At 41.6% G+C, this 72,089-nt stretch overlaps 2 protein-coding genes across 2 annotated transcripts; both read right to left on the minus strand.

Moving 5' to 3' along the window:
- Positions 1-33,076: 33,076 nt before the first annotated feature.
- Positions 33,077-38,049, minus strand: LOC130869133 (spindlin-2-like). Its single transcript, XM_057761198.1, has 4 exons — positions 38,033-38,049; positions 33,395-33,833; positions 33,330-33,343; positions 33,077-33,236 (listed from the first exon to the last, which is right to left on the minus strand). Exons 1-4 carry the CDS (start codon positions 38,047-38,049, stop codon positions 33,077-33,079), a joined length of 630 nt encoding a protein of 209 aa, XP_057617181.1.
- A 1,616-nt stretch (positions 38,050-39,665) lies between these two features.
- On the minus strand, positions 39,666-46,982 carry LOC130869135 (spindlin-3-like; the record flags this gene model as incomplete). Its single annotated transcript, XM_057761199.1, has 5 exons — positions 39,666-39,854; positions 40,001-40,420; positions 46,230-46,374; positions 46,468-46,481; positions 46,521-46,982. Coding segments are annotated over 5 exons (1,230 nt in total), but the record flags the coding sequence as incomplete, so codon positions are not given.
- Between the last annotated feature and the right edge of the window lie 25,107 nt (positions 46,983-72,089).

Genomic DNA, 72,089 nt, shown 5'->3' on the forward strand with positions numbered 1-72,089 from the left:
CTAGGCAGTTTGGATACTCCTCCTACTAGATGGGATGGAGATGGATGGTCTTTGGACTTCCAACAAGGCAGGGAACCCTGATTGCTATTAGGGCTGATGAGGGATGGGGACTTGATTGGGGGAGGGAAATGGTAGGTGGTGGTGGGGTGGTGGCAGAAATCTTTAACAAACATATAAATAAATAAATAAATTAATAAATAAATAAGAGATATTTTCTTCATTTTTCTCCATCTCTGTCCTTCTTGAATCTCAACCATCCCATTCTTTCATTTCTCCTTGCCTTCCCCTTCTTCCATCTCCATCCTCTTCCTCCCACCTTTCTTCCTCCACTGTTCCCAATTTTTTCGGGTGCTCTTTTCTGTTTCTACTTCCCAGGGCTATCCATGCATGCATCACTTAAGATCCTCCATATTACCTTCTTGTTGACAGATGAGTTTATCCTGCCTATTCCCAGAGTGACTTACTTCTAAAGAGCACACAGAGGCTTATATTAATTATGCACTATTTGGCCGATTAGCTCACACTTATTATTGGCTAGCTGTTACATTTTATATTAACCCTTAATTCTTATCTATGTTTAGAAACATGGCTTATTACCTTTTCTCAATAAGTCATTCTCATTATTTTTTTTTCTGCCTCTAGCTGATAAGTCACTCTGCCATCCCCTTCCCATATTTCACTTAGTGTAGTAGCCTCAACTGTATTACCTGCCTAGTTACAGGAAAGTCTGTACCTTTCCAGTGACTAATCTTTATAGTCTACAAGAATGTTATCCCACAGTAGTTCCCCTTTTTTTTCTTTGAAAGAAAGAGCTCTGTTTTATTTCATTTGTTAGCTTTAGTATATATATTGAAGGTAGAAGTTGCAGTCTATAGGTGTGAATGGCCTTAGCCAATGAGAAGGCATATCATGTTAGTCACAAGGAAGTTGAATATTCATATTTAATGTGTTCCTTTATCTGGAGTTTGGCAGAGATTGTAGAGTTTGAGAGCTTGTCCAAACTTTCTGAAATTAAAAGAAAAGCATCCTTTTTGTCTCCAAGTATAGAAGACCAAATTATGAATAGATGGGTTTTGAAATTTCAGTCCTATATATACACTCTATGCATCAGACTTGAGCCCTCGTCTTGCTAACAGCTGATAGTCCTGCACATATTGGTCATCTAAAAATTTTCTAGCAGAATATTTAGAGTCATTTGCTTAGACCTAGAATGACTCTGTATCAAGTAATTTGTTTCTATGGCTTCTGCTGACTCATGTATATAGTGAGGGAACTCCCAAGTTAGTTTACCTCTGTGCCTCTTATAGTTTGAAGGATTGCCCTGACCTTGTGGAAAAGCGTCTTGATACAGTGTAACTTAGTAGACCAGAATTCCAGGGTAAGGCTCCATATTGTAAAAGTGGCCAGGTTTGAACTCAGTTATCTTGAAGTGTTGGGACATTTTGTTTACTACTGTGGAATAATGCTCTTATATCCTGTATATATTTGTTATTTGTGTTGGTTCAATAAAATGTTCATTGGCCAGAATCCAGGCAGGTAGTATAGGCAGGGTAAACAGACTAGTAGAATCCTGGGAAGAGGAAAATATTCATTCTACAATCGCCATCCAGATGTATTGGAAACAAGATGTGAATGCTGCACTGAGTAAGCTACCAAACCACAAGGCTAATCTTAGATAAGACCTATGGGTTAATTTAAGTTATAAGAGCTAGCTAGGCATATGTGTGAGCTACTGGACAAACAAGGTTGTAATTAATGTAGTTTCTGTGTGAAATCTTGGGTCTCCGTGACCAAGCAATGAAAGGGCTATCTGTATCTACAATTTGCTCTTCTTTCTGTATGTATTTCATGATTTTTTTCCATATACCTTTCACCATCTCTCTATCATCTCTATACTCCATCATTTATTTTTCTACACTATCATCTTTTCCTGTATTATCTCTAGTTCATCTCATTGTCTATCATCTCTCTATAATCTCTTTGTCATCTCTTTATCATCTCTATCATCACTCTGTCATCTCATTATCATCTTATTTTCTATCATGTCTCTATTGTCTCTATGTCTATCCTACAGCATTTATTTTTCTTGTCTCTCTTCCATCCCTTTCTCTATCCCATGTATCATCTCTTCTATTTCTCTATCATGGCTCAATCATCACTTCCTCTATCATCACTTTTTCCTCCATGTCTTTGTCTATCATCACTTCCTCTTTCATCTCTTTCTCATCATCTCTTCCGCTATCATTGCATTTACTATCGTATCTTACTATGACAACATTTTCTTTATCATCTCTTTCTGTATTGTCTATTATCTATCATCAGTTTCTCTAATACCTCTGTCATCACTTACTCTATCATCTTGTTCTCGATCATCTATTATTCATTTCTCAATTACCTCTTTCTGCCATCACTTCATTCTCCAGTCTATCTTCTCCTATTCTACCATCTCTCTATCTTCTCTTACTCTATCATTTCTCTGCCATCTCTTTCTCTGTCTTCTATTTCTCTAATATGTCTTTCTCTATCATCTCTTCCTCTATCATATTTCCTCCATCATGATTTCCTCTAACACTTCTCTATCATCTGATTCTCTCTCATCTTTTCTTCTATCATCTCTTCCACTATCATCCCGTACTCTACCATCGCATTTTTTAGCATCTCTTCTCTAGCATCTCTTTCTCTATCATATCTTCTTCTATCATCTTTTGCTCTATCATATCTTGCTCTTTAATCTCTATGTCATCTCTTTCTCTATGACCTCTTCATTATCATCTGTCTTTATCACTTATGTATCATCTCATTCTCTAATATCTCTATCACATATTTCTTTAGCATCTTTTCCTATTTCTCTTGATCTCATTAATGGTAGGCAGAAAATTCCACTGATAAAAATGTATCTCTTGGTATGGTATTATTTTATTTAATTAATTTATTGAAAATTTCCACTTCCTTTCTTCAAATTTCAATCACACTCTGCCATCCCCCTCTCTGTCCTTCTCGAGTCCTCAGAGATAACAGAGTGCCCTACCCAGTGGGAAGTCCGAGGCCCTCCCCACTCCATCCATGTCTAGGAAGGTCTGAATCCAAACAGACTAGGCACGCAAAAATCAGTACATGCAGAAGAATCAAAACCCAGTACCATTATCATTGGCTTCTCAGTCAGTTTTCAGTGTCAGGCACATTCAGAGAATCTTGTTTGATCACATACTCATTCAGTATCAGTCCAGCTGGACTTGCTGAGCTTCTATTATATATGTCCCGTAGTCTCTGTTTGTGGAAGCAATTCTTGAGGTCCTAACTCGCTTACTCATGTTCTCTCTCCTTATGATCTTCATCTGAACATTGGGAACTAAGTCCAGTGCTCCAATGTGTGTCAGTGTCTCTATCTCCATACATTGCTAGATGAAGGTTCTAAGGTGATATGCAAGATATTTATCAGTAGGGCTATGGAATAAGGCAAGTTCAGGGACACCCTCATCTGCTGCAAGATGAAAGAGCTAGGGACATCTTCCAGGGCACCTGGGACCCCCTCTAGAGCCAAGTCTTTTGCCAACCCTAAAATGATTCCCTTCCTTGTTACATCTTCTTTTCTGCTCTGATATCCATCCTTCCTCAATCTCATTCATCCCTATTCCCAATCCTTCCATTCTCCCTTCTCTCTCCCCACTGCCACCCCCATGATCCCAACTTTCACCTGGCAATCTTGTCTACATCCAGTATCTAGGAGGATAAATATATGTTTTTCTTTGGGTTCTCCTTCTTGTTTTCTTCTGTAGGATGATGAATTATAGGCCCAATGTCCGTCAAATAGACAGAAACCTAACAGAGAAATAAGAGAATTAATGGAGGTAATGAATCAAATGGACTTAACAGATATCTATAGAATATTCCACCCAGATAGGAAAGAATATACCTTCTTCTCTGCAGCTCAAAAATCGACCACATACTCAGGAACAAAGCAACATCCACAGTTACAAAAAAATATTAATAACCACCTGTATCCTATCAGATCACCATGGATTAAAACTATAATTCAGCAACAATGCTACCCCCAGAAAGCCTACAAACTCATGGAAACTGAATAGTCAACTACTGAAGCATACCTGGATTAAGGAAGAAATAAAGAAAGAAATTAAAGTCTTCCTTGAAGACAATGAAAATAAAGAAACAACATACTCGAACCTATGGGACACTATGAAAGCAGTCCTTAGAGGAAAGTTCATAGCACTAACTGCCCACTTAGAGAAAACAGAGAAAGCACACATTGGAGAATTAACAGCCCACCTGAAAGCTCTAGAAAAAAAGAAGCAGATTCACCTAGAAGGGGTAGAAGACTGGAAATAATCAAACTGAGGGCTGAAATAAACAAAATAGAAACACAGAAAACAATTGAAAGAATCAATGAATCAAAAAGCTGGTTCCTAGAGAAAATCAACAAGATTGATGAACCCCTATCCAAACTAATCAAACGGCAGATAGAGAATTTGCAAATCAATAAGTTCAGAAATGAAAAGTGGGACATAACCACAGACACAGAGGAAATTCAGAGAATCATTAGATCTTACTACAAAAGCCTGTATGCCACAAAACTGGAAAATGTAAAAGAAATGGACACTTTTTTAGATAAATACCACATACCAAAGTTAAAGCAGGACCAGGTGAACAACCTAAATAGACCTGTTAGCTGTGAAGAATTAGAAGCTGTTATCAAAAACCTACCTTCCAAAACAAGTCCAGGCCCAGATGGTTTCAATGCGGAATTCTACAAGAACTTCCAAGCAGAGCTAATACCTATACTCCTTAATGTATTTCACAATAAAGAAACAGAAGAGTCATTGTCAAATTCCTTTTATCAAGCTACAGTAACTCTGATACCAAAACCACACAAGGACCCAACAAAGAAAGAGAATTACAGGCCAATCTCACTCATGAACATCGACGCAAAAATCCTCAACAAAATACTGGCAAACCGAATCCAAGAACACATTAGAAAAATGATCCATTATGATCAAGTAGGCTTCACACCAGAGATGCAGGGCTGGTTTAACATATGCAAATCTATCATTGTAATCCATCATATAAATAAACTGAAAGAAAAAACCATATGATCATTTCATTCGATGCTGAAAAAGCATTTGACAAAATTCAACATCCCTTTATGATAAAAGTCTTGGAGAGATTAGGGATACAAGGGTCATACCTAAATTTAATTAAAGCTATATACAGCAAGCCGACAGCTAATATCAAATTAAATGGAGAGAAACTTAAAGCCATCCCACTAAAATCAGGAACACGCCAAGGCTGTCCACTCTCTCCATACCTCTTCAATATAGTTCTCAAAGTTTTAGCAATAGCAATAAGACAACATAAGGGAATAAAGCGGATTCAAATTGGAAAGGAAGAAGTTAAACTTGCATTATTTGCAGATGATATGATAGTGTACATGAGCAACCCCAAAAACTCCACCAAAAACTCCTACAGCTGATAAACGCCTTTAGTAATGTGGCAGGATACAAGATCAATTCCAAAATTCAGGCACCCTCTTATACACAAAGGATATGGAAGCAGAGAGGGAAATAAGAGAATCATCACCTTTCACGATAGCCACAAAAAGCATAAAATATCTTGGGGTAACTCTAACCAAGGAAGTGAAAGATCTGTTTGACAAGAAATTTAAGGCATTGAAGAAAGAAATTGAAGAGGATAACAGAAAATGGAAGGATCTCCCTTGCTCTGGATTGGGAGGATCAACATAGTAAAAATGGCAATTCTACCAAAGGCAATTTATATATTCAATGCAATCCACATTAAAATCCCATCAAAATTCTGCACAGATCTTGAGAGGAAAATAATCAACTTTATATGGAGAAACAAAAAACACAGGATAGCCAAAACAATCTTATACAATAGAGGATCTTCTGGAGGCATTACCATCCCTGACTTCTAATCCTATTACAGAGCTACAGTAATGAAAACAGCGTGGTACTGGCATAAAAACAGAGAAGTCGACCAATGGAATCTTATAGAAGACCCGGATTTTAACCCAGAAACCTATGAACAACTGATTTTTGATAAAGGAGCTAAAAGTATACAATGGAAGAAAGAAAGCATCTTCAACAAATGGTGCTGGCACAATTGGATGTCAACCTGTAGAAGAATAAAAATAGACCCATATCTATCACCATGCACAAAACTCAAGTCCAAATGGATCAAAGACCTCAATATCAATCTGAACAAGCTGAACCTGACAGAAGAGAAAATGGGAAGTACCCTACAACATGTGGGCACAGGAGATCGCTTAATATGTATAACCCCAGCATCACAGACATTAAGGGCAACATTGAATAAATGGGACCTCCTGAAACTGAGAAGCTTCTGTAAAGCAAAGGACACTGTCATTAAGACAAAAAGGCAGCCTACTGACTGTTAGAAGATCTTCACCAACCCTGCAACAGACAAAGGTCTGATCTCCAAAATATATAAAGAACTCAAGAAACTAGACTTTAAAAGGATAATTAAGCCAATTAAAAAATGGGGCACCGAACTGAACAGAGAATTCTCAACAGATGAAGTTCAAATGGCCAAAAGATACTTAAGGTCATGCTCAAACTCCTTAGCGATCAGAGAAATGCAAATCAAAACAACTTTGAGATATCATCTTATACCTATCAGAATGGCTAAAATCAAAAACACCAAGGATAACCTTTGCTAGAGAGGTTGTGGAGAAAGGGGTACCCTCATCCATTGCTGGTGGGACTGCAAACTTTTGTAACCACTTTGGAAATCAGTGTGGCGGTTTCTCAGAAAAATTGGGATCAACCTACCCCTGGACCCAGCAATAGCACTCTTGGGAATATACCCAAGAGATGCCCTATCATATGACAAAAGCATTTGTCCAACTATGTTCATAGCAGCATTATTTGTAATAGCCAGAACCTGGAAGCAACCTAGATGCCCTTCAATGGAAGAATGGATGAAGAAAATGTGGAATATATACACATTAGTGTACTACTCTGCGGTAAAAAACAATGACTTCTCGAATTTTGCATGCAAATGGATGGAAATAGAAAATAAGATCCTGAGTGAGGTAACCCCGACCCGAAACAAAGATCATGGGATGTACTCACTCATAATTGATTTCTAGCCACGGATAGTGGCCACTGAGTCTATAATTTCTGACCCTAAAGAAGCTAAACAAGAGGGTAAACCCAAGGAAAAACATATAGATATCCTCCCAGCTATGGGAAATAGACAAGATTGATGGGCAAAAAATTGGAATCTTGGGGGTGGGGTGGGATGGGGATGAGGGGTGATGGGGAGAGGAACGTGTGAAGGAGAGGATGAGGGGAACTTTGGAAATCGGGGAGATTGGGGATATCGGAAGTTTGGATAGGGGAGCAGAGAAACTCATACCTTAGTTAAGGGAGCCACCTAAGGGTTGGCAAGAGACTTGAACTTGGAATGGCTACCAGATGCACCGGGCAATGTCCCCAGGTAGTTCATTGGGGCACCTGGGGATAGGGAACCTGAAATGAACCTATCCTATAATCATACTGATGAATATCTTGCATACCGCCATAGAACCTTCATCTAGCAATGGATGGAGATAACCCCGACCCGAAACGAAGATCATGGGATGTACTCACTCATAATTGATTTCTAGACATGGATAGTGGCCACTGAGTCTATAATTTCTGACCCTAAAGAAGCTAAACAAGAGGGTAAACCCAAGGAAAAACATATAGATATCCTCCCAGCTATGGGAAATAGACAAGATTGATGGGCAAAAAATTGGAATCTTGGGGGTGGGGTGGGATGGGGATGAGGGGTGATGGGGAGAGGAACGTGGGAAGGAGAGGATGAGGGGAATTGTGGAAATCGGGGTTATTGGGGATATCGGAAGTTTGGATAGGGGAGCAGAGAAACTCATACCTTAGTTAAGGGAGCCACCTAAGGGTTGGCAAGAGACTTGAACTTGGAATGGCTACCAGATGCGGCAATGTCCCCAGGTAGTTCATTGGGGCACCTGGGGATAGGGAACCTGAAATGAACCTATCCTATAATCATACTGATGAATATCTTGCATATCGCCATAGAACCTTCATCTAGCGATGGATGGAGATAGAGACAGAGACCCACACTGCAGCACCGGACGGAGCTCCCAAGGTTATAATGAGGAGCAGAAGGAGAGAGAACATGAACAAGGAAGTCAGGACCATGAGGGGTGCACCCAACCACTGAGACAGTGGGGCCGAACTATTGGGAGCTCACCAAGGTCAGCTGAACTGAACAAGGAAGTCAGGACCATGAGGGGTGCACCCAACCACTGAGTCAGTGGGGCCGAACTATTGGGAGCTCACCAAGGTCAGCTGAACTGCTACTGAAAAAACATGGGAAGAAACTGGACTCTTTGAATGTGGCAGACAATGAGAGCTGACGAGAGGCCAAGGAGAATGGCACGGGAAACTTCATCTGGCGATGGATCGAGAGAGAGACAGAGACCGAATTTGGAGCAACCGTCTGAGCTCTTAAGGTCTAAATGAGGAGCAGAAGGAGGGAGAACATGAGCAAGGAAATCAGGACCACGAGGCATGTACCCACCCACTGTGACAGTGGAACTGATCTATTGGGAGCTCTCCAAGGCCAGCTGGACTGGGAATGAATAAGCATGGGTTGAAACTGGACTCTCTGAACATGGCGGACAATGAAGGCTGATGAGAAGCCAAGGACAATGGCACTAGGTTTCCATCCTAATACATTAACTGGCTTTGTGGGAGCTTAGTCTGTTTGGATGCTCACCTTCCTGGACCTATATAGAAGTGGGAGGACTTGGTCTTCCTGTAGGGCAGGGTATTTGGACTCTCTTCAGTATCGAGAGGGAGGGTGAATTGAGTGGGGGGAGGACAAGAGGTGTGGGGATAGGGGGAGGATAGCGGGGGGAGGGGGAAATATGTGGGAGGAGGGGGAGGGAAATGGGAAACAGGGGGCAGTTGGGAATTTTAATTAAAAAAGAATAAAAAAAATGAGAAAAAATATTGCCTATACTGGCTATAAATCTAAGTTTTATACTTGATATCTGTTCTTATTATATGTAGTCCTGTATTGGTTTTGAACATTCTTATTAGGTAAAAGGGGAGGTGATGTGGAAACTCCTTTGGCCAATGGCCTTTGAGAGGCTGGACCATGTGTGGTGTGACTTTGTGGTACCAGAAACACTTAGGAGAGCCCATTCTGCCTCTTGTGCAAAGCAACAGACTCTCGTCAACCAGGGGAGCTACTGGGAGAAAAAGATTCCAAGAGTGTGGTAAACTTCCATGGTTTTTTTCTTACTGAAGAGTTGCTGACAGGAGGAGTTACTGTGGGTAACTCTCCAGGTTTTCTCCCTTACTTATGAGCTAATGGTAGTAAGACTGGCAATTCTGTCTTAGGTAAGTATCTTTCAGGTCATATGCTTACTTGGGACAGCTGGCAAATGAAGCTATCATGAGTTTGATGCTCTTCCAGCCCTCCTGTTTCTTTTGAAGTTGTTGGCAACATATGTGGCCTTATGCCCAAGCGAAGAACTTTTTCCCGTTGAAGTGGGCATCGAGGACAGGTGCTCTAGGCCTTAGATCTTATTTGGGACCTATTAGCAATTGAAACTGCCATCAGATATGTTTTCCTGGCCTCATCAAACACTGAGTTCTTATTGGAGTAGTGGATGGAGGATGGGGAAGGGAGAAGTTGGCAGGAGAGGAAGGACAGAGGATTGATTTAACTCAGGTATGTAAAATGAGATTGTCCTAAAAAGAAAAAAAAAGAAAGAAAAAAACCACTGCCAGAAGAGGCCCAGACATTTATTGGGGAGGTACTGGCAGCTGAATCTGAAATCAAGGAAGTGCATTATTCCCTATCACTTTACTTATAGACTACTGACAGTTGAAACTACCATGGAGGATGTGCTTTCCAGTCAATATCTTATACTGCCTAGGCCCACTTGCTTCTGGATGCACTAAGGTAACACCCACAGTGGTATAACTGTCATGTATCAATTAGCAGTAATAGCCCCATAGACATTCACTTATTCCATTCAGATAGCCACGGTTCCATCTTTCCATATGACTCAAGGTTAATAGCTAGTTTAAAGGTAAAGCAAACTGTGATGAGCAGCAAGTGACAGAAACCCACTGGAAACACTAGGAGCCAAAAGTGGTGATTCTTTGCTGGGGCATGGTGCATCCTGGCATATGAGGAGGAGGAAGGTGTCATATGCAAGCAAGGACTCAGAAGCCCCCAATTCTCATCTCTGCCCTTCCTTCTTTATTGCCTGCATGATGGCTTACATGCCTCATCACTTCCTCTTAGATCAGATTTCAATAAATGACAGATGTCACTTGTCATATTAACTGCTGCTCATCTAATATTTAAGAAAGCATTATCTGTGTTTACTTATATTCATCAGGCACTTCAACCTAAAGTCCTGATTGATTATTTCTCCTTGCTGTACTCTGTTGGTCTTTTGATTGCTTTCATGATTCTGAAAAAATTCCTTTCTCAAATTTCTCCTCCAGAATTCCCACAATGGTTAGTGTTCTTTCTCAAGACAAACAAATGACATTATTATTATTATTACTATTATTACTATTGTTATTGATGTTACTTTTATTATTGTTGTTGTTTTTCTGTCCTGAAAACTTATCCACAGGGATTCACTGGGGTTCTCAATTGTACAAAGAGAGATTTCTTCAAATGATTACTTCAACTCCATGCTTTCTAATCATTTTATTATTTGTCTGATTGTGTTCATTGCAGCCAAATTACTGTTTTCCAACTGAGGCCTTAGTCTAAGACACTGTATGTGACCTGTCCCTATTCCATAGCACATTCTCACACTTTGTGTTCAGACTGTGACACACTTATACAATTCATTCTCTCTTGGTTGAACAACCTCTGGCTGGTATTATTTCATGTCCTTGTTCCAAGTTCTGTTTGTACTTCCAATGGGTCCTTTTAAATATCCAGGCTGTTTCTTCACAAGTGATGGTATCTTTGATCATCAGGATGAGCTGCAGTTGCTTCATTTCAAAGCTGTTTCTTCTGCATCAAGATGCTGACACTTTGCAAATAGCCATTTTCTTAGACTTCCAGTCAGTGGCAGAATCCATTAACGATTCTTACCTGAGCCAATTAAGGCATATATGGTGGCTGCCAGGTGGTGGGGTTCTAATTTCATGATTCCTTTGTGTTTATGAGTTGGAATGCCACCCCAAGGACCCAGCTTTCTCCTCCACTGTTTTTTTAATAAAAGCAGTTGGGATTCAGAAACATTTTCTTCCAAAGATTTAAAATGGCAGCTATTATTGTTTTCTGCGATGTTAAATTATCTCTGGTCGGCAAAGAACAAGCCTTCATGCCATCTCATGTTTTCCTTTTGACATTTGTGTTGTTTGAGAACTTAGTTACTCCCTGGATGCATGAGATATTTTAGGCTTCTGCCTTCTGCTTCCCTCTGCCTATCAATCCACCATTTCTCCATGGAGTGCTGTTATCTTCTTCTTCGGGGAATGATATCAGAAGTTAAACCCCAGCACTTGGAATGATGAATACTGAATGAGTCTGATGTTTGCATCTGTGGCCTTTCAGAGAACTAACATCAGGAAAAGCCTTTTATATAAACACACGTACACTCACTACTGTATACACGTGAACACCTATAGGTCAGCACATGAGTTTTCTCACTTGTTTTCCCTGATCTACTTCGTGCTTAGAGTTCCCATTGCATCTCCTTTCCATTCTAAGACTCACTTTTCTAGTGGAAAAACTGTTGCTCTCATTCCTCACTATCCCGATATGGTTTTATTGCTAAATCACCTGCTAGACTGTGAAAGACACAATCTAAACAGGGCTGAGTGTGTGTGTATAGAGTAAATTTGAATCTTTATTCTGAGAAGTTATAATCAATGTGTCAGGAAGTTACTTACAGCTACTCTTAGTAGTATTGTGCATTGGAGGCACATTACTCATTCCGCATATCAAGAACTAGGCAGCTAAAGGAATCTTCTCTGTCTTTTCTTGGGTCCTAGAAGCCATGAGACTTTCAATAATGTATTAATTATATTTCTTTTAATCTATTAATATCATCTCTCTCTTATTATTCATCTATCCATCCATCCTTCCATCTATCCATTTATTCCTCATTTGTTTACCAAATATCTAACACCAGTCTCTCTGTCTATCTATCTTTCTATTTATCTTGTCTTAGTTATGGTTTCTACTGCTGTGAAGAGATAACATGACCACCATCAGTCTTATAAAGGAAAGCATTTAATTGGGTTCTGACCGTTAACATCATGGCAGAATTATACCAGACTTCAGGGAGACATGGCGCAGGAGAAGGGAATAGATCTACATCCAGACCCTTGGGGAGCAGGAATGAAGAATAAGACACTGGACCTATGTTGAGCTTCAGACATCAAAGAGTATCTCTGGTGACACTCTTTCTCCAACAAGGCCACACCTCCCAATAATGTCACTCCCCATAGGCTGATAGAGTATCATTTTCATTCAAACGACCACATATCTATTAATCATTTATATTTGGATGATCAATTATTATTTACCATCGCGCTATAATTTATCTGTCACATATGTGTATATTTGTTACTCTATCAGTCATATAACTATCCATCTATCTACTTATCTACCTATGTTAACTCCTATTTATCACACTTTCAATCTATTAGGTGTATCTATGTATCTATTAGTCTTTCTATGTATTTATCTCTGTATCTCTAAGATATGTATAATTATTCCTCTGTACATGTTTCCTCTATGTTTCTATATTATTCTATTGATGTATCAATCTATCTATCTGTATATATCTGTATGTTGATTATTATATTAATCAATGTCCATTTATATAATTCTTTCTGTCCATTAATCTATCTATTCTCTATCTATTTTCCATCTATATAACTTTTTATCTATCTACAATCTCTCTATGTGCTTGTCAATTTTCATATCTGTTATTTCCCAGTATTAAGTCATAACTTTTTAAAGTTCCCACCATCCACTCTCTCCCTGTGTTTTGCCCATAAGATTTTGATCAAGATCTGTCTGTTAACCAAAGCCTCTGACAACACTGGTATTAAATTATTGACCTTAATTCTGCTTGACAAACTACTCTTAGTAGAAGGATACAAGTGCTTATTTATAATCAGTACTCTGTTTAACTTTGTGATATTGTTTTCTTAATTTGAACACCATTGGAATTCTGTAGTCACTGTGCTGTGAATTCAAAAATGAGCAATCACTTTCTATATGATTCTAAAATTAAGACTAACATACTGAAAAGAGATTTTCTTTGTCAGTGATAAATCAGCTGTGTGTATACAGGCCTGAGTTCAGACTCCAGAGACCTTATTCAAAGCTTTCCAGCGTGGTAGTGTGTGCTTGTAATGTCACTGCTTGGGAGGCAGACACCGTGGATTCTGGTACATACTGGCCGAACTGCATCTTCTATTCAGAATATCCTATGTCCCTGTAAGTGATACTGTCTAAATAAGCATGGTAGATGATTTCTGAGGAATGACCACTGAAGTTGTCCTTTGGTCAAATCAGACACACACACACACACACACACACAAATAACCTTCCAAACCACATAACTGCAGATGTACAAATGCTAATTGGTTAATACAATTGGTATTATTTTTGTGTCAATGTCAGTCATTTGTGCAAGATTAGATGATTGAACAGTGCCCCTTCAATGGGAATAATGAGATTTTTGCTATTGGGTGGCTTAATTATCTTCACCCCACTCAACTTTCTGGAATCTTCCAGCTACCAGGGTCCCATCCCATTTTAAGAACTCCATCTATGGCCGGGCGTGGTGGCGCACGCCTTTAATCCCAGCACTTGGGAGGCAGAGGCAGGCGGATCTCTGTGAGTTCGAGACCAGCCTGGTCTACAAGAGCTAGTTCCAGGACAGGCTCCAAAACCACAGAGAAACCCTGTCTCGAAAAACCAAAAAAAAAAAAAAAAAAAAAAAAAAAAGAACTCCATCTATTAACATCTCCATAAGGTCTCAAAGAGTGTCACTGCTACTGGCTGTTAAATATATTGGAGCTGCTTTGGAGTGGTTGGGAAAAGAAGCCAGCTCATCAGGGGTGTGGTACATTAGTTGAAAAATTCACATTATCGTTATCAGACCTGGAAGTAAGAGGGAGAGCAGAATGAACTATATGAGAAATACAGCAGGTGAACATGACAGGAGCTGTAATGGGAAGAATTTGTTTCCTTTAAAGCATGGAGAAAGACTTGTGAAGACAGACAGCATAAATGGGTGTCAACCTGTAGAAGAAGAAAAATAGATCCATATTGTTCAGCATGCACAAAATGCAAATACAAATGGATTAAAGACCTCAATATTAATCTGACCACACTGAACTTGATAGACGAGAAGTTGAAATGAATCTGCAATACATGGACCCAGGAGACTACTTCCAGTGTAGAACCTGAGTAGCATAGACAATGAGACCAAAAAGGAATAAATGTGACACCTCCTGAAAGTGAGAAGCTTCTGTAATGCAAAAGACATTGTCACTAAGACAAAAAGGCATCCCTTTGAATGTGAAAAATCTTCACCAGTCCGTAATCAAAATTCTGATCTCCAAATATGTAAAGAAATCCAGAAACTAGACATTAACACTTAAATTACTGCAATTAAAAAGCGGTACTTAACTGAACACAGAATTCTCAACAGAAGACTTTCAAATGGGCAAAAGACAATGTCATGCTTAGCCTTTTTAGCAATCAGGGAAATGCAAATCAGAACATCTCTGCTATACCATGTTACAACTGTCAGAATGGCTAAAATCAAAAACACCAATGATAGACTATTCTGAAAAGGATGTAGAGGAGAGGAACACCCATCCCTTGTTGTCGGGAATGCAGACTAGTGCAACTACTTGGGAAATCAATGTGGCAGTTTTTCATGAAACTGGGAGTCATGCTACCTCAGAACTGAATAATTCCATTCTGTAAGAGCATTGTGCTCTTGAATATAGTTCCCTGCTTGTTTGAAGTAAAAGAGTGACTACTATTTTTAATAGAAATGATTAAATTTCTTTTTATGAGTGTGAGTTTATCTGCACATTAGTGTGTTCACCATGTGCATTCAGTGCTTGTGTAGGCCAGGGTCAGATGTTTTATAACTGGAGTTACAGATGTTTGTATGAGTGGGAGGAATTGAAACCCGGTCCTCTGGAAGACAAGCAAGTGACCTTAAATGCTGAGCCATCTCTCTCATGCAAGAATGATAGTTCCCTTTCAGGGGAAGGCCTAATTACTAACAGGCCTAACAGGCCTAACCACTAAAACCTGTCGAGGATATTTTGTAGTCCTAACAGGAGTCCAGGTGGTGGGTGACTCACTCAGTCGCCCTCCCTCCCCTTCTCACTCTTGTCACCTGCTTGCTATCTTGTGCCCTTTTCTCTCTTGCTTAGGAAACAGAACTCTTGAACAACACCATCCTCCCTGGAAACGTCATAGGGTTCAAGAAGAAAATTTTTTGTTGGATGTCTTGGAGTATCTGGAATGCTAGTGCCCTGATAAGGATTTTGTGAAGGTACCAGAGAAACACTCATGCTCTGGTGTTTCATTCTCTCTGTCTTTAAATCTCCAGAATGTTTTCTTTCTTTTTCTCTCCCTTCACCTTCACCATGGTCACACTTCTCTCTCATGCATATTCTGTCTGAATGTCTGTCATTTGAAGCAATGGAGATGACCTTACAGAAGAGGAGATTATTGTCAACAAAGAAGCTTTTGTTTCCTTTGCTGGTTTTTGGTCTCAACAAATGATCTCTTCCCTTTATCCTCTTCTTCCTTCCTCTCTGTCTTTCTCATAAGAGGGCAGCTTCCTTTACTTTGCAATCGATACATCATTGCAGGTTTTACCAACTGGCAATGCCTAGTTGAATTATTTACTGAGTAGTCTTTCTTTATGTACGCTACTTTCTTGCAGCAGCTGTCTGCATTATCTGGATGAAGTCTCATATCATTAAAGCCTCCTTTACTTTGGCTTAAAAACTAATTTGGGGTCAATGTAAGATAATAAAACACACAAGCTTGATGTGTTAAAATTTTATTAATATACATTAAAGTAAAAGCTATTGAAATAACAATAAAAAGCCACATCATGCACATCCTGGCTTAATTTGAATACCAGCAAAGGAACACCCAGCATGTAGTTGAGATATCTGGACATGGGATACTTCTCCCGAATTATCTTTATTAGTGATCGATGAATATTTTGGCTCCAAATTTTTTTGGAACCTTCTGGATGTTTCATTGTCCTTACTTTTTGTCAGAAAGATTTAAGATTAGTATTTATGTTGTCCCCACTATTTTTTGCATATTGGTTGCTCATTGCTCTTCTAACAGAATCCACAGAGAAAAAGGATTCTAAATTTGAATCAATCAGAGAGCTCCCAGTTCCAATTGGCTCAGATAGTGTAGGAAAATGAAATTCACCCAAAGATCCTGCTCTTCACATCTCATCTGCTTCTTTTGAGAGGTGAAAGGAGACCTGGTCTTAGGCTTTTCCAACTTACATTATGCATCTGTTTATGTGGAGGTCAGAAGACAGATTTTTCTCTCCCTTCACCACCACCATGTTCACACTTTTCTCTCTTGCATGTTCTGTCTGAATGTCTGTCATTTGAAGGAAGGGAAATGCCCTTACAGAAGAGGAGATTATGGTCAACAAAGAAGCTTCTGTTTCCTTTGCTGGTTTTTTGTCTCAACGGATGATCTGTTCCCTTTTCCCTCTTCTTCCTTCCTCTCTGTCTTACTCTTAAGTGGGCTGCTTCCTTTATTTTGGCAACCAATACATCATTGCAGGTTTTACCCACTGGCGATGCCTAGTTGAATTATTTACTGAGTCGGCTTTCTTTATGTACCCTACTTTCCTGCAGCAGCTGTATCCATTATCTGGATGAAGTCTCATACCATTAAACCCTCTTTACTTCGGCTTAAAACTATTTTGGGGTCAGTGTAAGATAATAAAACACACGAGCTTGATAAGTTAAAATTTTATTAATATACATTAAAATAAAAGACTATTAAAATAAAAAGTCTCATCATGCGCATCCTGGCTTAATTTGAATACCAGCAAAGTAACACCCATATTGCATTTGAGATATCTGGACATGGGATACTTCTACCCAATTCTCTTCATTTGTGATCAATATTTTGACTCCAATTTCTTTCAGAAACTTCTGGAAATTTCATTGTCCTTACTTTCTGTCAAGAATCTTAAAAATTAGTATTTATATTTCCCCCCCTTTTCTTTGCATATTGGTTGCTCATTGCTCTTCTTACAGAAACTGCAGAGAAAAAAGGTTCTAAATTTGAATCAATCAGAGAGCTCCCAGTTCCAATTGGCTCAGATAGTGTAGGATAATTAAATTCACCCAAAGATCCTCCTCTTCACATCTCATCTGCTTCTTTTGAGAGGTGAAATGAGACCTGGTCTTAGGCTTTTCCAACTTACATTATTCATCTGTTAATGTGGAGGATACAAGACAGCTGTCTAGACTCATGTTCTTCCTTCCACTCTCTGGGTCTTTGTTTTCTGGGTCTGGGCTGGTTTAATACTTATAATATGGCCTTGCCTTAGAACTCCTGGCAATCCTTGTGCTCATTAGGTATAACAAATTAAACAAAGTAAGGGCTTCCATATTAGGAGTCAAGAAAAACCTGAGTTTAGGAGATAGGTACATACACACACAGCCATATATTTGAGACAGGTTATCTCATTGAACCAGATGGTTACTGATTTTTCCAGAACAGGTGGTCTAATTGGTGTATAAGTATGGATATGGTTACTCTAGATCAAAGAGAGGTAGCTTACTGCCAGACTTGGCCCAGAGGTGCCTAAGGATGTGTATGTGTGCCTTCATACATATGGAAGCTGTTTCATTCTTTGTGTGTGTGTATATATGTGTGTGTGTGTATTCATGAATGTGAGTGCAAGTGGGCTTTGCCACAGTAAGCATGTGGGCTTGAGGAGAGGGGAGGACAGCCCAGCATATCAGTGGTTGCCTTCCATTTTGTTTGATATGGTGTCTTTGTTGTTTTTGTTGCTTATTCAAGGCTAGTTCACTAGCTAGCTTCTGAAGAGTCTCCTGTCTCCACCTCCCAATTTGTCTTAAGAGAACTGGACTTGCAGATACTTGTACACATCCTGATTTTAAGTAGATTCTGAGAATTCAGTCACAGTGCCTTTCACTTTCATGGCAAGTGTTTTGCCTACTGTGCCAACTTCCTGGCCCATGAGTTACTTATTGTTACTATTATTTAATTCAGTAACATTTCTATTAGCCATAGTTTTCTAGAGTAACAGAACTCATAGAAAAAGTTTTAACACAATGGTTTATAGGTTGTGGCCTTGTTAATCCCACTATGAAAGGAATGTCCAAAAGCAAAGTAGGTATTCAGTCCAAGACTCTGAATGTGTCAGCTAGTCTTTGGTACACACCAGAATTATAAAGAATTCTGTGTTAATGCTGGTGAGGGAATAGCCTTGACTTTGAGAGCAAGCAGGCAGAGAAAGAGATTCCTCCTTCCATCTCCTTTATATAAGCTGCCAGAAGATGGTGTGGCCCAGACAAAAATGCCTCTTCCCACCTCAAAAGAGTCCTATCTCAAAGATCCAGATTAGGAGTGTGTCTTACCACTTCAAAATTGAAATTAAGAAGAAATACCCCTCCATAAATATGCCCAGTCATTAAAATACTTATTAACTCTAGATGTAGTCAAGTTGACAACTAAGAATAGCCATCCCATCATTATGAATATATTGTCTATTCATATAGAAATCTGTATTTCTACCTCATAAAATCCTCCAAGGTTGTATGGCCACAGATCTACTTCACTTCCTATGAGACTTTTCTTAAGTCGGGCAGAGATGCCCCTTCATTGGAATGTCAATCCTGTTCACTGCAATCTACACCACCAGTTTAACTCCTTGTGGGGGTGCAGGGATATCACATTTACATGCTGATTTTCTGGTTTAGATTTTGCAGGAATATAGAAAGGTTATTATTCAGGGCCCCTCTTTTATAAAATAATGGGACACATACTACAGTTCATCCCATCACTCTGGTGGCAAAGTCTGTCTATATAAAATCTGAAAGCGGCATTGGGAAGTGTGTGACTTAGCAATGATGTGAAGGGATGGAGGATTCTGGAAATCCAATCACAGAAGGAAATATTGAGTAAGGTAGGTGGCCAACTGGCCAGTCAACTCCAGAGGAATAAAATGTCATTGTATCAGGGGCCATCATAAAGTTCTTCACATCTGTCAAGGACCAATGTGGGGTAGATGCAGTATGAATTTGCCTTTCAGCTCCTCAGAGTGTGGGTTCATTCTCAGTGGAAAGAAAAGTATGGTCATACACTGAGTTCCTTGGTTAAGATTTTAGACTTTGGCAATAAATTCAGATCTTGATTCCATCCTTCCTTTCTGTTGGAACTTTGTTAGACTGTGTAACATGCCTGAGCCTAGCTTCCTTATGTCTTAGGAAGAGAGGAGACAGGATTCACAAGGCCAAATGAGATAGGGAACAGGGTTCTTATAGAAAGATTTCTTCTAATGTCATTGTGTGAGGCAGGCCAAAGAGATGGAGGAGGGCTGTATGTCTATAGGTTTATAAAGAAACTGCCTTGGCCCTTTTGATAGGAAAGCAGGTTAGATAGGCAGAGTAAACAGAACAGAATGCTCGGTGAAAGAAGCCGAGTAAGACAGACGCCATGCCACCCCTCTCTGAGACAGAAGCAGCTTAAGAATCTCCCTGGTAAGCCAGCAGCTCATGGTGCTACACAGATTATTTGAAATGGCTTAATCAAGATGTGAGAATTAGCTAATAAGAAGCTAGAAATAATGGGTCAAGCAGTATTTAAAAGAATACAGTTTCTGTAAAATTATTTCTGGAAAAGCTAGCCAGAGCTGGAGACAGGTGGCAGGATGCAGCCTGCCATTCCTATAACACCAAAGAGCAGTCAAAGTTAAGCTCAAAGCTCTGCCACTGAAATGTGTATAATATAAATTGGAAACACAGTTGTTTAAAAAGATGAGTGTAACATTTTATGGAAATGTGTATGCATGCATGCAGAGGCCAGAATTAACCATGGGTGTCTTTCTTAGTTACTCTCTGTCATGTTTAAGATACATCATTTCTTTGAACCTGGAGCTGACCAATTCCCCTTGACCAAAGACTGAGACTCAGAGACCCGCCACCACCTCCTATTCCCTCCCCCTCCCCCAATCAAGTCTTCCTTCCTCCTCAGCCCAAAGAGCAAGCAGGTTTCTCTGCCCTGTGGGAGGTCTAAGGGCCACCCACCTCCATCCAGGTCTATTAAGGAGAGCATCCAAACATCCTGGGCTCCCACAAATTCATTACGTGCAATAGGATCAAGAACCCATTGCCATTGTTCTTCAGTTCTCAGTAGTCCTCATTGTCCATTATGTTCAGCGAGACCAGTTTTGTCCCATGATTTTTCAGTCCCCGGCCAGCTGGCCTTGGTGAGTTCCCGATAGAACATCCCCATTGCCTCAGTGTGTGGGTGCACCCTTCGCCATCCTGAGTTCCTTGCTCGTGCTCACTCTCCTTCTGCTCCTCCTTTGGATCGTGAGACTTCAGTCCAGTGCTCCATTGTTGGTCTCTGTCTCTGTCTTCTTTCATCACCTGATGAAGGTTAATATTCAGGGGGAAGCTTATATGTTTTTCTTTGGGTTCACCTTCTTATTTAGCTTCTCTAGAATCACGAATTATAGTCTCAATGTCCTTATTTATGGCTAGAAACCAAATATGAGTGAGTACATCCCATGTTCCTTTTTCTGGGTCTGGCTTACCTCACTCAGGATTAGTGTTTTCTATTTCCGTCCATTTGTATGCAAAATTCAAGAAGTCATTGTTTTTTACTGCTGAGTAGTACTCTAATATGTATATATTCCATACTTTCTTCATCCATTCTTCCATTGAAGGACATCTAGGTTGTTTCCATGTTCTGGCTATTACAAACAATGCTGCTATGAACATAGTTGAGCATATACTTTTGTTGTACGTTTGGGCATCTTTTGGGTATATTCCCAATAGTGGTATTGCTGGGTCGAGAGGTAGGTTGAACCCGACTTTCCTGAGAAACCGCCACACTGCTTTCCAAAGTGGTTGCACAAGTTTGCATTCCCACCAGCAGTGGATGAGAGTGCCCCTTTCTCCACATCCTCTCCAGGAGAGGCTATCAATGGTGTTTTTGATTTTAGCCATTCTGACAGGTGTAAGATGCTATCTTAAGGTTGTCTTGATTTGCATTTCTCTGATTGCTAAGGAAGTTGAGCACGATTTTAAGTGTCTTTTGGCCATTTGAACTTCTTTTGTTGAAAAGTCTCTGTTCAGCAGAGTGCCCCATTTTATAATTGGATTGATTAACCTTTTATGGTCTAATTTCTTGAGTTCTTTGTATATTTTGGATATCAGACCTTTGTCAGTTGTGGGGTTGGTGAAGATCTTCTCCCAGTGAGTTGGTTGCCTTTCTGTCTTAGTGACAGTGTCCTTTGCTTTACAGAAGCTTCTCAGTGTCAGGAGGTCCCATTTATTCAATGATGTCCTTAGTGTTTGTGCTGCTGGGGTTATACATAGGAAGTGTTCTCCTGTGCGCATGTGTTGTAGAGTACTTCCCACTTTCTCTTCTATCAGGTTCAGTGTGTTTGGACTGATATTGAGGTCTTTAATCCATTTGGACTTGAGTTTTGTGCATGGTGATGAATATGGATCTATTTTCATTCTTCTACAGATTGACTTCCAGTTTTGCCAGCACAATTTGTTGAAGATGCTTATGTTCTTCATTTGTATGGAAAGCACCTTACTGACTGAGCCATGGCTGAAGAACAAGACAGTTGGTTAAAAAGTATTGAGGTCTGAGATAATATTCTGAATCAGAAAAGGGAATGGTATGACTTTAAAAGAAATGTTGGGGAGATTGAGATGAGAGACATTCAATCATGAATGCCTTTGCTTCCTCCCCTCAAGACTCCTGGTGGATGTGTCCAGAGGGCTACTGAATTATCACAGCATGGGGAAACGGCGAACTGTGAAGTCTGTTTGGGCTCAGGTCTTGATATCAAATTTAGGGTGTAAATATATAAAAGTGTACATCCAGAGTAGCATGCTATGGTTGGTCTATCCCAGTAGTATATTGCATTTCAAAGCAGATGTTAATTTCTGCTCATTTTAGAGGGGCATGACAGCAGATGCTCAAGGCAGAGATGCATTGTTATAGATGCTTAAGGCAAAGAAATATTGCTCCAGATGCTCAAGGCAGAGATACATCATTTTAGATGCTTAAGGCAGAGATTCATTACATGGGATTGAAATGGCATTCCATCTCCTGAGCTTTGACTGCCAGGATTTGTGGCTCATTAACCTTTAAAAATGCTTTCATTATCTTCCTGGAATTGGGACATGGGGTTCTTCATTTTCAGTTACCACCTTTGTCTCATCACTGCCTATATGTCGCATAGTCTCAGTTTTTCTACTTTCTGATTAGGAAAGCCATCTTTTGCAGTCTTAGCTTCTTCCAGAATGTAACTGAATATATTCTCTGGAACTCTGCAACTCCCCATGGTGTTACATGTCTTAGCTTTGGTGTTACGTCCTCAGCTTCCATTGATGCTCAGAATTCTTCATCTGTTTCTTGTTGCTGCCAATGTGATTGTGGCCATGTATGTCATATCTCAAGCTGGATGCTCTATCTGTTTTTATTATTCCTGCAAGTGGTTCAATGCACTGTACCTGAGATAGAGACTCCTCTGGGGGAGAAGACGAGCAAAGAGGACATTTTGATGCCCTGGTATTACAATGCCAGATGAGATGCTTCCCCAAGCAGCAAGCATCCTGTTCATATGATCAGAAGAAAGGCAGATGTGACAGTGTAGACTGACATCATAACATCCTGGAAGATGCATTTTTTCCCAATTATGTTAGTTTTGAATCTTCCCCAAGGGTCCTTCATAAGCCGTTTGTTACATCAGTGAGACTTTTTGTTGAGACTCTAGAGAGATATGCCTCCTTCTGCCAATGGTGAGGATAACTCCAGGGAAAAAGGTCATTTGTGCCACACTCTAGCTGGCCCTCTCAGAGTAGAAACTTCCAATGCTTGGGCTAGCTGCTTGGAGATTTTGTGGCCTAAACAGGAGTAGTGACTATGGAAAATGCTCTGGCTGTTTCCTACTTAGCTCAGGTCTCCTCTTCCATTTTGAAATCCTACAGGGTAGTGCACTCATGCTCCCTCTCCTTTTCTTTTATCTCTCCTGTGTGAACCCATAATTTTACTTTCTTATCTGACTCTGACCCTTCCATCTCCACATATAAAGTTCTTTAATGCCAATATGTAGTTTTGGTTTATAGACTCTATCCTGCAGGAAAGCTACTTAGATAGGAAGCAAACAACTCAAATTAACTATAGAGAGTTTGATACCTGAGCATATTCACAAGGCAACATCCTCCAAACAGTATATTGGCAGTAAATATATAACCGAGCAATCATCACAGACAAATAGAGATGCTTAGATGAGGCTCAGATCAACTGAGCCAAAGATTTAAAAAAAAAAAAAACACTCTACAGATCACTGATCTACCTCAAGGCTGCACAGTGAATTTCAGGTTCTCAGCCTTACTGAACTATTAACCATGCTGGGGTGGGCTTTGTTGAACCAACTGCTATTGAGTCATTTCTACTGTAAGTGCTCGCTCACCAATTTTCCTGTAAGTAACCCGAAAATTATTCACTGGTTCACCTAGTTAGACTTTGTCTATTGTTAGTTCCATATCTCTGGTGTGTAGCCAATTTATTCATACAACATAGGTTTTACCCAGACAAGCCATCTCAGGATAGTCAATGAATCTGCAATACCCTTTGTTGGTGGAGGCCACTCATTAGTTAGTTTCCTGACCACCTTGACTTGAAATAATCACATAAAACCTATATTATTCACAACACTGTTTGGCCAATAGCTTAATAGTATTTCTAGATTCCTCCCTTATTCTAAACAAACCTATTTGCATTTATCTGTATCACCAGTAGTTCATGTCTTACCAACAAATTTTTGGCAACTCCAGAGAAGGTGTTCTTCCATGGTGGTGTCTATGTGGCTTCTCACTGACCCTACACTGTTTCTCCTATCATTGTTTACTTTTACCACCTAGGTCTATTCTGCTAAGCTACTGTCTGAAACAATATTATTCATTAACCAATAAAAGCAAACATAGACAGAAGGACTTCCCAAACCAACCCTTTGTCCAATGTATTAATTCCAAGACCTGGTATAAAATTTTCTAATAAAACAAATACTTGAAAGGGGTTGATGTTTATTCTCAGGATCTGAAATAAATGTGTTGGTGGGGACCCTACTTCCTCAAGATGTGCTAGGAAAGTTGGCTTTTGATATTCCTCAGTATGTATCAGTTCTCTTACTGTCTCCATTGTTTTGTGAGCACACCACTGTTTCCCTGTGTCTCTTTTGATACAGAGGTTTGCCATTGAATTTAAAGACCATCTTATCCTGAGATGACACATTTTTGTGAATCTTAAGCTTCTATTTGCCAAGTAATATTTTTAAATTATGATCCCTCTCAGTGGAAGCTAAAACTTGGATATATCACTTTTATGTCCTGGTTTCCTGCTGTACTGTGTATTTACAAATTCTCAGGATAAAGACTGTGTTACTTGGCAGGAGTCACTACATTTTAGGTGACCCTGTGTGATTGGTTTTTCCTTTGTTAAATAGAATCTTTAATGATCTTGAGAGAAAGGAAATGAAATGCTATTACAATATGTTAAATATTCTTTATCCTTGGGCATCTGTCCTTCTGAGGGTTGTTTTTGTTTTAATCTCATGTATGTACTTACAAAATGTAATGGTTTCATTCCATCTGCTATGCAAAACATTGTGGCAAATAAACAAGCCAGCAAAAAACATCAACACAAAAACAACTTAAGGGAGAGAAGGTTTTATTTTGCCCAGCATTTCAGAGGGATTGTTTCAATAGCTATTGAAATGGCAGAGCAACAGGAGTCTGAGGCTCACTGGCCATATTGCATTAACAATTAAGAAGCAGAGAGAGATCAGGAAGTCGGGTGAGTCTATAGATTCTTAGAGCCTATCTTCAGTGTCCACTTCCTCCAGCAATTCTCTGCCTCCTAAAGGTCCGGCAACCACTTCAAAGAGCACCACCTGTTTGGGAAAAAATGTTCAAATATGGGAGCTTATGGGGGACATTTCTCACTCAAACCACAACATGTTCTATGCCAATAGATTCCAGAACTAACCAGTAAAATCTATTATCACCCATGATGGGCAACTTGTTATACTCAGGGGGAGATAAATATAAATGCATGCACAACTTGAAAATGGCTCCTGTAACTTTAGGCTGTCATAATTACATGCATAACATATAGGTATCAGGTCGGTTCATAATAATGCAACCCTGAAAGTCTAATCAATCTTAATATTTTAAAGTCTATTTAATATTTTATTAAAATATAATATTTTAAAGTCTAACCACAATCAAGGATCCTGCTTCAGAAGAAGCTGGTTTGTGGGAGAGAAGAGGCAACGACGTGAATAACACAGAAAAGGATAAAGTGTTCTCTAGCTTGATGAGCTGTTTGAGGAGCTGGTCATTGATGCTCCATGGGAAATGAGAGCAAGACCCACAGTAACAGCTTTATTGTGTCAGTGTGTGCAACCACAGTAGGCTGTGTGATCAAAGTCACCCTAAGTTTTGGGCTTCCAGAGTAGATTAAATGGAAGGCTAGTGTGTTCTGAGAGGGCTCCTCAGGGAGACACATGAGTTGACATCAGCCCTCAAGCAATGGGAACAGGCCAGGTGTAAGAGACAGGGAGAGGGCTATTTGAAAGAAAAAGGATGAATTCTGGAATGAGCAACTATTATTCTCATTATTGTTTCACAACACAGAAACCCAAATCCACCACCTGCCTCTTTCAATTTGACTTGAAAGAACATGGAGAGAGTGCTAAAAAAATCAGAGATTTAAAGCCATTTATTTTCCTCTTGCAATGTACAATGCTTTACACAAAAAATATTCTATATAAAAAAGCCCCACTCTTTGTCTATCTTTGGGCACAAATTTCCTTCCTGCCCCACATTGCCAGGAGCCATACAGGTAAGAACAATTTGTCAGGCAGTTTGGCTGTTGCTGTTCCTGAATTCTGTCCTTCTTTTTGCTGGTAATTTGGATGTTTATTGTTTCATTTTGTGTTGGAGATCTGTGATATATTGGTCAGGCATACACACTGCTGTATTCTCAATCTTTTGTTCTGTAAACTTCATTACAATTCCAACATCAATCCGAGCATTTGTTCCTTTTCATCTTTGACATTTCTAATTAAGAAATAAGAATCCTGGCACTACTTCTGCATATATCTGGGCAATCTTGGAGTGAGCCAGCTCAAACCTACATTCCTCTGGATTCTCCCATGAGCTGTGCACCTGCACTTCCTTCCCAACCATTTTATGATTTGAACACCTGTTGCTCTCGTTCTTTTTACAAAGACCTGGGCAGATCTGGTTGCTGGTACCAATGACTTCCACAGATACATTACTGTCTCCTAGACATGTGCTCCCTGGGCATTCCGTGATATCAAATGTATTTTTTATTTGACCTAAGTGTAATTTGATTGTAGGTGGAGATATCAGCTATATTGGCATGAATTGAAACAAGCTGCCAAGTTCAACTAAGTCACACACATGTAAGATTCAGTCCCAAGTAGGAGTGTATCTAGGGAGAGGTTATATGTGACAAGGATATATATGACACAAGAGGGTCAACCTCTGCCAGACGTGTCTTAACAAATTTTCAGAGCAGTAATGGATGTCCATGAAAGGTAAATATTTTAATGAAAATCAGATAGGCTTTTTTATATTATAGGTGTTTTACCAATATATTAATTTATTAAAATTATGCATCATTCCTAACACATTAGGCTTTAACTGCCAACCTGACCCAACTTAGAAGCAGATAAGAGTCTCAGTTGAGGAATTGCCTCATCAGGTGGGTCTGTAAGCATGACTATTAGTCAAGTGTTAATCAAGCCCAGTCCACTGTGGGTAGCATCATTCCCTTGGAAGTGGTCATGTGCTGTGTATGAAACCTAGCTGAGTTTGAGGCTGCAAGCAAGTTAGCAAGTGGCATCCACTACACTTGTGCTACAGGGACTGCCGAAATTTTAAAGTTATAAATTAAACAACACACACAGCTTGGGTCTATATTGGAGTCAACAGTCGAGGGAGAGTCAAGTGTAAATGTAGGCTCTTTGGTATAGAAGAGACAGGTATTTAACTCTTCACTTTAGACCTATCTTGCTGAAACTTTAGAATGTACCAGGGACATTAAAATGGAAATAACTGAAGTGCTTTTCCTTGGTAGTGTCTCTCTGCTGAGCTTAACTGACTATTCTTAAATACAGAGAGTTTTGTCTGGTCTTGGAGTAAGCATATCTCTTCCTTCACCTGTCCTACATAAGAGGGAAGGGTCAGAAGTTTGTGCCAGACCCAAAAAGCACCTAGTTGACAACTGGTATCAGAGGCCCCTGGAGGAGGGTATAATTCACTCAGTGATGAATTTTCTCCCCCTGTGGCTGACTTGGTGGACAGTATGTTCTTTAAGATTTTGTTGAAGGCAAAAACTTCAATATCATCTAAGAGTAAAACCCAAAGAAATATAGGAATGTTGCTGCTCTCCCTCAATTCACTTGCTTCTCTTGCAGATAAAGAACACTCCAGAATGTAGGTGGTATCTATAATGGTGTGTCTGTGTTAGCTAAGCATACCTCATTGGAGTTTTACAACTCTTGAGGCACCAGCTTACAAAAAATGCCTGCAGGATACTGTGGGGTTAGCACAGGACTCAAGAAAATTCTTAGGGAACTGGGTTTCCGGCCATCTCCAATGTCTACTTTCTTCCAGCACCCTCAATTAGGCAGGGGCTTTCGTATCAGCTACAGCTGAAATTTCTTCTGACTCTAAAAATTTCACAGTATCTAGGACAAACTTTTCCATCTGACATCTCTTTGGAATATAAGATGAGTTCCCTGAAGGCCATAGATATGTCTCAATTTTCACCTCCCAGTCCCAGAAGTATCAATGGTACCTTACAAATTCAGGGCTCTCAGTAAGTGTTAAAGGGATGAATAAGGTTTTGGCATATCCAAAGGGATCAGAAAGGTCCTGAGGGAATGAAGCATGGCCAAGTGTTTCCTTAGATCTGCTGTTTTTCTCCATGCTTTTCTCCTGAAAGTTCATGGAAGGAAATATGACCGTAAGTCTGTGTTTGATGTCAGGAAGGTGTGAAAGAATGCTGGCTTATTGAGCTTATGAGAACTTTTCCCTTAGATGAAGGCTGTGTGATGAGGTGGGGATCATGCTAACTATCTTCTCAGTTTATCTGGGTAACCTTTCAACATGAGTGTCCTGTGCAAGTGTTCTATGGACAGATCCCAGTGTGGTCAGATGAGGAATGCTAAAGGTACTGAAACATAATGTTATGGCCTGGGAAGACAGACATTCTTTGAAGTCCTTTGTAAGAGGTTTATAAAAGACCCAATTACCATTTCCTGGGGTACTGTGGGATCAAACAGAAACTTAGGCATCCTTTGCCTTTTATTCATTTTGTGTGTGGTTTAGTTACAGCGTATATGTGTGTATGCATGTTTCTTCATGTGTGGGTTCACATGCATGTATGTGTGAACATGAATTAAGCAGCACAGAGATCAATGTTGGGAGTAAAGCTCAGTAATTCTCTAACCTCAGTCATTCATGCAGAACTTCTTAAACAAATATATCCATTGACAGTGAGGCCAGACTCTTTAGCCAGAACACCAAGTGGGTTTCTGGGGGATCAGACCTTTGATGCTTACACTATACCAAGCAGCCATCACCACAACATTCTAGGCACCAACTTTACATGAGATAAAGAGTAGCATTTATTGTGCACCCAGATGCTTCATGCATATCAATTCCTGCAGTATTTCAAACCTCTTGGGACTTGCCTCATAAACTCCACATCCTTCTGATGTGAAAACCATGTAGACCAACAAAGAGGTAGGACTCAGGCTGGGACTTGAGCCTTAGAGCTCTGATCACTATATTCAAAAGAGTGCCCTAATTTCTCAGTTAATACAGCCCCTGCAAAGGCTTGTGACAGTGACTCCACTCTCTCCTTACCTTTTCAATATAGTGCTTGAAGTTCTAGCAATAGCAATAAGACAACATAAGGAGATCAAGTGGATTCAAATTGGAAAGGAAGAAGTTAAACTTTCATTATTTGCTGATGATATGATAGATAAGTGACTCCACTCTCTCCTTACCTCTTCAATATAGTGCTTGAAGTTCTAGCAATAGCAATAAGACAACATAAGGAGATCAAGTGGATTCAAATTGGAAAGGAAAAAGTTAAACTTTCATTATTTGCTGATGATATGATACATAAGTGACCCCAAAACTGTACCAAAGAACTTCAAAAACTGATAAAGACTTTTAGTGATGTGGCAGGATACAAGATTAAATCTAAAAAAATCACTTGCCCTCCTATACACTAAGATAAGTATGCAGAGAGGGAATTCACAGAAGCATCACCCTTCATGATAGCCACAAATAGCATAAACTATCTCGGGGTAACGCTGAACAAGGAAGACAAAGATGTATTTGAAAACATCTCTAAGACTTTTAAGAAGGAAATGCAAGAGGATACCAGAAAATGGAAGGATCTCCCTTGCTCTTGGTTTGGGAGGATCTAGTAAAAATGGCAATTCTCCCAAAAGAAATCTATAGATTCAGTGCAATCCCCATTAAAATCACATCAAAATTCTTCATATAACTTGAGAGGAAAGTAATCAACTCTATATGGAAAAACAAAAAAACCCAGGATAGCCAAAGCAATTTTTAAAATTTATTTATTTATAAAAGATTTCTGCCTCCTCCCCTCACCGCCTCCCATTTCCCTCGCCTACCCCCCAAAAAGTCCACATCTCTCCTCAGCACTAAGATCAATCAGGGTTCCCTGCCCTTTGGGAAGTCCAAGGTTCACCAACCTCCATCCAGGTCTAGTAAGGTGAGCATCCAAATGGCCTAGACTCCCACAAAGCCAGTACATGAAGTACGATCAAAAACCCATTGCTATTGTTCTTGAGTTCTCAGTAGTCCTCATTGTCCACTATTTTCAGTGAGTCCTGTTTTATCCCATGCTTTTACAGAACCATGCCAGCTGGACTTGCTGAGATTCTGATAGACCATCCCCATTGCATCAGTGTGTGGGTACACCCCTCGCGGTCCTGAGTTCCTTGCTCGTGCTCTTTTCTCTTTTGCTCCTGATTTGGACCTTGAAATTTCAGTTCAGTGCTCCAATGTGGGTTCTGTCTCTGTCTTATTTCATCGCCTAATGAAGGCTAATATTCAGGAGGATGCCTATATGTTTTTCTTTAGGTTCACCTGCTTATATAGCTTCTCTAGGATCATGAATTATAATATCAATGTCCTTTAATTATGACTAGAAAACAAATATGAGTGAGTACATCCCATGTTCCTCTTTTTGGGTCTGGCTTAACTCACTCAGGATAGTTTTTTATATTTCCATCCATTTGCATGCAAAATTCAAAAAGTCATTGTTTTATTTTTACTCCTAAGTAGTGCTCTAACATGTATATATTCCATACTTTCTTCATTCATTCTTCCATTGGTAGGCATCTAGGTTGTTTCCAGGTGCTGGCTAATACAAAAAATGCTGCGATGAACAGAGTTGAGCATATACTTTTGTTTTATGATACGGCATCTCTTGGGTATATTCTCAAGAGTGGTATTGCTGGAGCAAAGGATATGATGATCCAAAATTTCCTCAGAACCAGAAGCACTACTTTTCAAAATGGTTGCACATATTGAATTCCCAACAGCAATGGATGAGTATACCCCTTTCTCCACAATTTTCCAGCAAAGGCTATCATTGGTGTCTTTTATTTTTGCCATTCTGACAGGTGTAAGATGATATCTCAAAGTTGTCTTGATTTGCATTTCCCTTTATTGTTAAGGAAGTTGAGCCTGACTTTAAGTGTCTTTTGTCCATTGAACTTCTTCTGTTGAAATTCTCTGTTCAGTTCAGTACTCCAATTTTAATTGGGTTAATTAGTATTTTAACATTGAGTTTCTTGAGTTCTTTATATATTTTGGAGATCAGACCTTTGTCTGTTGAGGGGTTGGTAAAAATCTTCTTCCAGTCAGTTGTTTGCCTTTTAGTCTTAGTGACAGTGTACTCTGCTTTACAGAAGCTTCTCAGTTCCAGGAGGTCCCATTTATTCAAAGTTGCCATTAATGTCTGTGCTGCTGGGTTTTTATTTAGGAAGTGTTCTCCTGTGCCCATATGTTGTAGAGTACTTCCTTCTATCCCTTCTATCAGGTTCACTAGTGGTCCGCTGTCTTTTGGCTATCTTCTGTGCTTGAGCTTCTTACCTGCCCACTCTCTAGGTTGAAAAAACTCTTCTGTTTAAGTCAGAAACAAATTCGTTGTCTCCATTATGAGTTCAAGCAAGCATAAGAAGGGAAGGATGTATGTATTTTGTTCTCTGCTGAGAAACCTACTTCCTGACTGACTGAGTCAATGAAAAGAGAAGGTATGCCTATCTCCAAAATGAGTAAGAAAAATCTGAACAGATAGAAAAGCATTTGCAGGACAGCTATGCCTGTCCTTCAACATTGAGCTAATAGTTAGGTGGTTGAATCCAAGAAAACCTGCCCAAGGTCATGGCACTCCAGTCCACTGACTGTCAGTATGTTGTCCTCTCATTGAGACTCAGGATATTACATAAAGTCATTCTGTGTGTTTTTTAAAGAAGTGAGTTCTGTGAGACCCACTGCAAAATAAAAGATTCGTTAGTCAGGACAACCGTAGTCCTCCTCAATGCAGATTGATGAAGGTAGGCATTCACACATAATAGGATCACATAAAGCCTGTATGTGAAGTAGAGACAAATCCCAGTGCCATTATCATTGGGTTTTCAATCTGCCCCAATTGTTAGCCACATTTAGCACTTCCACTTTGATCCCATGCTCTGTCAGTCCCAGCACAGCTGGTTCTGTTGAGCTCCAAATAGCTCAGGCAGAGTGTCTCAGTGGAATGACTTAGCCTTATATTCCTGACTTCTTTGCTCATATTCTCCCCCCTTCTTCTCTTCAACAGGAGCTTGAAAGCTCAGTCTAGTTTTCTGATATGGATCACTGTCTTTATATCCAATATTTGCCAAACAAAAATTTGTGATGATATTGAATATAGTCATCAGTCGGATTATGGGACAAGGCAGTCTTAGTGCCTAGGGACATGGTACACTGCAGGCACCCTCTCCTCACCAACCCAAGGTCCTAGTTGGAGTAACCCCATGGCCTTATGGGAACACCGCTAAATATAAGACTCTTACCAACCACAGAATGGCCCCCTAAGTTGAGCTCTCATCAGTTGGTGAGCATTAAATTGTGTGTGTGTATATGTGTTTAAATAACAATAAAAATAGAGGGATTGTAATATTGAAATTTCTTATCTTTAGAAGAATATTTGCTACAGAAACAGAGTCATAATAGTACTGAGAGTATATCCTATCATATGACATGCTTTTCCCTCATGCATTATCCCTCTCTGAGATCCTACATCTTTTTGGCCACTCTCCTCTGTTTCCTAAACAGCCATCTTGTCCTCTTGCACACACTGCATCTCCTTTCGTCATTCCCTCTCCAAGGAGAAAAGACCATAAGTCCTGTTTTGTTCTGAGGCCAGTCTTTCTATGATGTCCCATCCTCCAGACACTCCATCATTGACCAAACAGCATAACACCTTCACAAATTTTTATTTTTAGAGCAAAAAAAAAGTTCCATTGAGAAAGATACCAGGATTAATAAAAGACCTGAGGTATTTCTGAAAAAAAGTGTTCTCCAAACACAGTTTTAAGTCTGACCCCAAATTTGTGAAATTCACTTTAACACATCTTCATCAAATCATAGACATAGATATGTAAGTCATTATCAAACTTGATGAAATGCACGGAAGGTTTGGTGGAAACTTGGTAAATAATTTTACCTATCTTTTGGGTTCCATCTTTTTCGTTGTGCTGCATGCTTTTGCCTGCCAAGGAATCCCTGCCTAATTCCAAATTCACCCCTATTGGAGGACATCCTGGCATAATGTGGAGGTTGCTTTCAATGTAGTCATCTAGATGGTGGTAAAGGTACACAACTGGATCTTTCTTGTAGGTAATGTAGAAACAGGTCTTCATGGTCTGCACCTCATCTTGGACCACCCCAGTCCACTCCTCCATAGAGCCTGGCATGATGTGGAGGTTGCCTTTAAGGTAGTCAACCAGGAGGTGGTAAATGTACAAGACCGGATCTTTCTTGTAGGTAATATAGAACCAGGTCTTCATGAATGGCACCTCCTCTAGGACCATCCCCTTCAAGTCATCCTTAGAGCCATTTGTGCCCTCAAATGTATGTTTCACTGCTCTGCCAACTATGGTGTTTGAGAGATGAGTATCTGTCTCCTGAGGAAATGGTACGTTGTTAGGCAGGAACTTAAGGTTTAAAATCCTTTCATCACTGTGAAGCTCCAATCCATAGACACAATCTATCCCATCATACTTCAACAAATAGAGAGAGGGATTTGTTGGCAGTTGATCTAGAATGATGGCTTTCCACTGGGTGACTGGTTCATTTGCTTCCTTCCAGCCGTGAGAAATACTGTGTCCGACATTATTCTCCAGGGCCTCAAAAGGCCTACTCAGTTTTTGCTTCTGGAGAGATGACCCATTCCTCTTCTGGACAGGTGGCATGCATCTCATACTAAGAGGCATCTTCATCATGGCTGTAGACTTACTGAGATAGGCCACTGACCTCCTGGTCCGCTGTTTCTTGGCTATCTTTCTATGCTTGGGCTTCATAGCTGCCCACTCTCTAGGTTGAAAGAACTTTCCTTCTGTTTAATTCAGAAACAAAGTCGTGGCCTCAACCAAGAGTGCCTGCAAGGATAACAAGGGGAGGCTATGAGGTCAAGGCTCTTTTCTGGAAGAACTGTGGTGCAGGAGACAAAGATATTGATCAACAGGTTTGCATACATAACTCTAATTTTCTCTTAAGAAATAAATAGGACAATCTGCACATTTTTCTCTACAGCTCAGTATAGCAATCTCAGAGACACATTCCTGCTGCCCAAAGGCAAATGACCTCTAGTGAGAAACCTACTTTCTGACTGACTAAGTCAATGAGAGGAGAAGGTATGCCTATCCCCGAAACGAGTAAGAAAAATCTGAACAGATAACAAAGAATTTGAAGGACAACCACACGTCTGATTTACATCAAGCTAATAGGTAGGGGGCTCAATCCAAGACAGCCTGCCCAAGGTCATGGCACTCCAGTCCACTGGCTCTCTGTATTGGGTCTCCTGATCCAGACCCAGGTATATTACATAAAGCCATTCTGTGTCTTCATTGTGGAAGTGAGTACTGTGAGACCCACTTCAACCTGAAAGACTCATTATTCTGGGCAACAGCAGCCATTGAGAAATAATTAGTATCTTTTAAAACACATATGGACAAAGAGGAGCTTTGCCATTTTAGTGGATTGATGAATTTGATATTGTTAGCAAAGATAAAGTGGGAAGAATAGCAGGCATTCACCATCCCCACAGCTATCAAATATAGGAGCTGGAAACAACAGAAATGGTGGACCCGCAGGAAATTTGAAGGAAAACTTTTTTATACTACAGAGGTCTTAGTTGCTTTGGAAACATATTTACCAAAAGAAAATGTCCTACCTCTACAGATTCCATCCTCCGGAAATGTACAGGTGCAAAAAGCCTGTTGAACAGTTGTGGAGACCACGAGCTGAACTGTCCTCTTCAGGCACTGTGAGGATAATAAACCCACCTTCGTGGAAGACTAGTGCTTTGAGTGGAACAGAGTTGCTACCCAACGAACCAAGGCTTTGTGACATCACCAAGGCTCTACTTATGTCAGAAATCCCCTCACAAGCTTGTTACTTCCCTATTTACCCACAGAAACATCTAGCATTCAGCTCCTCAAAAGCTGTATACAGCCACCAGGGGACCCAAAATAAGCCCCCACTCATCTTCCCAATTACTCAAGTCACACTCTTGCCCAAGCAACTCAATCCCTGTATCTTATTTTTCTGAAAAAGTCTTTGGTGTCTGAGTCAACAAATCACATGAAAGTTTTTTTTCTTAGATCACATCTCTCCATTGGTTATCTTCTATTGATTTTTTCTTCCTTCATAAATAATAAATTTCAAATTTCCTCTTCCTTTACTCCTCCCCCTAATTACTCACGCAACCACCAATCCTATCCACTCCCAATCCAGTTCTAATAGAGGGCAGGGTACCTTGACCTGTGGGAAGCCCTTGCCCCCCCTCCATCCAGATTGAGGAAGGTATGCATCTACATATAATATGATCGATTAAAGCCGGTATGTGCAGTACAGACAAATCCCAGTGCCATTATCATTGGGTTCTCCTTCTGCCCCAATTGTCAGCCACATTCAATGCTTCCACTTTGATCCCATGCTCTGTCAGTCCCAGCAGAGCTGGTTTTGTTGATCTCCCATTAGCTCAGACACAGTGTCTCAGTGGGTGGACCAAGCCCTTGTATTCCTTAGTTCTTTGCTCTTATTCTCTCCCCTTCAGCTCTTCAACTGGAGCTTGGTAGCTCAGTCTAGTTTTCTGATGTGGGTCCCTGTCTTTATCTCCATCCTTTTCCGTACAACAGTTCTATGGTGATATTCAAGATAGTCATCAGTCTGATTATGGGACAAAGCACCCGTAGTGCCTAGGGACATGGCACAGTGCAGGCACACACACCTCACCTGTCCAAGGTCCTCGTTGGTGTCACCCCATGGCTTTCTGGAACCCCTCTAGATAGAAGCCTCTTACTAACCCCAGAATGGCACCCTAAGTTGAGATATCAACAGTGTGTGTGCATTAACTTATGGGGGTGTGTTTGTGTGTTTAAGACACAATAACAGCAGATGGATTATAATATTGAAATTTCTTCTTATCTTGAGAAGAATACTTGCTACAGAAACACTATCACAGTAGTACTGAGAGTGTAGGCTGTCTCAGCATGGAGAAGTAACTGGAGCAAACCCCTAGTAGTTCAGCTCAGTGGCCCAAGAAAGATGGTCAAGGAAAGTCAATGAACTCAGGGATGGAAGTTAAAACTCAGGGTAAATAACATTCCAAATCATTCAGGCGGAACGTGAGACACTCGTGCAACAGTCACAAGTGTCTAAAATGCCTGGAGCTAGAATCTTAGGGCAGGAGAAGTTGTGGAGCTGAGAGTGCATTGCAATAACTGACAGAATCTGGCAAAAGACATGTAAGCGTATCTAGCAAACATCCATGGAAACCATGAAAGGGAGAAAACCCTGAGAAGTCTGCACAAAAACATAACATCTTGACAATTCTGAGATTAAAAGACAAAGGAGAGATCTTAAATATGTCACTGTCACATGGTGATGATTAACCCACTCCGTTGCAGAGTGAACCCCTGACATGTTTAAGATACCTGTCAATTCTGTCTATATATTTACAGAGAAATTCACGTTGCTTGCACAGAATAACTAGCAGCATGATTTACCGCTCAATCAAAGGCAAAGCAAAGAAATCAAGGACATGTTGTTGAATGCTGATGATGTTGTTGGGAGTGTTTGTGGGTTTTTTCTTAAAGGGAAGTCATTGGTCACACAAATGCATGAAGCAGATTCTGTCTCTGCCATGTACCTGAAAGCATGAAAAAAATAAACTAAAATAGGTTTTTGTCACATACTGGTAAATTTGGCTGCTATGACAAAATATTGTGTTGCAGGAGCTCTTTTTGCTCCTTCAGGCTATAGCAACTGAGATAAAGGCCATTGGCGTGTGGTGTCTCTCTCTTTCAAAATGGAGCAACTGCCTTCAGCTTGCTCTCTTGCATCCATCTCCACATCCAGCTACTAGGCTCCTCTCCTCATCCTGCAGAGGGCTGTTGTCTGGCATGGCAATCTGTAAGGTGTGCCCCTTAAAAGAAATAACCATTTTATGAATCATAATTCTAAACTGGTGTGGGAGATTGTTTGTGACTTACACCTTCCTATGTGATGAGAGCAACCAGGGTGTGAAGGGGGTTCTCACTGTTCATGTTGCAGAAGCCATGGAGCAGGAGTAGGAGGCCTCTCATTCTCTGTAAGGAAATCAGTAAACATTGGGGACCAGTGAAAGGATGCCCTGAAACATCAAGGCTTGAGCTTTCAGACCGCAATTCCTCCAGCTAGGTTCTGGGTCTCCACAACCTACAAAACCTCCTGAGGACCAAGTATTCAGAACCAGAAGCCTGTGTGGGCCATATCACATAAAATCATAATGAGTACACCAATCGTTTTTTTTTTTAATGTACATCCTTTTGTCCCTCCATAAACATTTGTATTTCCAATAAAGATAACTTGCTGCCTATTTGGTGTCCTGAAATTGCTATAAGGTGATGGTGGGGCATTCTTACATACCTTGCTGTGTATTATGAGACCTTAAGGGGACAGCAATTGTTTCAGAAATCAAAGGCTATAAGGTTCAAACATGTGGTTAGCAATGTGCTGGACACTTGGGTTGCCTATAGCTAATCTATGGAAAGATGGATTTCCTAAGAGGGGTAGCAGCACACATGGAGGCATGTAGTCTTACCTTTTCAAATGACCCATTTTGTGGCCTTACATCAGGCTCCTCTATTCTCCTCATCTTGGTTTCTTTACCAGATTAGGACAAAAATTAAAACTCAATGTCCTGGACGTGAACACTGAATGAGTTATCTATGTGAGATCACAGTGACAGAGCACATGGGAATCTGACTCATTGTACAGGCTTGCCAGGCAACAATCTGTAATCTGCCTAACTGTACTGCGCATGTGTTGTCATGGTTGCTCCTCTGTTCCTCCTCATATTGTCTCCATCTACAGAGAACTCAGAAAAATGCACCCCTGAGAGGGCAAGTTCTTTACAAATTAAAGTTTCTAGAACAGAAGAGACATAGTAGATTTATCTTGGCAACCTGTAGGCACAAGACATGGGGAAATGGAAGAAGGGATTGAAGAAGATAGAGACATGGAGGAATGGATAAATTCAATCATTCATTGGATAAGTGAGTGATCCAATGAAAGAGATGGCTAATAGGATAAAATGTGCTGCATGCCCTCTGAAAGTCAGTCCAAATTGAGGGTAGATAAGGTTATCCACTAAGGAGGAAGCTTAGTCCATTTTGCCTTCTTTGTGCTCTAGACCCACCCAGGAGAGTGATGATGATGTTGAGGAGAAGAAGGGGCGAGGGTACCAGCATGCCCTGGTACAAGTTTTCACCCACATTGTAGCCAAATCACCTGACCTGGCACAGGTGACCTACATGACGGACCCTGAATTGCAGTTTGACACCAACAACCTTACTAACCAAGTTTTTGAAGATGAAGGAACCAAAACTGCCCTGTTAAAGATGTCAGGATCCTTGCATGATGGGAGTCAGGCATCAATATCATACTTGTATCCTCGGGTCTGATGGGTTTGTGGGGTCTTTGCCACACTTCACCTAACATCACTGATTCCCTAGGTAACTGATTTTATGGAGATCAGTGCATATATCATATCTGTGCATGTCAAACACCAATGTGATTCAATGTACTACTAGTTTAGCCTAGGTGCGGGTGAGTCTGTTTATGAGTTTTATAGGCCAAATCCCACAGAACATGATCAATGACAAGGGAACAGTGTTTTAGAGTTAAGGCAGGCCAATTGTTTAAATGAACTCACAGGGGTTGAATGGCATGCATAAGACCTGTGAAAGTGCAAGACAGAAAGAATCCAGGCATGACAAAATAGGTAGTAGATAGAAGCCTGGTAAAAGTAAGTAGGTAGCCTGAGGTCCACCCCATGCAGAAGAGCCACTGAGAGGAGACACTTTTCTTTAGGCAGGAGGATCCGGGTCACTCAACATGGTCCAGTGGAGTTCATATACCCAGTGACTTCCAGATGGTATGAATTAAACCATTAATCAAATGAAACCCAATTTTCTTTGCTACTGAGTACACATTTGTGACCCTTCATGATCACTCTCTATCCTCTTAAGTCCCGACACCTCGATGTCACATCTTTCTATATGACATGTTTTTCCCTCACGCATTATCCCTCTCTGAGATCCTACATCTTTTTGGCCACTCTCCTCTGTTTCCTAAACAGCAATCTTGTCCTCTTCCACACACTGCATCTCCTTTCGTCATTCCCTCTCCAAGGGGAAAAGACCATAAGTCCTGTTTTGTTTTGAGGCCTGTCTTTCTGTGATGTCCCATCCACCAGAAACTCCATCATTGACCAAACAACATAACACCTTCACAAATTGTATTTTTAGAGCAAAAAAAAATTCCATTGGGAAAGATACCAGGATTAATAGAAGACCTGAGGTATTTATGAAAAAAAGATTTCCCCAAACACAGTTTTAAGTCTGACCCCCAAAATTTGTGAATTTCACTTTAACAGATCTTCATCAAATCATAGACATAGATATGTAAGTCATTATCAAAATTGATGAAATGCACGGAAGGTTTGGTTGGAACTTGGTAAATAATTTTACCTATCTTTTGGGTTCCATCTTTTTCGTTGTGCTGCACGCTTTTGCCTGCCAAGGAATCCCTGCCTAATTCCAAATTCACCCCTATTGGAGGACATCCTGGCATAAGGTGGAGGTTGCTTTCAATGTAGTCATCTAGATGGTGGTAAAGGTACACAACTGGATCTTTCTTGTAGGTAATGTAGAAACAGGTCTCCATGGTATGCACCTCATCTTGGACTACCCCAGTCCACTCTTCCATAGAGCTGGCATGATGTGGAGGTTGCCTTCAAGGTAGTCAACCAGGAGGTGGTAAACGTACAAGACCGGATCTTTCTTGTAGGTAATATAGAACCAGGTCTTCATGATTGGCACCTCCTCTAGGACCATCCCCTTCCAGTCATCCTTAGAGCCATTTGTGCCCTCAAATGTATGTTTCACTGCTCTGCCAACTATGGTGTTTGAGAGATGAGTGTCTGTCTCCTGAGGAAATGGTACGTTGTTAGGCAGGAACTTAAGCATTAAAATCCTTAAATCAATTTGAAGCTCCAATCCATAGACACAATCTATCCCATCATACTTCAACAAATAAAGAGAGAGATTTGTTGGCAGTTGATCTAGAATGATGGCTTTCCACTGGGTGACTGGTTCATTGGCTTCCTTCCAGCCGTGAGAAATTCTGCGGCTGACAATATTCTTCAGGGCCTCAAAAGGCCTACTCAGTTTTTGCTTCTGGAGAGATGACCCATTCCTCTTCTGGACAGGTGGCATGCATCTCATACTAAGAGGCATCTTCATCATGGCTGTAGACTTACTGAGATAGGCCACTGACCTCCTGGTCCGCTGTTTCTTGGTTATCTTTCTGTGCTTGGGCTTCATAGCTGCCCACTCTCTAGGTTGAAAGAACTTTCCTTCTGTTTAATTCAGAAACAAAGTCGTGGCCTCAACCATGAGTGCCTGCAAGGATAACAAGGGGAGGCTATGAGGTCAAGGCTCTTTTCTGGAAGAACTGTGGTGCAGGAGACAAAGATATTGTTCAACAGGTTTGCATACCTAACTGTAATTTTCTCTTAAGAAATAAATAGGACAATTTGCAAATTTTTCTCTACAGCTCAGTATATAAATCTCAGAGACACATTCCTGCTGCCCAAAGGCAAATGACTTCTCATGAGATACCCACTTTCTGACTGACTAAGTCAATGTGAGGAGAAGGTATGCCTATCCCTGAAACGAGTAAGAAAAATCTGAACAGATACAAAGAATTCAAAGGACATCCACACGTCTCCTTCGAGATCAAGCTAATAGGTAGGGGGCTCAATCCAAGACAGCCTGCCCAAGGTCATGGCACTCCAGTCCACTGGCTCTCTGTATTGGGTCTCCTGATCCAGACCCAGGTATATTACATAAAGCCATTCTGTGTCTTCATTGTGGAAGTGCGTACTGTGAGACCCACTTCAACTTCAAAGACTCATTATTCTGGGCAACAGCAGCCATTGAGAAATAATTAGTATCTTTTAAAACACCTATGGAAAAGAGGAGCTTTGCCATTTTAGTGGATTGATGAATTTGATATTGTTAGCAAAGATAAAGTGGGAAGAATAGCTGGCATTCACCATCCCCACAGCTATCAAATATAGGAGCTGGTAACAACAGAAAATGTGGACCGCAGGACATTTGAAGGAAAACATTTTTGTGCTACATAGGTCTTAGTTAGTTTGGAAACATATTTACCAAAAAAAAATGTCCTACCTCTCCAGATTCCATCTTCCAGAAATGTTCAGGTGCAAAAAGCGTGTTGAACAGTTGTGGAGACCAGGAGCTGAACTGTCCTCCTCAGGCACTGTGAGGATAATAAACCCACCTTCATGGAAGACTAGTGCTTTGAGTGGAACAGAGTTGCTACCCAATGAATCAAGGCTTTGTGACATCACCAAGGCTCTACTTATGTCAGAAATCCCCTCACAAGCTTTTTACTTCCCTATTTACCCACAGAAACATCCAGCATTCAGCCCCTCAAAAGCTGTATACAGCCCCAGGGGACCCAAAATAAGCCCCAACTCATCTTCCCAATTACTCCAGTCACACGCTTGCCCAAGCAACTCAATCCCTGTATATTATTTTTCTGAAAAAGTCTTTGGTGTCTGAGTCAACAAATCACATGAAAGTTTTTTTTCTTAGATCCCATCTCTCCATTGGTTATCTTGTATTGAATTTTTCTTCCTTCATAAATAAAAAATTTCAAATTTCCTCTTCCTTTCCTCCTCCCCCTAACAACTCACACAACCACCAATCCTCTCCACTCCCAATCCAGTCCTAATAGAAGGCAGGGTACCTTGACCTGTGGGAAGCACTTGCCCCCCCTCCATCCAGATTGAGGAAGGTATGCATGTACATATATATGATCGATTAAAGCCTGTATGTGCTGTGCAGACAAATCACAGGGCCATTATCATTGGTTTCTCCTTCTGTCCCAATTGTCAGCCACACTCAATGCTTCCACTTTGATCCCATGCTCTGTCAGTCCCAGCATAGCTGGTTTTGTTGATCTCCCATTAGCTCAGACACAGTGTCTCAGTGGGTGGACCAAGCCCTTGTATTCCTTAGTTCTTTGCTCTTATTCTCTCCCCTTCAGCTCTTCAACTGGAGCTTGGTAGCTCAGTCTAATTTATGATGTGGGTCCCTGTCTTTATCTCCATCCTTTTCCGTACAACAGTTCTATGGTGATATTCAAGATAGTCATCAGTCTGATTATGGGACAAAGCACCCGTAGTGCCTAGGGACATGGTACAGTGCAGGCACCCACAGCTCACCTGCCCAAGGTACTCGTTGGTGTCACCCCATGGCTTTCTGGGAACCCCTCTAGAGAGAAGCCTCTTACTAACCCCAGAACGGCACCCTAAGTTGAGATATCAACAGTGTGTGTGCATTAACTTATGGGGGTGTGTTTGTGTGTTTAAGACACAATAACAGCAGATGGATTATAATATTGAAATTTCTTCTTATCTTGAGAAGAATACTTGCTAGAGAAACACTATCACAGTAGTACTGAGAGTGTAGGCTGTCTCAGCATGGAGAAGTAACTGGAGCAAACCCCTAGTAGTTCAGCTCAGTGGCCCAAGAAAGATGGTCAAGGAAAGTCAATGAACTCAGGGATGGAAGTTAAAACTCAGGCTAAATAACATTCCAAATCATTTAGGCGGAACATGAGACACTCGTGCAACAGTCACAAGTGTCTAAAATGCCTGGAGCTAGAATCTTAGGGCAGGAGAAGTTGTGGAGCTGAGAGTGCATTGCAATAACTGACAGAATCTGGCAAAAGACATGTAAGCGTATCTAGCAAACATCCATGGAAACCATGAATGGGAGAAAACCCTGAGAAGTCTGCACAAAAACATAACATCTTGACAATTCTGAGATTTAATGACAAAGGAGAGATCTTAAATATGTCACTGTCACATGGTGATGATTAACCCACTCCATTGCAGTGTGACCCCCTGACATGTTTAAGATACCTGTCAATTCTGTCTATATATTTACAGAGAAATTCACATTGCTTGCACAGATTAACTAGCAGCATTTTTTACCGCTCAATCAAAGGCAAAGCAAAGAAATCATGGACATGTTGTTGAATGCTGATGATGTTGTTGGGAGCATTTGTGGGTTTTTTCTTAAAGGGAAATCATGGGTCACACAAATGCATGAAGCAGATCCTGTCTCTTCCATGTACCTGAAAGCATGAAGAAATAAACTAAAATAGGTTTTTGTCACATACTGGTAAATTTTGCTGCTATGTTTATATATGTGTGTTGCAGGAGCTCTTTCTGCACCTTCACGCTATAGCAACTGAGATAAAGGCCATTGGCGTGTGGTGTCTCTCTCTTTCAAAATGGAGCAACTGCCTTCAGCTTGCTCTCTTGCATCCATCTCCACATCCAGCTACTAGGCTCCTCTCCTCATCCTGCAGAGGGCTGTTGTCTGGCATGGCAATCTGTAAGGTGTGCCCCTTAAAAGAAATAACCATTTTATGAATCATAATTCTAAACTGGTGTGGGTGATTGTTTGTGACTTACACCTTCCTATGTGATGAGAACAACCAGGGTGTGAAGGGGGTTCTCACTGTTCATGTTGCAGAAGCCATGGCAGCAGGAGTAGGAGGCCTCTCATTCTCTGTAAGGAAATCAGTAAACATTGGGGACCAGTGAAAGGATGCCCTGAAACATCAAGGCTTGAGCTTTCAGACCGCAATTCCTCCAGCTAGGTTCTGGGTCTCCACAACCTACAAAACCTCCTGAGGACCAAGTATTCAGAACCAGAAGCCTGTGTGGGCCATATCACATAAAATCGTAGTGTGTACACCAATCGTTTTTTTTTTTTTAATGTACATCCTTTTGTCCCTCCAGAAACATTTGTATTTCCAATAAAGATAACTTGCTGCCTCTTTGGTGTCCTGAAATTGTTCTAAGGTGATGGTGGGGCATTCTTACATACCTTGCTGTGTTGTTATGAGACCTTAACGGGACAGCAAATGTTTCAGAAAACAAAGGCAGTTAGGTTCAAACCTGTGGTTAGCAGTGTGCTGGACACGGGTTGCCTATAGCTAATCTATGGAAAGATGGATTTCCTAAGAAGGGTAGCAGCACACATGGAGGCATGTAGTCTTACCTTTACAAATGACCCATTTTGTGGCCTTACATCAGGCTCCTCTATTCTCCTCATCTTGGTTTCTTTACCAGATTAGGACAAAAATTAAAACTCAATGTCCTGGACGTGAACACTGTGTGAGTTATCTATGTGAGATCACCGTGACAGAGCTCATGGCAATCTGACTCATTGTACAGGCTTGCCAGGCATCAATCTGTAATCTGCCTAAATCTACTGCGCAAGTGTTGTCATGGTTGCTCCTCTGTTCCTCCTCATATGGTCTCCATCTAGAGAGAACTCAGAAAAATCCACCCCTGAGAGGGCAAGTTCTTTACAAATGAAAGTTTCTAGAACAGAAGAGACATAGTAGATTTCTCTGGGCAACCTGTAGACACAAGACATGGGGAAATGGAAGAAGGGATTGAAGAAGATAGAGACATGGAGGAATGGATAAATTCAATCATTCATTGGATAAGTGAGTGATCCAATGAAAGAGATGGCTAATAGGATAAAATGTGCTGCATGCCCTCTGAAAGTCAGTCCAAATTGAGTGTAGATAAGGTTATCCACTAAGGAGGAAGCTTAGTCCATTTTGCCTTCTTTGTGCTCTAGACCCACCCAGGAGAGTGATGATGATGTTGAGGAGAAGAAGGGGCGAGGGTACCAGCATGCCCTGGTACAAGTTTTCACCCACATTGTAGCAAAATCACCTGACCTGGCACAGGTGACCTACATGACGGACCCTGAATGACAATTTGACACCTACAACCTTACTAACCAAGTTTTTGAAGATGAAGGAACCAAAACTGCCCTGTTAAAGATGTCAGGATCCTTGCATGATGGGAGTCAGGCATCAATATCATACTGGTATCCTCGGGTCTGATGGGTTTGTGGGGTCTTTGCCACACTTCACCTAACATCACTGATTCCCTAGGTTACTGATTTTATGGAGCTCGGTGCATGCATCATATCTGTGCATGTCACACACCAATGTGATTCAATGTACTACTAGTTTAGCCTAGGTGCGGGTGAGTCTGTTTATGAGTTTTATAGGCCAAATCCCACAGAACATGATCAATGACAAGGGAACAGTGTTTTAGAGTTAAGGCAGGCCAATTGTTTAAATGAACTCACAGGGGTTGAATGGCATGCATAAGACCTGTGAGAGTGCAAGGCAGAGAGAATCCAGGCATGACAAAATAGGTAGTAGATAGAAGCCTGGCAAAAGTAAGTAGGTAGCCTGAGGTCCACCCCATTGCAGAAGAGCCACTGAGAGGAGACACTTTTCTTTAGGCAGGAGGATCCGGGTCACTCAACATGCTCCAGTGGAGATAATATACTCAGTGACTTCCCGATGGTATGAATTAGACCATTAATCAAATGAAACCCAATTTTCTTTGCTTCTGAGTACACATTTGTGACCCTTCATATTCACTCTCTATCCTCTTAAGTCCCAACACCTCGATGTCACATCTTTCCATATGACATGTTTTTCCCTCATGCATTATCCCTCTCTGAGATCCTACATCTTTTCGGCCACTCTCCTCTGTTTCCTAAACAGCCATCTTGTCCTCTTCCACACACTGCATCTCCTTTCGTCATTCCCTCTCCAAGGGGAAAAGACCATAAGTCCTTTTTGTTTTGTGGCCTGTCTTTCTGTGATGTCCCATCCACCAGAAACTCCATCATTGACCAAACAACATAACAACTTCACAAATTTTATTTTTAGAGCAAAAAAAAATTTCATTGGGAAATATACCAGGATTAATAGAAGACCTGAGGTATTTCTGAAAAAAAGAATTCCCCAAACACAGTTTAAGTCTGACCCCCAAAATTTGTGAATTTCTCTTTAACACATCTTCATCAAATCATAGACATAGATATGGAAGTCATTATCAAACTTGATGAAATGCACGGAAGGTTTGGTGGGAACTTGGTAAATAATTTTACCTATCTTTTGGGTTCCATCTTTTTCGTTGTGCTGCACGCTTTTGCCTGCCAAGGAATCCCTGCCTAATTCCAAATTCACCCCTATTGTAGGACATCCTGGCATAATGTGGAGGTTGCTTTCAATGTAGTCATCTAGATGGTGGTAAAGGTACACAACTGGATCTTTCTCGTAGGTAATGTAGAAACAGGTCTTCATGGTCTGCACCTCATCTGGGACCACCCCAGTCCACTCCTCCATAGAGCCTGGCATGATGTGGAGGTTGCCTTCAAGGTAGTCAACCAGGAGGTGGTAAATGTACAAGACCGGATCTTTCTTGTAGGTAATATAGAACCAGGTCTTCATGAATGGCACCTCCTCTAGGACCATCCCCTTCCAGTCATTCTTAGAGCCATTTGTGCCCTCAAATGTATGTTTCACTGCTCTGCCAACTATGGTGTTTGAGAGATGAGTGTCTGTCTCCTGAGGAAATGGTACGTTGTTAGGCAGAAACTTAAGGTTTAAAATCCTTTCATCACTGTGAAGCTCCAATCCATAGACACAATCTATCCCATCATACTTCAACAAATAGAGAGAGGAATTTGTTGGCAGTTGATCTAGAATGATGGCTTTCCACTGGGTGACTGGTTCATTGGCTTCCTTCCAGCCGTGAGAAATTCTGCGGCCGACAATATTCTCCAGGGCCTCAAAAGGCCTACTCAGTTTTTGCTTCTGGAGAGATGACCCATTCCTCTTCTGGACAGGTGGCATGCATCTCATACTAAGAGGCATCTTCATCATGGCTGTAGACTTACTGAGATAGGCCACTGACCTCTTGGTCCGCTGTTTCTCGGCTATCTTTCTGTGCTTGGGCTTCATAGCTGCCCACTCTCTAGGTTGAAAGAACTTTCCTTCTGTTTAATTCAGAAACAAAGTCGTGGCCTCAACCATGAGTGCCTGCAAGGATAACAAGGGGAGGCTATGAGGTCAAGGCTCTTTTCTGGAAGAACTGTGGTGCAGGAGACAAAGATATTGATCAACAGGTTTGCATACCTAACTGTAATTTTCTCTTAAGAAATAAATAGGACAATTTGCAAATTTTTCTCTACAGCTCAGTATAGCAATCTCAGAGACACATTCCTGCTGCCCAAAGGCAAATGACCTCTGCTGAGAAACCTACTTTCTGACTGACTAAGTCAATGAGAGGAGACGGTATGCCTATCCCCGAAACGAGTAAGAAAAATCTGAATAGATAACAAAGAATTCGAAGGACATCCACACATCTCCTTTGACATCAAGCAAATAGGTATGGGGCTCAATCCAAGACAGCCTGCCCAAGGTCATGGCACTCCAGTCCACTGGCTCTCTGTATTGGGTCTCCTGATCCAGACCCAGGTATATTACATAAAGCCATTCTGTGTCTTCATTGTGGAAGTGAGTACTGTGAGACCCACTTCAACCTGAAAGACTCATTATTCTGGGCAACAGCAGCCATTGAGAAATAATTAATATCTTTTAAAACACGTATGGACAAAGATGAGCTTTGCCATTTTAGTGGATTGATGAATTTGATATTGTTAGCAAAGATAAAGTGGGAAGAATAGTTGGCATTCAACATTCCCACAGCTATCAAATATAGGAGCTGGTAACAACAGAAATGGTGGACCCGCAGGACAGTTGAAGGAAAACTTTTTTGTACTACAGAGGTCTTAGTTGCTTTGGAAACATATTTACCAAAAGAAAATGTCCTACCTCTACAGATTCCATCATCCGGAAATGTTCAGGTGCAAAAAGCCTGTTGAACAGTTGTGGAGACCAGGAGCTGAACTGTCCTCCTCAGGCACTGTGAGGATAATAAACCCACCTTCATGGAAGACTAGTGCTTTGAGTGGAACAGAGTTGCTACCCAACGAATCAAGGCTTTGTGACATCACCAAGGCTCTACTTATGTCAGAAATCCCCTCACAAGCTTGTTACTTCCCTATTTACCCACAGAAACATCCAGCATTCAGCTCCTCAAAAGCTGTATACAGCCACGAGGGAACCAAAAATAAGCCCCCACTCAACTTCCCAATTACTCAAGTCACAGTCTTGCCCAAGCAACTCAATCCCAGTATCTTATTTTTCTGAAAAAGTCTTTGGTGTCTGAGTCTACAAATCACAAGAAAGTTTTTTTTCTTAGATCCCATTTCTCCATTGGTTATCTTGTATTGAATTTTTCTTCCTTCATAAATAAAAAATTTCAAATTTCCTCTTCCTTTCCTCCTCCCCCTAACAACTCACACAACCAACAATCCTCTCCACTCCCAATCCAGTCCTAATAGAGGGCAGGGTACCTTGACCTGTGGGAAGCACTTGCCCCCCCTCCATCCAGATTGAGGAAGGTATGCATGTACATATATATGATCGATTAAAGCCTGTATGTGCAGTACAGACAAATCCCAGGGCCATTATCATTGGCTTCTCCTTCTGTCCCAATTTTCAGCCACACTCAATGCTTCCACTTTGATCCCATGCTCTGTCAGTCCCAGCAGAGCTGGTTTTGTTGATCTCCCATTAGCTCAGACACAGTGTCTCAGTGGGTGGACCAAGCCCTTGTATTCCTTAGTTCTTTGCTCTTATTCTCTCCCCTTCAGCTCTTCAACTGGAGCTTGGTAGCTCAGTCTAGTTTTCTGATGTGGGTCCCTGTCTTTATCTCCATCCTTTTCCGTACAACAGTTCTATGGTGATATTCAAGATAGTCATCAGTCTGATTATGGGACAAAGCACCCGTAGTGCCTAGGGACATGGCACAGTGCAGGCACCCACAGCTCACCTGCCCAAGGTCCTCGTTGGTGTCACCCCATGGCTTTCTGGGAACCCCCTAGAGAGAAGCCTCTTACTAACCCCAGAACGGCACCCTAAGTTGAGATATCAACAGTGTGTGTGCATTAAGTGTTTAAGACACAATAACAGCAGATAGATTATAAAATTGAAATTTCTTCTTATCTTGAGAAGAATACTTGCTAGAGAAACACTATCACAGTAGTACTGAGAGTGTAGGCTGTCTCAGCATGGAGAAGTAACTGGAGCAAACCCCTAGTAGTTCAGCTCAGTGGCCCAAGAAAGATGGTCAAGGAAAGTCAATGAACTCAGGGATGGAAGTTAAAACTCAGGCTAAATAACATTCCAAATCATATAGGCGAAACATGAGACATTCGTGCAACAGTCACAAGTGTCTAAAATGCCTGGAACTAGAATCTTAGGGCAGGAGAAGTTGTGGAGCTGAGAGTGCATGGCAAAAACTGACAGAATCTGGCAAAAGACATGTAAGCGTAACTATCAAACATCCATGGAAACCATGAATGGGAGAACACCCTGAGAAGTCTGCACATAAACATAACATCTTGACAATTCTGAGATTTAATGAGAAAGGAGAGATCTTAAATATGTCACTGTCACATGGTGATGATTAACCCACTCCATTGCAGTGTGACCCCCTGACATGTTTAAGATACCTGTCAATTCTGTCTATATATTTACAGAGAAATTCACATTGCTTGCACAGATTAACTAGCAGCATTTTTTACCGCTCAATCAAAGGCAAAGCAAAGAAATCATGGACATGTTGTTGAATGCTGATGATGTTGTTGGGAGCGTTTGTGGGTTTTTTCTTAAAGGGAAATCATTGGTCACACAAATGCATGAAGCAGATCCTGTCTCTGCCATGTACCTGAAAGCATGAAAAAAATAAACTAAAATAGGTTTTTGTCACATACTGGTAAATTTTGCTGCTATGTCCAAATATGTGTGTTGCAGGAGCTCTTTCTGCTCCTTCAGGCTATAGTAACTGAGATAAAGGCCATTGGGGTGTGGTTTCTCTCTCTTTCAAAATGGAGCAACTGCCTTCAGCTTGCTCTCTTGCATCCATTACCACATCCAGCTACTAGGCTCCTCTCCTCATCCTGCAGAGGGCTGTTGACTGGCATGGCAATCTGTAAGGTTTGCCCCTTAAAAGAAATAACCATTATATGAATCATAATTATAAACTGGTGTGGGAGATTGTTTGTGACTTACACCTTCCTATGTGATGAGAGCAACCAGGGTGTGAAGGGGGTTCTCACTGTTCATGTTGCAGAAGCCATAGCAGCAGGAGTAGGCGGCCTCTCGTTCTCTGTAAAAAAATCAGTAAACATTGTGGACCAGTGAAAAAATGCCCTGAAACATCAAGGCTTGATCTTTCAGACCGCAATTCCTCCAGCTAGGTTCTGGGTCTCCACAACCTACAAAACCTCCTGAGGACCAAGTATTCAGAACCAGAAGCCTGTGTGGGCCATATCACATAAAATTGTAGTGAGTACAGCAATCGTTTTTTTTTTTTTAATGTACACATTTTTGTCCCTCCAGAAACATTTGTATTTCCAATAAAGATAACTTGCTGCCTCTTTGGTGCCCTGAAATTGCTCTAAGGTGATGGTGGGGCATTCTTACATACCTGTCTGTGTTGGTATGAGACCTTAACGGGACAGCAATTGTTTCAGAAATCAAAGGCAGTTAGGTTCAAACCTGTGGTTAGCATTGTGCTGGACACTTGGGTTGCCTATAGCTAATCTACGGAAAGATGGATTTCCTAAGAAGGGTAGTACCACACATGGAGGCATGTAGTCTTACCTTTACAAATGACCCATTTTGTGGCCTTACATCAGGCTCCTCTATTCTCCTCATCTTGGTTTCTTTACCAGATTAGGACAAAAATTAAAACTCAATGTCCTGGACGTGAACACTGAATGAGTTATCTATGTGAGATCACAGTGACAGAGCTCATGGGAATCTGACTCATTGTACAGGCTTGCCAGGCATCAATCTGTAATCTGCCTAACTCTACTGCGTAAGTGTTGTCATGGTTGCTCCTCTGTTCCTCCTCATATGGCCTCCATCTACAGAGAACTCAGAAAAATCCACCCCTGAGAGGGCAAGTTCTTTACAAATGAAAGTTTCTAGAACAGAAGAGACATAGTAGATTTCTCTGGGCAACCTGTAGACACAAGACATGGGGAAATGGAAGAAGGGATTGAAGAAGATAGAGACATGGAGGAATGGATAAATTCAATCATTCATTGGATAAGTGAGTGATCCAATGAAAGAGATGGCTAATAGGATAAAATGTGCTGCATGCCCTCTGAAAGTCAGTCCAAATTGAGTGTAGATAAGGTTATCCACTAAGGAGGAAGCTTAGTCCATTTTGCCTTCTTTGTGCTCTAGACCCACCCAGGAGAGTGATGATGATGTTGAGGAGAAGAAGGGGCGAGGGTACCAGCATGCCCTGGTACAAGTTTTCACCCACATTGTAGCAAAATCACCTGACCTGGCACAGGTGACCTACATGCTGGACCCTGAATGGCAGTTTGACACCTACAACCTTACTAACCAAGTTTTTGAAGATGAAGGAACCAAAACTGCCCTGTTAAAGATGTCAGGATCCTTGCATGATGGGAGTCAGGCATCAATATCATACTGGTATCCTCGGGTCTGATGGGTTTGTGGGGTCTTTGCCACACTTCACCTAACATCACTGATTCCCTAGGTAACTGATTTTATGGAGCTCGGTGCATTCATCATATCTGTGCATGTCACCCAATGTTTTTCAATGTACTACTAGTTTAGCCTAGCTGCGGGAGAGTCTGTTTATGAGTTTTATAGCCCAAATCCCACAGAACATGATCAATGACAAGGGAAGAGTGTTTTAGAGTTAAGGCAGGCCAATTGTTTAAATGAACTCACAGGGGTTGAATGGCATGCATAAGACCTGTGAGAGTGCAAGACAGAGAGAATCCAGGCATGACAAAATAGGTAGTAGATAGAAGCCTGGCAAAATAATTAGGTAGGATGAGGTCCAACCCATTGCAGAAGAGCCACTGAGAGAAGACACTTTTCTTTAGGCAGGAGGATCCGGGTCACTCAACATGCTCCAGTGGAGTTAATATACCCAGTGACTTCCAGATGGTATGAATTAAACCATTAATCAAATGAAACCCAATTTTCTTTGCTTCTGAGTACACATTTGTGACCCTTCATGATCACTCTCTATCCTCTTAAGTCCCAACACCTCGATGTCACATCTTTCCATATGACATGTTTTTCCTCATGCATTATCCCTCTCTGATATCCTAAATATTTTTGGCCACTCTCCTCTGTTTCCTAAACAGCCATCTTGTCCTCTTCCACACACTGCATCTCCTTTCGTCATTCCCTCTCCAAGGGGAAAAGACCATAAGTCCTGTTTTGTTTTGAGGCCTGTCTTTCTGTGATGTCCCATCCACCAGGAACTCCATCATTGACCAAACAACATAACAGCTTCACAAATTGTATTTTTAGAGCAAAAAAAAATTCCATTGGGAAAGATACCAGGATTAATAGAAGACCTGAGGTATTTATGAAAAAAAGATTTCCCCAAACACAGTTTTAAGTCTGACCCCCAAAATTTGTGAATTTCACTTTAACACATCTTCATCAAATCATAGACATAGATATGGAAGTCATTATCAAACTTGATGAAATGCACGGAAGGTTTGGTGGGAACTTGGTAAATAATTTTACCTATCTTTTGGGTTCCATCTTTTTCGTTGTGCTGCACGCTTTTGCCTGCCAAGGAATCCCTGCCTAATTCCAAATTCACCCCTATTGGAGGACATCCTGGCATAATGTGGAGGTTGCTTTCAATGTAGTCATCTAGATGGTGGTAAAGGTACACAACTGGATCTTTCTCGTAGGTAATGTAGAAACAGGTCTTCATGGTCTGCACCTCATCTTGGACCACCCCAGTCCACTCCTCCAAAGAGCCTGGCATGATGTGGAGGTTGCCTTCAAGGTAGTCAACCAGGAGGTGGTAAATGTACAAGACCGGATCTTTCTTGTAGGTAATAGAGAATCAGGTCTTCATGATTGGAACCTCCTCTAGGACCATCCCCTTCCAGTCGTCCTTAGAGCCATTTGTGCCCTCAAGTGTATGTTTCACTGCTCTGCCAACTATGGTGTTTGAGAGATGAGTGTCTGTCTCCTGAGGAAATGGTACGTTGTTAGGCAGGAACTTAAGCATTAAAATCCTTTCATCACTGTGAAGCTCCAATCCATAGACACAATCTATCCCACCATACTTCAACAAATAGAGAGAGGGATTTGTTGGCAGTTGATCTAGAATGATGGCTTTCCACTGGGTGACTGGTTCATTGGCTTCCTTCCAGCCGTGAGAAGTTCTGCAGCCGACAATATTCTCCAGAGCCTCAAAAGGCCTATTCAGTTTTGGCTTCTGGAGAGATGACCCATTCCTCTTCTGGACAGGTGGCATGCATCTCATACTAAGAGGCATCTTCATCATGGCTGTAGACTTACTGAGATAGGCCACTGACCTCCTGGTCCGCTGTTTCTTGGCTATCTTTTTGTGCTTGGGCTTCATAGCTGCCCACTCTCTAGGTTGAAAGAACTTTCCTTCTGTTTAATTCAGAAACAAAGTCATGGCCTCAACCATGAGTGCCTGCAATGATAAAAAGGGGAGGCTATGAGGTCAAGGCTCTTTTCTGGAAGAACTGTGGTGCAGGAGACAAAGATATTGATGAACAGGTTTGCATACCTAACTGTAATTTTCTCTTAAAATAAATAGAACAATTTGCAAATTTTTCTCTACACGTCAGTATAGCAATCTCAGAGACACATTCCTGCTGCCCAAAGGCAAATGACGTCTGCTGAGAAACCTACTTTCTGACTGACTAAGTCAATGAGAGGAGAAGGTATGCCTATCCCCGAAACGAGCAAGAAAAATCTGAACAGATAACAAAGAATTCGAAGGACATCCACACGTCTCCTTCGACATCAAGCTAATAGGTAGGGGGCTCAATCCAAGACAGCCTACCCAAGGTCATGGCACTCCAGTCCACTGGCTCTCTGTATTGGGTCTCCTGATCCAGACCCAGGTATATTACATAAAGCCATTCTGTGTCTTCATTGTGGAAGTGAGTACTCTGAGACCCACTTCAACCTGAAAGACTCATTATTCTGGGCAACAACAGCCAGTGAGAAATAATTAGTATCTTTTAAAGCACCTATGGACAAAGAGGATCTTTGCCATTTTAGTGGATTGATGAATTTGATATTGTTAGCAAAGATAAAGTGGGAAGAATAGCTGGCATTCACCATCCCCACAGCTATCAAATATAGGAGCTGGTAACAACAGAAATGGTGGACCCGCAGGACAGTTGAAGGAAAACTTTTTTGTACTACAGAGGTCTTAGTTGCTTTGGAAACATATTTACCAAAAGAAAATGTCCTACCTCTCTAGTTTTCATCTTCCGGAAATGTTCAGGTGCAAAAAGCCTGTTGAACAGTTGTGGAGACCAGGAGCTGAACTGTCCTCCTCAGGCACTGTGAGGATAATAAACCCACCTTCATGGAAGACTAGTGCTTTGAGTGGAACAGAGTTGCTACCCAACGAATCAAGGCTTTGTGACATCACCAAGGCTCTACTTCTGTCAGAAATCCCCTCACAAGCTTGTTACTTCCCTATTTACCCACAAACATCCAGCATTCAGCTCCTCAAAAGCTGTATACAGCCACGAGGGAACCCAAAATAAGCCGCCACACATCTTCCCAATTACTCAAGTCACACCCTTGCCCACAAACTCAATCCCTGTATCTTATTTTTCTGAAAAAGTCTTTGGTGTCTGAGTCAACAAATCACATGAAAGTTTTTTTTTCTTAGATCCCATCTCTCCAATGTTTATCTTGTATTGATTTTTTTCTTCCTTCATAAATAATAAATTTCAAATTTCCTCTTCCCTTCCTCCTCCCCCTACTCACGCAACCACCAATCCTCTCCACTCCCAATCCAGTCCTAATAGAAGACAGGGTACCTTGACCTGTGGGAAGCCCTTGCCCCCCCTCCATCCAGATTGAGGAAGGTATGCATCTACATATAATATGATCGATTAAAGCCTGTATGTGCAGTACAGAAAAATCCCAGTGCTATTATCATAGGGTTCTCTTTCTGCCCCAATTGTCAGTCACATTCAATGCTCCACTTGCTCCCATGCTCTGTCAATCACAGCATAGCTGGTTTTGTTGATCTCCCATTAGCTCAGACACAGTGTCTCAGTGGGTGGACCAAGCCCTTGTATTCCTTAGTTCTTTGCTCTTATTCTCTCCCCTTTAGCTCTTCAACTGGAGCTTGGTAGCTCAGTCTAGTTTTCTGATGTGGGTCCCTGTCTTTATCTTCATTCTTTTCCGTACAACAGTTCTATGGTGATATTCAAGATAGTCATCAGACTGATTATGGGACAAAGCACCCGTAGTGCCTTGGGACATGGCACAGTGCAGGCACCCACAGCTCACCTGCCCAAGGTCCTTGTTGGTATCACCCCATGGCTTTCTGGGAATCCCTCTAGAGAGAAGCCTCTTACTAACCCCAGAACGGCACCCTAAGTTGAGATATCAACAGTGTGTGTGCATTAACTTATGGGGGTGTGTTTGTGTGTTTAAGACACAATAACAGCAGATGGATTATAATATTGAAATTTCTTCTTATCTTGAGAAGAATACTTGCTAGAGAAACACTATCACAGTAGTACTGAGAGTGTAGGCTGTCTCAGCATGGAGAAGTAACTGGAGCAAACCCCTAGTAGTTCAGCTCAGTGGCCCAAGAAAGATGGTCAAGGAAAGTCAATGAACTCAGGGATGGAAGTTAAAACTCAGGCTAAATAACATTCCAAATCATTTTGGCGTAACATGATACACTCGTGCAACAGTCACAATTGTCTAAAATGCCTGGAACTAGAATCTTAGGGCAGGAGAAGTTGTGGAGCTGAGAGTGCATGGCAAAAACTAACAGAATCTGGCAAAAGACATGTAAGCGTAACTATCAAACATCCATGGAAACCATGAATGGGAGAAAACCCTGAGAAGTCTGCACATAAACATAACATCTTGACAATTCTGAGATTTAATGAGAAAGGAGAGATCTTAAATATGTCACTGTCACATGGTGATGATTAACCCACTCCATTGCAGAGTGACCCCCTGACATGTTTAAGATACCTGTCAATTCTGTCTATATATTTACAGAGAAGTTCACATTGCTTGCACAGATTAACTAGCAGCATGATTTACCGCTCAATCAAAGGCAAAGCAAAGAAATCATGGACATGTTGTTGAATGCTGATGATGTTGTTGGGAGCGTTTGTGGGTTTTTTCTCAAAGGGAAATCATTGGTCACACAAATGCATGAAGCAGATCCTGTCTCTGCCATGTACCTGAAAGCATGAAAAAAATAAACTAAAATAGGTTTTTGTCACATACTGGTAAATTTTGCAGCTATGTCCAAATATGTGTGATGCAGGAGCTCTTTCTGCTCCTTCAGGCTATAGCAATTGAGATAAAGGCCATCTATTTCAAAATGGAGCAACTGCCTTCAGCTTGCTCTCTTGCATCCATTACCACATCCAGCTAGTGGCTCCTCTCCTCATCCTGCAGAGGGCTGTTGTCTGGCATGGCAATCTGTAAGGTTTGCCACTTAAAAGAAATAACCATTTTATGAATCATAATTCTAAACTGGTGTGGGAGATTGTTTGTGACTTACACCTTCCTATGTGATGAGAGCAACCAGGGTGTGAAGGGGGTTCTCACTGTTCATGTTGCAGAAGCCATAGCAGCAAGAGAAGGAGGCCTCTCGTTCTCTGTAAGAAATCAGTAAACATTGGGGACCAGTGCAAGGATGCCCTGAAACGTCAAGGCTTGAGCTTTCAGACCGCAATTCCTCCAGCTAGGTTCTGGGTCTCCACAACCTACAAAACCTCCTGAGGACCAAGTATTCAGAACCAGAAGCCTGTGTGGGCCATATCACATAAAATTGTAGTGAGTACAGCAATCGTTTTTTTTTTTTTAATGTACATCCTTTTGTCCCTCCAGAAACATTTGTATTTCCAATAAAGATAACTTGCTGCCTCTTTGGTGTCCTGAAATTGCTCTAAGGTGATGGTGGGGCATTCTTACATACCTGTCTGTGTTGGTATGAGACCTTAACGGGACAGCAATTGTTTCAGAAATCAAAGGCAGTTAGGTTCAAACCTGTGGTTAGCATTGTGCTGGACACTTGGGTTGCCTATAGCTAATCTACGGAAAGATGGATTTCCTAAGAAGGGTAGTACCACACATGGAGGCATGTAGTCTTACCTTTACAAATGACCCATTTTGTGGCCTTACATCAGGCTCCTCTATTCTCCTCATCTTGGTTTCTTTACCAGATTAGGACAAAAATTAAAACTCAATGTCCTGGACGTGAACACTGAATGAGTTATCTATGTGAGATCACAGTGACAGAGCTCATGGGAATCTGACTCATTGTACAGGCTTGCCAGGCATCAATCTGTAATCTGCCTAACTCTACTGCGTAAGTGTTGTCATGGTTGCTCCTCTGTTCCTCCTCATATGGCCTCCATCTACAGAGAACTCAGAAAAATCCACCCCTGAGAGGGCAAGTTCTTTACAAATGAAAGTTTCTAGAACAGAAGAGACATAGTAGATTTCTCTGGGCAACCTGTAGACACAAGACATGGGGAAATGGAAGAAGGGATTGAAGAAGATAGAGACATGGAGGAATGGATAAATTCAATCATTCATTGGATAAGTGAGTGATCCAATGAAAGAGATGGCTAATAGGATAAAATGTGCTGCATGCCCTCTGAAAGTCAGTCCAAATTGAGGGTAGATAAGGTTATCCACTAAGGAGGAAGCTTAGTCCATTTTGCCTTCTTTGTGCTCTAGACCCACCCAGGAGAGTGATGATGATGTTGAGGAGAAGAAGGGGCGAGGGTACCAGCATGCCCTGGTACAAGTTTTCACCCACATTGTAGCCAAATCACCTGACCTGGCACAGGTGACTTACATGCTGGGCCCTGAATAGCAGTTTGACACCTACAACCTTACTAACCAAGATTTTGAAGATGAAGGAACCAAAACTGCCCTGTTAAAGATGTCAGGATCCTTGTATGATGGGAGTCAGGCATCAATATCATACTGGTGTTCTCGGGTCTGATTGGTTTGTGCGGTCTTTGACACACTTCACCTAACATCACTGATTCCCTAGGTAACTGATTTTATGGAGCTCGGTGCATTCATCATATCTGTGCATGTCACACACCAATGTGATTTAATGTACTACTAGTTTAGCCTGGGTGCCCGTGAGTCGGTTTGTGAGTTTTATAGCCCAAATCCCACAGAACATGATCAATGACAAGGGAACAGTGTTTTAGAGTTAAGGCAGGCCAATTGTTTAAATGAACTCACAGGGGTTGAATGGCATGCATAAGACCTGTGAGAATGCAAGACAGAAAGAATCCAGGCATAACAAAATAGGTAGTAGATAGAAGCCTGGCAAAAGTAAGTAGGTAGCCTGAGGTCCACCCCATTACAGAAGAGCCACTGAGAGGAGACACTTTTCTTTAGGCAGGAGGAACAGGGTCACTCAGCATGCTCCAGTGGAGTTAATATACCCAGTGACTTCCAGATGGTATGAATTAAACCATTAATCAAATGAAACCCAATTTTCTTTGCTTCTGAGTACACATTTGTGACCCTTCATGATCACTGTCTATCCTCTTAAGTCCCAACACCTCGATGTCAATTCTTTCCATATGACATGTTTTTCCCTCACGCATTATCCCTCTCTGAGATCATACATCTTTTTGGCCACTCTCCTCTGTTTCCTAAACAGCCATCTTGTCCTCTTCCACACACTGCATCTCCTTTCTTCATTCCCTCTCCAAGTGGAAAAGACCATAAGTCCTGTTTTCTTTTGAGGCCTGTCTTTCTGTTAGAGCAAGAAAAAATTCCATTGGGAAAGATACCAGGATTAATAGAAGACCTGAGGTATTTCTGAAAAAAAGAGTTCCCCAAACACAGTTTTAAGTCTGACCCCCAAAATTTGTGAATTTCACTTTAACAGATCTTCATCAAATCATAGACATAGATATGGAAGTCATTATCAAACTTGATGAAATGTACGGAAGGTTTGGTGGGAACTTGGTAAATAATTTTACCTATCTTTTGGGTTCCATCTTTTTCGTTGTGCTGCATGCTTTTGCCTGCCAAGGAATCCCTGCCTAATTCCAAATTCACAACTATGGGAGGACATCCTGGCATAATGTGGAGGTTGCTTTCAATGTAGTCATCTAGATGGTGGTAAAGGTACACAACTGGATCTTTCTTGTAGGTAATGTAGAAACAGGTCTTCATGGTCTGCACCTCATCTTGGACCACCCCAGTCCACTCCTCCATAGAGCCTCTCATGATGTGGACGTTGCCTTCAAGGTAGTCAACCAGGAGGTGGTAAACGTACAAGACTGGATCTTTCTTGTAGGTAATATAGAACCAGGTCTTCATGATTGGCACCTCCTCTAGGACCATCCCCTTCCAGTCATCCTTAGAGCCATTTGTGCCCTCAAATGTATGTTTCAGTGCTCTGTCAACTATGGTGTTTGAGAGATGAGTGTCTGTCTCCTGAGGAGATGGTACGTTGTTAGGCAGGAACTTAAGGTTTAAAATCCTTTCATCACTGTGAAGCTCCAATCCATAGACACAATCTATCCCATCATACTTCAACAAATAGAGCGATGGATTTGTTGGCAGTTGATCTAGAATGATGGCTTTCCACTGGGTGACTGGTTCATTGGCTTCTTTCCAGCCATGAGAAATTCTGCGGCCGACAATATTCTCCAGGGCCCCAAAAGGCCTACTCAGTTTTGGCTTCTGGAGAGATGACCCATTCCTCTTCTGGACAGGTGGCATGCATCTCATACTAAGAGGCATCTTCATCATGTCTGTAGACTTATGAGATAGGCCACTGACCTCCTGGTCCACTGTTTCTTGGCTATCTTTCTGTGCTTGGGCTTCATAGCTGCCCACTCTCTAGGTTGAAAGAACTTTCCTTCTGTTTAATTCAGAAACAAAGTCGTGGCCTCAACCATGAGTGCCTGCAAGGATAACAAGGGGAGGCTATGAGGTCAAGGCTCTTTTCTGGAAGAACTGTGGTGCAGGAGACAAAGATATTGATCAACAGGTTTGCTACCTAACTGTAATTTTCTCTTAAGAAATAAATAGGAGCTAGGCGGCGGAAGCACAGGCGCGCAGGCAGGCCCGGCGGCGGAGACACCAGCACGCAGGCAAGTCCGGGCGGCAGAGGCACCGGCGTGCAGGCAGGCCCGGGTGGCGGAGGCACCGGCAGTCAGGCCCGGCAGGCAGGCCTAGGCGGCGGAAGCACCGGCGCGCAGGCAGGCCCAGGTGGCGGAGGCACCGGCAGGCAGGCCTAGGCAGCGGAAGCACTGGCGCGCAGGCAGGTCCAGGAGGCGGAGGCACCAGCACGCAGGCAAGTCCTGGCGGCAGAGGCACCGGCGTGCAGGCAGGCCTAGGCGGCGGAAGCACCGGCGCACAGACAGTTCCGGCCGGCAGAGGCACCAGCAGGCAGGCCTAGGCGGCGGAATCAACGGCGTGCAGGCAGGCCCGGACAGCAGAGGCACCAGCAAGCAGGCAAGTCCTGGCGGCAGAGGCACCGGCGTGCAGGCAGGCCCGGGTGGCGGAGGCCCCGGCAGTCAGGCCCAGCAGGCAGTCCTAAGCAGCGGAAGCACCGGCGCACAGACAGGCCCGGGCGGCCGAGGCACCAGCACGCAGGCAAGTCTGGGCGGCAGAGGCACCGGCGTGCAGGCAGGCCCGGGTGGCGGAGGCACCGACAGTCAGGCCCGGCTGGCAGGCCTAGGCAGCGGAAGCACCGGCGCGCAGGCAGGCCCGGGTGGCGGAGGCACCGGCAGGCAGGCCTAGGCGGCGGAAACACTGGCGCACAGACAGTTCCGGGCGGCGGAGGCACTGGCAGGCAGGCCCGGGCGGCGGAGGCACTGGATACAGGATAGTGCGGGCAAGAAACAGTGAAGCCTGCACTGAGAACAGATTCCCCCGCTACAATTAAATCAAACCCAATAGATAGCATTGGTAAGAGGAGATGGGCAGACACCAAGGCAAGAATTCACCCAACAATCTGAAAAACAACATGAAAACACCAGAACCCAATGATCTTACAGCACAAGGACTTGAACACCCTATCACAGGAGAAGAGGAAAAAACTGACTTTTTGAAAGCAATAGAGTCCCGTAAACAACATGTAAAAAACTCCCTCATAGAAATGGATGAGAAGTATAACAAAAAGTTTGAAGAAATGAGTAAATACGTAAATGATACCCTGGGAAGCCAAGAAAAAACGATCAAACAGGTCATGGAAACAGTCCAAGAATTGAAAACTGAAATGGAAGCAAGGAAGAAAACACAAACTGAGGACCAGCTGGATATGGCAAATATAGGCCAATGAGCAGAGACTACAGAAACAAGCATAATCAATAGAATACAAGAGATAGAAGAAAGAATCTCAGATTCTGAAGACAACATAGAGAAAATAAAGGGACTGATCAAAGAAAACACCAAAACCAACAAATTCTCATCACAAAACATTCAGGAAATATGGGACACAATAAAAAGACCAAACCTAAGAATAATAGGGATAGAAGAAGGAGAAGAGGCACAGCTCAAAGGTCCAGAAAACATTTTTAACAAAATTATGGAAGAAAACTTCCCCAACATAAAGAAAGATATTCCTTTGAATATTCAAGAAGCATACAGAACACCAAACAGACTGGATCAAAAAAAAAAACGTCCCCTCGCCATATAATAATCAAAACACAAAATATACAGATTAAAGAAAGAATATTAAGAGCTGCAAAGGAAAAAGGCCAAGTAACTTATAAAGGTAAACCGATCAGACTTACACCTGACTTCTCTATGGAAACCATGAAAGCCAGAAGGTCCTGGATAGAGGTACTACAGAAACTAAGAGACCATGGATGCAAACCTAAACTACTATACCCAGCCAAGCTATCGTTCACTATCAATGGAGAAAACAAGACATTCCAGGATAAGAACAAATTTAAACAATACGTTGCCACAAATCCAGCCCTACAGAAAGTAATAGAAGAAAAATCACAACCCAAGGAATCCAACATTGCAAACACTGCCTACAATAACCCAGGCATCTAGCGACCCTTCAACAGCACAACTCAAAGAAGGGAGAAACACAAACTCTTCTACCAAAAGCAGTAAGAATAACCGGAGTTAACAACCACTGGTCATTAATATCACTTAATATTAATGGTCTCAATTCACCAATAAAAAGGCACAGGCTAAGAGATTGGATACAAAAACAGGATCCAACAGTCTGCTGTTTGCAAGAAACTCATCTCAACCACAAAGACAGGCATCTACTCAGAGTAAAGGGTTGGGAAAAGGTTTTTCAAGCAAATGGTCCTAAGAAAAAAGCAGGTGCGCCATACTAATTTCTAACAAAACTGACTTCAAACTAAAATCAATCAGAAGAGATCGACGGGGACACTTTATACTCATAACAGGAACGATTCAGCAGGATGAAGTCTCAATCCTGAATATCTATGCCCCTAATATAAAAGCACCCACTTATGTAAAAGAAATATTGCTAAAACTCAAGGCAGACATCAAATCACACACACTAGTAGTAGGAGACTTCAACACACCTCTCTCACCAATGGACAGGTCAATCAGACAGAAAACTAATAGAGAATTAAGAGAATTGTTGGAGGTAATGAATCAAATGGACTTAACAGACATCTATAGAACACTCCACCCAAATAAGAAAGAATACACCTTCTTCTCTGCAGCTCATGGAACCTTCTCAAAAATTGACCACATACTTGGAAACAAAGGAAACCTCCACAGATACAAAAAAATATCAGTGTCCACCTGTGTCTTATCAGATCACCACGGATTAAAGTTAGAAGCCACCAACAAAGCTACCCCCAGAAAGCTGACAAACTCATGGAAACTGAACAGTCAACTACTGAACCACACCTGGGTCAAGGAAGAAATTAAGAAAGAAATTAAAGTCTTCCTTGAATTTAATGAAAACAAAGAGACAACATACTCAAACCTATGGGACACGATGAAAGCAGTGCTAAGAGGAAAGTTCATAGCACTAAGTGCCCACTTAAAGAAAACGGAGAAAGCATACATTGGGGACTTAACAGCACACCTGAAAGCTCTAGAAAAAAAAGAAGCAGACGCGCCCAGGAGTAGTAGAAGACTGGAAATAATCAAACTGAGGGCAGAAATCAACAAAATAGAAACACAGAAAACAGACCAAAGAATCAATGAAACAAAAAGTTGGTTCTTGGAGAAAATCAACAAGATTGACAAACCCCTATCCAAACTAATTAAACGACAGAGAGAGAACATGCAAATAAATAAGATCAGAAATGAAAAGGGGGACATAACCACAGACACAGAGGAAATTCAGAGAATCATTAGATCTTACTACAAAAGCCTGTATGCCACAAAACTGGAAAATGCAAAAGAAATGGACACTTTTTTAGATAAGTACCATATACCAAACCTAAACCAAGACCAGGTGAACGATCTAAATAGACCTGTTAGTCGCGAAGAATTAGAAACAGTTATCAAAAATCTCCCTTCCAAAAAAAGCCCAGGGCCAGATGGTTTCAATGCAGAATTCTACCAGAACATCCAAGAAGAGCTAATACCTATACTTCTTAATGTATTTCACAATATAGAAACAGAAGAGTCATTGCCAAATTCCTTTTATGAAGCTACAGTTACCCTGATACCAAAACCACACAAAGACCCAACCAAGAAAGAGAATTACAGGCCTATCTCACTCATGAAAATCGACGCAAAAATTCTCAATAAAATACTGGCAAACCGAATCCAAGAACACATTAGAAAAGTTATCCATTATGATCAAGTAGGCTTCATTCCAGAGATGCAGGGCTGGTTCAACATACGCAAATCTATCAATGTAATCAACCATATAAATAAACTGAAAGAAAAAAAACATATGATCATTTCATTAGATGCTGAAAAAGCATTCGACAAAATTCAACACTCCTTTATGATAAAGGTCTTGGAGAGATTAGGGATACAAGGGGCATACCTAAATATAATAAAAGCTATTTACAGCAAGCCGACAGCTAACATTAAATTAAATGGAGAAAAACTCAAAGACATCCCACTGAAATCAGGAACACGACAAGGATGTCCACTCTCTCCATACCTCTTCAATATAGTGCTTGAAGTTCTAGCAATAGCAATAAGACAACATAAGGGGATCAAGGGGATCCATATTGGAAAGGAAGAAGTTAAGCTTTCATTATTTGCAGATGATATGATAGTATACATAACTGACCCCAAAAACTCTACCAAAGAACTCCTACAGCTGATAAACACCTTTGGTAATGTGGCAGGATACAAAATCAACTCCAAAAAATCAGTTGCCTTCCTATACACTAAGGATAAGGAAGCAGAGAGGGAAATCAGAGAAGCATCACCTTTCACGATAGCCACAAATAGCATAAAATACCTTGGGTAACTCTGACCAAGGAAGGGAAAGATCTCTTTGGCAAGAACTTTAAGTCTTTGAAGAAAGAAATTGAAGAGGACACCAGAAAATAGAAGGACCTCCCTTGCTCTTGGATTGGGAGGATAAACATAGTAAAAATGGCAATTCTACCAAAAGCAATCTATAGATTCAATGCAATCCCCATCAAAATCCCATCAAAATTCTTCAGAGATCTTGAGAGGACAATAATCAACTTTATATGGAGAAACAAAAAACCCAGGATAGCCAAAATAATCTTATACAATAAAGGATTGTCTGGAGGCATTACCATCCCTGACTTCAAACTCTATTACAGAGCTACAGTACTGAAAACGGCTTGGTACTGGCATAAAAACAGAGAAGTTGACCAATGGAATAGAATAGAAGACCCTGACTTTAGCCCACAAACCTATGAACACCTGATTTTCGATAAAGGAGCTAAAAGTATACAATGGAAAAAAGAGAGCATCTTCAACAAATTGTGCTGGCAAAACTGGAAGTCAATCTGTAGAAGAATGAAAATAGATCCATATATATCACCATGCACAAAACTCAAGTCCAAATGGATTAAAGACCTCAATATCAGTCCAAACACACTGAATCTGATAGAAGAGAAAGTGGGAAGTACTCTACAACACATGGGCACAGGAGAACACTTCCTACGTACAACCCCAGCAGCACAAACACTAAGGACATCATTGAATAAATGGGACCTCCAGACACTGAGAAGCTTCTGTAAAGCAAAGGACACTGTCACTAAGACAGAAAGGCAACCCACTGACTGGGAGAAGATCTTCACCAACCCCACAACTGACAAAGGTCTGATATCCAAAATATACAAAGAACTCAAGAAATTAGACCGTAAAAGGTTAATCAATCCAATTATAAAATGGGGCACTGAGCTGAACAGAGACTTTTCAACAGAAGAAGTTCAAATGGCCAAAAGTCACTTAACATTATGCTCAACTTCCTTAGCAATCGGGGAAATGCAAATCAAGACAACATTAAGATACCATCTTACACCGGTCAGAATGGCTAAAATCAAAAACACCAATGATAGCCTCTGCTGGAGAGGTTGTGGAGAAAGGGGCACTCTCATCCATTGCTGGTGGGAATGCAAACTTGTGCAACCACTTTGGAAAGCAGTGTGGCGGTTTCTCAGGAAATTCGGGTTCAACCTACCTCTTGACCCAGCAATACCACTATTGGGAATATACCCAAGAGATGCCCAAACATACAACAAAAGTATATGCTCAACTATGTTCATAGCAGCATTGTTTGTAATTGCCAGAACCTGGAAACAACCTAGATGTCCTTCAATGGAAGAATGGATGAAGAAAGTATGGAATATATACATATTAGAGTACTACTCAGCAGTAAAAAACAATGACTTCTTGAATTTTGCATACAAATGGACGGAAATTGAAAACACTATCCTGAGTGAGGTAAGCCAGACCCAAAAAGAGGAACATGGGATGTACTCAGTCATATTTGTTTTCTAGCCATAAATAAAGGACATTGAGACTATAATTCGTGACTCTAGAGAAGCTAAATAAGAAGGTGAACCCAAAGAAAAACATATAAGCATCCCCCTGAATATTAACCTTCATCAGGCGATGAAAGAAGGCAGAGACAGAGACCAACATTGGAGCACTGGACTGAAGTCTCACGATCCAAAGGAGGAGCAGAAGGAGAGTGAGCACGAGCAAGGAACTCAGGACGGTGAGGGGTGCACCCACACACTGAGGCAATGGGGATGATCTATCGGGAACTCACCAAGGCCAGCTGGCCGGGGACTGAAAAAGCATGGGACAAAACCGGTCTCGCTGAACATAATGGACAATGAGGACTACTGAGAACTGAAGAACAATGGCAATGGGTTCTTGATCCTATTGCATGTAATGGCTTTGTGGGAGCCCAGGTAGTTTTGATGCTCACCTTAATAGACCTGGATGGAGGTGGGTGGTCCTTGGACTTCCCACAGGACAGAGAAACCTGCTTGCTCTTTGGGCTGAGGAGGAAGGAAGACTTGATTGGGGGAGGGGGAGGGAACGGGAGGTGGTGGCGGGGAAGAGGCAGAAATCTTTAATAATTAAATTAATTAATTAATAAAAAAAAGAAAAAAAGAAATAAATAGGACAATTTGCACATTTTTCTCTACAGCTCAGTATAGCAATCTCAGAGACACATTCCTGCTGCCCAAAGGCAAATGACCTCAGCTGAGAAATCTACTTTCTGACTGACTAAGTCAATGAGAGGAGAAGGTATGCCTATCCCCGAAACGAGTAAGAAAAATCTGAACAGATAACAAAGAATTCGAAGGACATCCACACGTCTCCTTCGAGATCAAGCTAATAGGTAGGGGGCTCAAACAAGACAGCCTGCCCAAGTCATGGCACTCCAGTCCACTGGCTCTCTGTATTGGGTCTCCTGATCCAGACCCAGGTATATTACATAAAGCCATTCTGTGTCTTCATTGTGGAAGTGAGTACTCTGAGACCCACTTCAACCTGAAAGACTCATTATTCTGGGCAACAGCAGCCATTGAGAAATAATTAGTATCTTTTAAAACACCTATGGACAAAGAGGAGCTTTGCCATTTTAGTGGATTGATGAATTTGATATTATTAGCAAAGATAAAGTGGGAAGAATAGCTGGCATTCACCATCCCCACAGCTATCAAATATAGGAGATGGTAACAACAGAAATGGTGGACCCGCAGGACAGTTGAAGGAAAACTTTTTTGTACTACAGAGGTCTTAGTTGCTTTGGAAACATATTTACCAAAAGAAAATGTCCTACCTCTACAGATTCCATCTTCCAGACATGTTCAGGTGCAAAAAGCGTGTTGAACAGTTGTGGAGACCAGGAGCTGAACTGTCCTCCTCAGGCACTGTGAGGATAATAAACCCACCATCATGGAAGATTAGTGCTTTGAGTGGAACAGAGTTGCTACCCAACGAATCAAGGCTTTGTGACATCACCAAGGCTCTACTTATGTCAGAAATCCCCTCACAAGCTTGTTACTTCCCTATTTACCCACAGAAACATCCAGCATTCAGCTCCTCAAAAGCTGTATACAGCCACCAGGGGACCCAAAATAAGCGTCCACTCATCTTCCCAATTACTCAAGTCACACTCTTGCCCAAGCAACTCAATCCCTGTATCTTATATTTCTGAAAAAGTCTTTGGTGTCTGAGTCAACAAATCACATCAAAGTTTTTTTTTCTTAGATACCATCTCTCCATTGGTTATCTTCTATTGATTTTTTCTTCCTTCATAAATAATAAATTTCAAATTTCCTCTTCCTTTCCTCCTCCCCCTAACTACTCACGCAACCACAAATCCTCTCCACTCCCAATCCAGTCCTAATAGAGGACAGGGTACCTTGACCTGTGGGAAGCCCTTGCGCCCCCTCCATCGAGATTGAGGAAGGTATGCATCTACATATAATATGAACGATTAAAGCCTGTATGTGCAGTACAGACAAATCCCAGTGCTATTATCATTGGGTTCTCTTTCTGCCCCAATTGTCAGCCACATTCAATGCTTCCACTTCGATCCCATGCTCTGTCAGTCCCAGCATAGCTGGTTTTGTTGATCTCCCATTAGCTCAGACACAGTGTCTCAGTGGGTAGACCAAGACCTTGTATTCCTTAGTTCTTTGCTCTTATTCTCTCCCCTTCAGCTCTTCAACTGGAGCTTGGAAGCTCAGTCTAGTTTTCTGATGTGGGTCCCTGTCTATATCTCCATCCTTTTCTGTACATCAGTTCTATGGTGATATTCAAGATAGTCATCAGTCTGATTATGGGACAATACACGCGTAGTTTCTAGGGACATGGCACAGTGCAGCACCCACAGCTCACCTGCCCAAGGTCCTCGTTGGGGTCACCCCAAGGCTTTCTGGAAACCCCTCTAGAGATCAGATCCTGTCTCCAGAAAGACTGAAAACAATAAACTAAAATAGGTTTTTGTCACATACTGGTAAATTTTGCTGCTATTTCCAAATAGGTGTGTTGCAGGAGCCCCTTAAAAGAAATAACCATTTTATGAATCATAATTCTAAACTGGTGTGGTAGATTGCTTTTGACTTACACATTCTTATTTGATGAAAACAACCCGGGTGTGGAGGAAGTTCTCACTGTTCATGTTGCAGAAGCCATGGCAGCAGGAGTTGGAGGCTTCTCGTTCTCTGTAAGGAAATCAGTAAACATTGGGGACCAATGAAAGATGCCCTGATACATCAAGGCTAATCCTTTCAGACACCAATTCCTCCAGCAAGGTTCTGGTTCTCCACAACCTCAAAAACTTCCTGAGGAGCAAGTATTCAGAACCAAAATCCTGTGTGCGTCATATCACATACAATCGTAGTGAGTACACCAATCTGTTTTTTAATGTACATCATTTTGTCCCTGCAGAAACATTTTGATTTCCTATAAAGATAACTTGCTGCCTCTTTGGGGTCCTGAAATTCCTCTAAGGGGGTGTGTGGGGCAATCTTACATACCTTGCTGTGTTGTTATGAGACGTTGATGGGACAGCAATTGTTCCAGAAATCAAAAGCAGTTAGGTTTAAACTGTGGTTTGTAGTGTGCTGGACACTTGGGTTGTGTATAGCTAATCTATGGAAGGATGGATTTGCTAATAAAGGTTGGAAGCACATGTGGAGGCAGGCAGTCTTACTTTTCAAATGATCCATTTTGAGGCCTTACATCAGGCTCCTCTATTCTCCTCATCTTTTTTGTTTATCAGATTAGGACAAAAATTAAAACTCAATGTCCTGGACGTGAACACTGAATAGGTTATCTATGTGAGATCACAGTGACAGAGCTCATCTAAATCTGACTCATTGCAGGCTATGAGATTAACCAGTAATGGCTAGAGCTAATGGACCAAGCAGTGTTTAAAAGAATACAGTGTGTGTGTCGTTATTTTGGGGCATGAGCTAGCCAGGCAGCCATGAGCCCGGCTGTGTTAAGAGGCCCGCAGCTCACCACTACAATACACAAGTCCTCCCCCTGTCACTCTGCATCAATGGGTATTTACAGTTTGGATGAAGAGTTCTCCTGGGCATCCCCCCTCAGCTCCTCTGACTCAGTCTTCAACCACACCAGTTTCACTCAGCCTCAAGAGATCACCCATGAACAAGAAGGAGACAATTACCAAGAGGGAAAAAGTATACCACAAAGTACACTTCCCAGTGGATCAAAGTTGATGTTGTTCAAATACATCTCAGGCTAGAGTATTGCTCAGCACGGGACACTGGTGGCAAATGCTTGTAATCCTAGCACTTGAGAGACTGAGGGGAAAGGATCCTGAGTCCCAGGCCAGCATGGGCTGCATATTAAGTTCAAATATAGACCTCAGAAAAACTTTAAGATATACAAATAATAAACATATAAAGTACTTCTCAGGAGAGGAAGCCCAAAGAGCATTAAGTACCTGAAGAGACCTCTTAGGAAACGGCAATAAGAAACAAAATAGAATTGAAAAGAAATTTCTGCTGGAAAACACCATACTGGACCTCAATGCCTGAGTCTGGTAGGAAACTCAGACAACCCCCTCATTTTCTCTGGCTTATCACTCCCAATACTAAATAGGCAAACTTGGCATACACCTGGCCCCTCAACAAGGGCAGTTTTCTGAAGAGACAGAGACAGAGAAAATGTGTGCAAAACATCCTTCCATACTCCAACTGCAAACATTCTCATGCCCCACTAAAAGAAAAAGGCGTTTTCTGTGGTTCTTCAGAATGAGGGAGGAAGTCTATTCCCTTATTCCAGTGAAAATATAAGAGGGCTCAAAAGGCAAAGGTTTTTGCCACCAAGGCGTGGCAACCTGAGTTTGATCCCTGTAACTTGCATAAAGTAGAAGAAAACCAACACCATAAAAATGTCTCCTGAGTCCTCAGGGTTCTTGCTTCATGAAATGTTCCAGACATTCTGCAGGACACAGAAGAAAGTGACTGACAAACTGCCAATAGAGGCAAAACAGCCTTTCAAATTCACTGCTTCATGGAAAAGTCTGCCAGATACTATGGGCCTGTAGGCTGAAGAAGGATTTCCCGATGTTTCAGAAGAACTTTGGTTTACTGTCCAGGCATCAAGATATCTCTGTCAAGTTTTATTTTTTTTCTTTTATTTTTTAATTTTTTTTATTTTAATTAAAATTTCCACCTGCTCCCCGTTTCCCATTTCCCTCCCTCCTCCCAAATATTGCCACCTCCCCCCACACCCCTCACCCTATCCGCACTCCTCTTCTCCTCCCCCCACACCATTCCCCCTCCCTCTCGATACTGGAGAGCAGTCCAAATTCTCTGCCCTGCGGGAAGACGAAGGTCTTCTATCTATGTCCAGGAAGGTGAGCATCTAAACAGGCTAAGCACCCACAAAGCCAGTTCATGTATTAGGATCGAAACCTAATGCCATTGTCCTTGGCTTGTCATCAGCCTTCATTGTCCGCCATGCTCAGAGAGTCCAGTTTCAACCCATGCTTATTCAGTCCCAGACCAGCTGGGCTTGGTGGGCTCACAATAAATCAGTTCCACTGTCACAGTGGGTGGGTGCATCCCTCGTGGTCCTGATTTCCTTGCTCATGTTCTCCCTCCTTCTGCTCCTCATTTGGACCTTAAGAGCTCAGACCGTTGCTCCAAATTGAGTCTCTGTCTCTACCTCGATCCATTGCCAGATGAAGGTTCTAAGGTGATATGTAAGATATTTATCAGTATAGGATAGGGTCATTTCAGGTTCCCTCTCCACAGTTGCCCAAATTACCAGCTGGGAACATCTCCCTGGACACCTGCGAACCCCTCTAGAGTCAAGTTTCTTTCCAACCCTAAGATGGGTCCTTAAGTTAGGATATATACTTCTCTGCTCCCGTATCCTCCTTTCCTATATCCCAACCATCCCAATCCCCCGAGCTCCTCCCATCCTCCACTTCTCATGTTTCTCATCCCATTTCCCCTTTGCCCCTTGCCACCTCACCCGCAAGTTCCCAGTTGTTGCCCTGCAATCTTGTCTACTTCCCCTCTCCAGGCAGATGACTATATGATTTTCTTTGGGTTCACTGTCTTATTTAGCTTCTCTAGGATCACAAATTATAAGATCAATGTCCTTTATTTATGGCTAGAAACCAATTATGAGTGAGTACATCCCATGTTCCTCTTTTTGGGTCTGGGATACCTCACTCAGGATAGTGTTTTCTATTTCCATCCATTTGCATGCAAAATTCGAGAAGTCATTATTTTTTACTGCTGAGTAGTACTCTAATATGTATATATTCCACACTTTCTTCATCCATTCCTCAATTGAAGG

The sequence above is a fragment of the Chionomys nivalis genome, unplaced genomic scaffold (assembly GCF_950005125.1).
Source record: "Chionomys nivalis unplaced genomic scaffold, mChiNiv1.1 scaffold_28, whole genome shotgun sequence".
Lineage (NCBI taxonomy): Eukaryota > Metazoa > Chordata > Mammalia > Rodentia > Cricetidae > Chionomys > Chionomys nivalis.